This window comes from Lycium barbarum, chromosome 2, assembly GCF_019175385.1.
Source record: "Lycium barbarum isolate Lr01 chromosome 2, ASM1917538v2, whole genome shotgun sequence".
NCBI classification, from domain to species: Eukaryota; Viridiplantae; Streptophyta; class Magnoliopsida; order Solanales; family Solanaceae; genus Lycium; species Lycium barbarum.
This window is the reverse complement of record NC_083338.1, coordinates 118,742,199-118,814,287: the sequence shown is the minus strand read 5'-3', so window position 1 is coordinate 118,814,287 and position 72,089 is coordinate 118,742,199. Positions and strand designations below refer to the sequence as shown.

Below are 72,089 nucleotides of genomic sequence, written 5' to 3'. Positions count from 1 at the left end.
GCCTTACCTCCTAGTGACGCGTTTTAAAGCCGTGCGGGCCTAGGCCCAAAGCGGACAATATCACTAGTGGGTTGGGCTGTTACAGATGGTATCAGAGCCACTCCTGTGTCAGCCTTGTCGATGGGGGGCTAGAGTTCAACTGAGTTTAGGCAAATCCCGGGTAGGCGGGGCAAACCTCAGTGCTGAGTCTAGGCAAATCCCATGCGGTGGGGCAAACCTCAGCGAGGACGCTGAGTCCATAAGAGGGGGTGTATGTGACACCCCAGCTTAGGAGGAAAGTCCCACATCGGCATAACACAGGAGAGGTGCTGGGTATATAAGTAAGCATGCCTTACCTCCTAGTGACGCGTTTTAAAGCCGTGCGGGCCTAGGCCCAAAGCGGACAATATCAGTAGTGGGCTGGGCTGTTACAAAGGAAAGCAGATATCTTCAAGATTGCTCAAGGCGATGTTGAGTTGCTACGCGAGTTTGTGATAAGGTTCCAAAAGGAATGAATGATGTGGTCGGCTGTATCTGATGAATGGGCAGCAGAGGCATTTGCCAAGAGATTAAACCCTAAAAGTTTGAGCTCCTCAATAAAATTAAAAGAAAACATATTGGAATTTCCCGCTAGAACATGGGCGGATGTTCATAATAGGTATGAATCAAAAATTCGAGTGGAAGATGGCTAGTTCAGGTTACCAACTGGATCCACAGGCCGGAGTCGTAACCACGACAGGCCTAGAATGAATGCTGATCATGGTTTCATATTTGGAAAAGAAAGATATTAACCGTATGGTCAACAGGAAAGGTCTTGTTGAAGACCAGAACGAAACCTAAATAATCAATATGAGAGGCCAAATTTTGATAGAAAGATCAATTCAAGTCAACACCAAATGCAACAGTTCCAATGAGTATCTGGTGATTAGTTCCGCAATATCTATTATTTAGAATTACTGAAGTATTCACAATGGTGGTCTGCAAGAATTCTTCTATGACCAAGTGCTAAGAGAATTCAAAAGCACAGGTCTTTCTCTTTATCTTAGTAGTTTTGGTGTGGGGAGCTTTCTAAGTAGCTTTGATCTATTGTGTATGGTCTAATTGGGTACTTTTTTTATTTACATATTAGTCCCTTAGATGATAACATTTCTATTGTAGTCCTTAGCTTTCGTTTATATTCTGTAACAAGGCTTTGTAAGAACCATGTTGAATGAAATCTAAATTTTTATCTGTATTTTCCATTGTTCTTCTCTTTAGTTTCTCTTACTTAAATCTTAATGGTGATTTCAACGTGGGAATCGTTACAGCTTCCTTATCTTTTTTGTTATTGAGAAAACCACAGGTGGTTATAGAGATGGTTGGATTTCAGACAACTTGAACAGGGGACATCTAGATTACTTTTATTGGCCACTTTCGGGACTAAGTGCTCTTGGATTAATGACATATTTGTACTTTACAAGACATTATATTTATGCTCATTACGGGAAGGTCATCTGAGATTTTATAAATTGAAAGTTTTTATGTTGTTCTTTGAATTTTCTTTATTTGTTTAACTTTTGACATTTTCTTAAAAAAGTTTCTTGTACAATTGCTATAACTGATTGCTGAAGGCCTATCACGAGTTAAAATCATTTTTAAGATATACTGTGGTACAAATGTTAAGTCTTCTATTTTCTTTTTGTTAAAAGTCATAGACCTTTAACATTGGTTCCACTGTTAGGGCAAAAGAGGCTAAGATGATTTCCCATATGGAGACTGGAGTACATGTTTAGAATATGCAATTTTATTATCATAATCATCCACTCTGTAACCACGCATGGTTTTGTCACAACCCAAAATCTCATTTGTGGCGTGAGGGCTCCCAACCCGACCGTTAGGCGAAGCCCAAATGCATACAAATCAAGATAACATAAGTAAATGCAGAAATATAGGCAAACAACCCAAAGGTACTTAAATCTTAATAATTGATAGATAGAAAGTAAGTCTAAGTCTGAAATCACTCCCCAAAACTTGGAAGTCACAAGTACAGAGCTACTAATCCAAATACAAAACTGAATAATACATTATAAACCCTATCAGAGACTCTTTTATTTTTTTACGTTTTATTTTATCAGGAACCAACACTTCTCTCTTATAGGCCTATTTTGGGGTCTTTAGTGTATTTGTAATACTAATAGAATCCATATAAATAGTCTCTCATTTCCATTTTTAAGGAGAGTTAAGTTTGATTATTGATATTATCTTGAAACTAAAGTGATCTCTCTCTATGGTTTTAAGCAGACTCCTTGGGCTTGGTTCAAGCGTCTCGCCACGTACCTACTTGACATTGGCTTTTATAGATCCTTTTCTGATCATATATAGCATGTTTATATCCAACATTGCTACTGGTATTTTGGTTCTCACAATCTATGTTGATAATATCTCTATTTTTGGTTCCTCTTCAACCTTAACTGATTATTTTATCACGTATGAAGGCAGAATTCTCTATAATAGACTTAGGTGGCCTCCGGCATGTAACGACATGTTCTTTTTTAGATTTGAATCCCTGACCTCCCACAAGTAGATGACTTCAATTCAAACTCTCAACCAGCACAATCTAGTAATCTACCAGCCTTGTTTACGGTATGCATGCAAACCACATTAACAGAAAAAAAAAAAAAAAAAAAAAATGATCACCAAAACATCCATCTTGTAAGATTAAAATAACTATCCACGCATTCTTATGTTTTCATTTATCTCACCTAATTTAACTTTATAAAAATAGTTTGAACAATTTATGGTGGTACTGCCACTCATTCAACACGTTACAAATGCGTATTTTCTTCTCTTCTGATAAAGTTATAAATTCATGTCTTGCTCTCATTTGAATTAGTTAGCAAGATTTTGAAATTTTCTAAGTGTTCATTAATGTGTGTTGAATTTTTTCGTACAGAAGTAAAAGTTTATGGCATTTTTTTAGTCTTTATATTTCAGATTTTTCAGTGCATATTAAGGAGAAAGTATTCTAGCTTTAGTTAAGTTGTTGGCAGAATGCAAAATTACTTTCTTACTTAAAGCTAGCTAACGATAAAATAACATTGTGCTTCCTACTTTGCCCTTGTAAATAAATACATAAAAAGAAAATGTTATGGTTTTTTTAAGAAAATAAATAGATTAGTGTACAAATCATTAAAAATAACAGGATAAGAGGTAAATCACAAAAGAGTAAATAGTTAGGCACGAAAATTACAATTTACTCAAAAGAAATACTACTACTACCTTTTTGCCATTGTGCTTATGCTTTAGAAGAAAATGCTTTAAAAAAATTTAGGAAAGCATTTTCATAAGCTTTTGATACTTAATTTTAGGGAAAAAGCATAAAAATATCCTTGAACTTGTTCCAAATTTGCATTTATACATTTATACTTTGCAAGAGTTCTATTACCATCTCAAAATATTTTATAGTGAAATAATAGACCCTCGCAATATCACCACTAGAGATGTGTTTTTTTTTTTTTTTTTTGGGGGGGGGGGAGGGGGAGGTGGGGGTGGTTATTGAAATACACACGGTTGTGTACACTTTATCCTTTTCTCCCTCTTCTCTTGTTCTTCTTCGTCAATTTTTGCCTGAGATTTCTGGTCCGTGAATAACATTTTTCGTAGTTGTCTTACTTCTCCATTTTGGGGAAGGATCTGTTGAAATCAAATCCCAACCAAAATAAAACTCTATATTTTTTAAATCAAAAGGAGAAGAAGTATTAACAAAAGAGATCAACTAGCGGATAAAGGAACAATCTGGCCCGAAATGTCTATGTATAGAACCAATTTCGGGATTGGGCACAGTATGAAAGATCACCGAACACTTACCTAACCTTGAATCTTGAAAGTTGACTTTCTTTTTCAATCAACTAGCATACCTTATTCGAACAACTATAGAGCCAGAATGGATGGTTTTGTGTTTATTACTAGTTCTTCCTCCTGAGTTGAGGCCGATCATTCAGATAGGAACTCCTGCAGTAGGCAGCTAGCCTATTGGAAAAAGACTACTCTCATCCCTCTCCTTTCAGTTGAGCCAAGGGCCAACTTGATCCTCTTCTCCATAGATCTCAGATGAGGGAACCCTGGGAGAGCCGCCGACTCCATCTCGGTTATCGTATGATTAAGGGAAAAGGATACAAATGGCCATCCGGGTGAAACTAACACCCAGTGGCCTAAGAATCATAAAAGTCATTTTTTACCCTTTTCAAAATAATTCTATTTTCTAGCCATTTAACAACTAATTCTAGCATATTACTATATAACATAAGAGGGAATGTGAGGACTTTTGTAGTCCTCACAAGAGTTTCCCAAATTTTAAAAAAAAAATTAATTAATTACTTTTATGTCCTAATTTTATTTATTTAAGTAAATTTTTTTATTTTTTATTTTTAAGGTCTACTTTTCAAAAGCTATCGAACCTGGGGACTTTTGTAGTCCTCACAATAATTTCTAATTATTTTTTAAAAAAAATAATTAATTACTTTTAGGTCCTAATCTTATTTATTTAAGTCAATTTTTTTATTTTTTATTTTTAAGGTCTACTTTTCAAAAGCTATCGAACCTTCTACCTCATTTTTCATGTTCTTTGATTTTCTGGTTCGTGCTCGATATCCGCATTTAAGCCCAATTAATCTAGATAATTAGCACTGTATCGCGCCTATTCGGAGGGAACGCTTCCTCCAAAGATTTTTTCCATATCCATGTTCGAACCCCTAATCCCTAATTAAGAGAGGAGCAGCTCCATCCGCTGCACAAGTTAAATTATGTATTTGTCTTAAAAGTTCATTAACTATGTATAGATTATTTATTTAGAACTAAATAACTTCAGAAAATTAGGATACATAAGTTATAAATGTCAAATTCTGGCTCCGCATTTGATTTGAAGTAAATAATTTTATCAAAATGGAAGTTAAAATATTAAAGCAGTGGAATGAAAATTTTGCTTTTATATAATTACCCACTTGTGGGACTACAATGGGTATATGGTTGTTGTTGTTGTTGTTATTGTACACTTGTACTAACACAGATTATATTTTTTAGTTAAAATATCTACTTTTATATCTTGAGTTTGGGCCTGGGCTTAGCACGGGCCTCACATAACTAGTATATATATATATATATATATATATATATAAAAACTGTATCATTGTTGCGTATGTATCACTACTGTATATGTATAAAATATATATTGTATCATTGTTGTATCGAAGATGTATCCCTACAGTATATGTATGGAAAATGTATCATTGTTGTATAATTTTTGTACAATAAATGTATAATCAACTTAGACTCACTAATCATACATATATTATACAACTATTATACACATATTATACATGTTCTGGATATTTAGGTAATACTAGTTTCTAGAAAATGTATCATTGTTGCATAATTTCAGTTTAATAAATGTATTGTCAACGTATACTTACTAATTATGCACATATTATACATATATTGAGATATTTCTTGAAGGCGCAATTAATGTATATTTACTAATTATACACATATTATACACGTTTTGAGATAGTTTTTGAAGGCTCAATATGAGTTTTTTTCTCAACCTTTAGCGACAACTTTTTGTTCTTAAAGTCGCCATGAAAAAAGTATGATCCTTTTGTAATGAAACTTTAGTGGTGAGTTTTTATTTTTTTGTAGTGAATGGGTTGCTGGGCTAGTGCCTGAGAATAGTTTGGGCCAAAAGGCCAAATCGCGGTATTAAGCCCAAACATAAGCCAAACAAATTCCTAAAGGCTAGGTAGTGTCCTTTTCCCATGATAATGAGAAATTACGGCCCAATGATTTTGAGTGATCCAGTTTACAAAATAGACATATATTTTTATAGATAATCAGTGTATAAATTTTGTGTATATCGGTCATATTGGTAAATAAGTTTGGCCAAACTGTGCATATTAAGAAGTTTCCCATAATAAATTGTATTACTGGCAGACCCCATTTTAGCAAGGCACCCTTTCTCGACCTTTATCCATTATCGAGGGAGTAATAACTTCAGAAAATATTTGGGATTTCCAATTTTCAATAAGAAACCAACAAAGAGAGATTACCAATTTGTGACTGAGAATTTATAATCGAAATTGACAGGTTGAAAAATAAAATTCCTTAACACAGCCTGGCGAACAACGTTTGCAAAATACTTCCTGGACAACCATATCTACCCAAGTTATGCAGTATCTATATAAACCGTCCGAGCAATATTACTTATAACTGTATTGGTAGGATTGAAAGGAATTTTATAATGGGGCCGACTCATACCAATAGGAAGATCCCATCTTATTAAATGGAATTCTTAACAACAGAAATGAAGCAGGGGCCATTAGAGCACAAAAATGCAAAGAAAGAAAATATATGCTCCACTTGCAAAATTAGCCTAGTGGTTATTGAGAAAACAAATGGCCTTATGGGCAGTGGCGGAGGCAGGATTTCCATCAAGGGGGTTCAAAAAAAAAAGCAAGAACGCTAATAGTGCTGGCAAATTAACGGGTCGGATCAAATATGAGCGGGTCGGTCTGATGAAACAAGCTCGAGAAAAGGACCAAAATCATACATTATGTTTGGGTTTGGATCAAAATCATACATATTATTTCACTTGGAGCACTAATAGTACATTATGTTTGCATAAGTGGTGCACTTTTAGTCAAACTCCCAAATAAATTTAACGGAAAAGAACAAAAATGCCCCTGAACTTTTAGAAAAGGTATAAAAATACCCTTTATTTATCTATTTTGCTAAAACTACCCCTCAATTCAACTTTTTGGCTCATTTATTCCCCTTGACTAACGGACAACAATAATGTTTTTTTTTAAAAAAAAAAAATTAAATTGCACATGACATTTTATTACTGAAAAATTGATTTATTCTTTTAAAAAGAAATCTGAAACCTTGGAATTTTTTTAAATTTGGAAAACATTTTTTTAACGAGTAAAACCTTGACTAACGGACAACACTAATTTTCTTTCTTTTCAAAATGTGAAAAATTGAATTTTTATAAAAATCTGAAAAAATTAAGTTTTTTTATGGAAAAACTGTGTTTAAAAAAAAAAAACAGAAAACTATCTTTTTTTTAAATCTAGAAGAAAATTATGGAGTATTAGTTTTGCACATTTTACTTAAAAAAACAATCAGTTTTTCAGATTTAAAAATTGAATTTTCTAAAAAATAAATGGGGTTTCCACCCGTTAAAAAAAAGTTTTCCAAACTTAAAATAATTCCACATGTTTTAATGAAAATCCAATTCTGTTATATATATATATATATATATATATATATATATAAAAGGCTTACTACATTTGTTTTTTAAAGAAGCGGATGTTGAAAAAATATTTTTCCTTATTCTACAAATAACGATTTTTCAGATTTCTTTTTAAAAGAATAAATCAATTTTTCAGTAATAAAATGTCATGTGCAATTTATTTAAAAAATAAAATAAAAAAATTAGTGTTGTCCGTTAGTCAAGGGGAATAAATGAGCCAAAAAGTTGAATTGAGGGGTAGTTTTAGCAAAATAGATAAATAAAAGGTATTTTTATACCTTTTCTAAAAGTTCAGGGGCATTTTTGTTCTTTTTAGTTAAATTTATTTGAGAGTTTGACTAAAAGTGCACCACTTATGCAAACATAATGTACTATTAGTACTCCATGTGAAAGAATATGATTTTGATCCAAACCCAAACATAATGTATGATTTTGGTCATTTTCTCGGTTTTTTAGTATTTGACTTTTAGATTAGGGATTTGAATCCAATTAGATCTGTCCCCTAACTAAACTACGTCGTTTTGTTCATTTATTATAAGTAAATGAAATGTTACTAAACTACGTCGTTTTGTTTAATGAAAAGCCTGAAAAAAAAGGCTAAGCGAATGTTGAAAGCAAGGTTCGAACACGCGTGCTGCAAGCCCTGTGCGAATTTGAACCCCCTGCGCCGCTGAGCTACACCTTTCATTTGTGTTGAGGAGGTTCAGTATTAACTATATACGCACAAATTAAAAATTTGACGCTATATAAATAGTGTAATTTTCCGACTGAGGGGGTTCGGATGAACACCCTGGGCTATACGTAGATCCGCCCCTGCTTATGGGCCACAATACTAACCCATAAATACATGAGTTATAGGAAGTTCCCTAGTAATGAAACTTCACACGAAGTAGCAAAGCAGAACTTCGAAGAAATTGCCAATGGTTGGGAAGTTCACAGAAATGGAATAACATGGGTTTCGGTCAAGAGACTACCATGTCCTTCTGGATGGATGCCTGGATATACCTCACCACAATACCCTAAGGCAAATCTTGCATGGACCATTAACAAAAGCAGAGCTAACTTTAACTATTAGTGATACAATTGCCAATGATGTCCGTTTAAGAATCTTATAAATGGTGTCCATTTATCTCTGGGAAATTTCTCAATGGTCACTCCAACTTGGGCTGTAAGCCCATCCATTCTGTCACGCCCCGAACCTGGGCCTGGACGTAACACGGCACCCGGTGCCTGACTGCATGTGACCGAGCGAACCAACTAGCTGACTGAATCAACATGTGATATCAAAACATAACTGAATGTGGAAACAATTAAACACATGCTGATATACTAAAGGTCTGACTGAAATCATAATGCGGAAATACTTAGACAATCTGAAATATATCTGAAAGTAGCTAACATGGCTAAACCAAAACAACTGAACGACTGAGTATAACTGTCTACAAGGCTAACATAACAAATATCTGACTGTCTGAACTGTGTCTATGAAGCCTCTAAGAGTACTGAATAATAAAACTGTCTATAAACTGAATTAACTAGATAGCTGACAACGCCCCGAAGGAATTTGGGGCTCACCAGTAGCTGATACGTGCACTCCTAAATAGCTGAGTCGTCAACCTGTACCCCCAAGCAATAAAAAGGGACATCAGCACATTTGAATTGTACTGGTATGTAAAGCAACTGAAGTAATAAAATACTGAAACTGAAACTGTAATAGCAAGGAAGTAAATATATGAATGCTCCCTGCTCTGTATCTGAATCATCTGTATTATCTGTGTTTGTATATGTGGGGCCTCGACCCAATAATAAATGCACGCTATGGCCTCGGCCTAGTAGTGCGTCAGTCAATGGCCTCGGCCATGTATACGTATACACAAGACTGTGTTGTGTGTTATACCCCTTTTTAACCCGGGAGATTAAAGCGGAGTACAACATATTGGAGATTCCTAAATTATTTATTTTAAAGAGTCGTCACCTAATTGATTTTACGGTGAATTAGGACACCTAATTATTAACTAAGGTAAAGTTAACTAAACCTCTGTTAATAGTCTGTTTAACTAATATGATTCTAGGTAAGGGTTCTATATTATCCTAAAGGGAAGGGGTTAGGCATCCTTTAGAATCCGTTAACTTACGGTTATCCGACCAAACTTAAGTTAATTAATCGATGTTGGATATAGTATTTAAATTTTAGAAAAATGGCTCATGCAAATAAGATTTGTAAAAAAAGATATAACAATTTGTGCAAAAGAAGATTTTAAAAACACCATTTATAAAAGATTTCAAATAATAATGCTGTTTAAAAATGGGACTAGTAATTCGCATAAAAAGAGATTTTAGGATGCTGTTTGAAATAAAGTTTATGAATATGCTAAGGCTCTTAGGCAAACGTGCTAATGAAATTTATAGAATAATATAATAATTAGTATTGAAGGGGATTTCAAATGCTATAGAATTTATAAATATCATTAAGGCTTTAGATAAAATGCTATTTAGAATGAAATTTGTAGAAAAATATGATAATTTGCACAAAAGGAACTTCACAATGCCATTTAAAATAAACTTATAAATGTTGCAAAGACTTTAAATAATAATGATGTTTAAAATAAAATTTGCATGAAATATATAAGTAGAAAGAAACGTGAGTTTATGCAACGTTTAACTAAATATTTGAAACAACAAGTGGCAAAATATTAATTGATTTTGCAATTTAAGAATATAGACAAGATGCGAGTTTTCTTTCTCCTTTTATTTTAATAACTATGCTTAATTAAGGACATTGCATGATTGACTCAAACTTTGAAGGATTATTTAAAATATGCCTGAATTTACATTTTTTGCACATTGGTGATGTTTTGGAAGTAGTGTAATAAGAATAAAATGTGATTCCCTCAACTCAAAGTGATTTATGCCACTAATTATCCTGGGGATAAATATTATGGGTACCGTCAATATAAAAGAAGAAAGATGAAACTTATGGGAGATTGATTTATGAATTTTCTCCTAAATTTACTACCCAATATGTTAGAATTAACTCACTAAGTTCATCTAAATCAGCAAGAATAAGACAAAGTAAAATGTTAGTCACATAATACAAATCAAACGAAAATGAAAATAAAAAAGAGGGAATCAAATGGGCCCAGCCATTTTGGGACTGTTGGGCCTTGTTCGCTGTTGGGCTTCGGCCCAGCAGCTCTTATTTTTGCTGGGCCGCTGCTGCTTATCACTGGGCAACTGCTGGGTTTCGGCCCAGCAGTCTCCCTTTTCTGGACTGCTGTTGGGTTGATACGGAGAGGAGATTCACGTTGGGCCTTAGCCCAAACCGAATGCGGAGCAGAACGAGTCCTTCGGACTCATACGTGATGGTCATGCATAAAAAAAAATGAAAAAAAGGAAAGGGATTAGTATCTAATCAATGAATATGAAAAAATACAAATTCAACAGGTCGGTAGGTTGTGTATACAATGCGTGTGCTTAAGTATATCTCGTATACACATTCATAAGGATGTATAGAAGATTAATGTTTGGAGCATAAGTGTAGCCAAACAGACAGCAGGCATCAAGGGTTAAGTTCTGACAATTAAATGAATGGCCATTCATCAAGAATACATGTGAGATTTCAAACCAATTTTCATTCAGTATTTCGAATCGATTTACTCAAGGATGCATGCAATGACAACTGAGTTCAAGAAAGGACTATGGCAGATTTGAACATTGAAAGGTTTATGCATGAGTAGGAACACAGAATTAACTGGACAGAATTGAAACTAAATCAAAATCTGCATCACTAGCAGCTTTTAAATCACCCCTATCCCTCTTGAAATACAAATCAATAATATAATTACCATTATCAGTAAACAGATCCCTTCACCATTACCAACTCCCCTCAACTTCCCAACACAAACAGCTCCAATAAACAACATTTTTTCAAGTCTCTTGAATGTAAATTCCCAACAAAATGGCACAATCTCAACAGGCATAGCAGACAAGTATCACTCTTCTAATAATGCAATCCTTTAAGATTATCAATTTGAGGCAGATTTGAACCCCTCTAATATCTGATCACAATTTCATCATACTCATCCTACAGACTCGAGAAAAAAAAATGTTTTCTATGCATTAAGAAGACCCAAACACTTGAGCCTACAGTAAGAAACATGGTCATACTATAAGTATTAAACTATTTTCAGTCACCGAGCTAAATTCCATATTGTTGACTAAAACCAACTCAGCTCAGGTACTGGTTTTAACACATGATTACCTTGCACAAATTAAGGGCACTTTTCTAACTCATTTCACTTCCAATAGCACTTTGCTATTAGTTCCCAAATTATGAGAAAACTGATCCTACTTATATGAGATTTAGAAATACCCTTAAAAGAGAAAGAAAAAAAAAAGCAGCCATAACTAGAAACTGAAACAAACTATACTGAAACCAAAGTTACACCTAAATATTGTCATCAGTTTGAAGTCTCACCAGTAACTCCAAACTATTTTAAAGTTACACCATATGCTAATGTCTTGACTAGGTATAGATTACAATAGCAACCAAATTAAAAATGGTAAAAGGGTAACAGGCATGATGTTTTACTTGAACTAATACACACTCAGCTAAGTAGATCAGATGAGCTTATGCTAATGCTAAACACTTATCAAAATTCTCATAGAACAAACAGGGACTTTAGTGTAGGAACTCATATCCAGGGGATTCAAACAATACAAAACCAAGGCTGGCATTTTAGTATAGATAGATGAGATTCAGAAGATAGGTTTATGACTTAGTCCAACATGTTGAAACTAATTTTTTAATTACCAGCTGACCTTAACAACATATTCTAGTCAAATAAGGAAGGCAATTGCCATACTCTAAATTAGGTTACCATGACACAAATGACAAATCAAGGCTCAAGTCGAACCAACAACTTTAAAGACATAAAAGATAAATATGCTCTTGCTAAGCTAATATGAAAGAGACATCAGACTGAAACGATATTCACTTTTATGTTAAACTACTGAAACATCCAAATAAACACATACAATTGTATCAACAGGATTTCTGCTAAACTAGTACATGGAATAAGAATAAACCTAACTAACATATGATATCATATAAAGATATAGTCAAGCAAAACCACAGATTAACTGATGCACAAGCAAACCGAAGTTGGGCCTGTATGGCACAACCCAATAGCTACTGAACTGATAGGTGAACAATCATTATTGAACATACAAGCTATACTTAAATTGTTATAAGCTGAATACGTATGGCTGATCAAGATAAGACACAAAATGAAACACTGCAGAACCACTAAGTAGGCACATCCACATAATTGGCAAACTAGAAACTAATGTATAGAACCAATAACATGAAGACTAAATAATCAATATAGACCCAACTAGCACATGATTAACCCGAATTGGTGCAGAGCATAGAGCTAATCGACTACAATACTGGAAGCAGGATTAACTTAAGCTTAACCGTGCATAATGCCACTAAAACAAACACAAACAGGAACTAGATCATGATAGATTACACGAATCACACAAGTAGTTTAAACACTCAAAACATTTGCTAAATTTTAACTGATGGAAGGTGTATTACCTTCTTCGGGTGCAGCGAAGTGGGTGCGGGGTCTCAAATCTACACTCGAACACTTCGAATCTACTTCGAAACAAACCCGAACCTTTAATTTGTATATTCTCGAATCCAAACAGATACCAAGGGCAAAAATAAAACGAAAAAATGATTCAGATTTTTTGACTCGATATCAAACACTGATGCAACTGCTGAACGTTAATTTTAGGGAATTTAGGCTATTAAAATTTGTGTATCTTTTGTAAAAAGGGGTTCTTGCGATTCAAAAAAAAAGTATCAGTCTCTTAAAAAAGGAACCTTTGTCACAGAGATTTCTCCTCCCCCCCAAAAAAAGATCCCTTAATTTCTGCTTGGAACGATTATTTATAGCTCCTCTTTTCCCCCTCTGAGGCTAGGTTTTTTTCATTTTTGAAGAGGAGAGAGAGGAGCGGGGGGGGGGGGGGGGGGGGGGGGGGGGGGGGGACAGGATGGGTGCGATGGCAGAAGGCGTGACAGGGGTATGGGTGAAACGGTGATGGAGAGAAACGTGGTGAGGGGACAAGGTCGAGTGGAGATGTCAGACGCGTGGGATGGCAAAAACAGTGGTGTGTGCGTGCGTGGCGACTAGGGTTTTTTTAGGAATAAAGGGAAAGGGGAGAGACGAAGAAAGGGATGGGGATACGGTGGTATGGTGGAGGCGGCGATGGGGAGGTGGAGAAGACGATGGGAAGGTGGAGAGGCGGAGAAGGAGAGGAAATGGGGAAAGGGAGAAGGAGACGCGGCGGTCGTATGGAGGAAAATAATGGGGAAACCCTAAAAGGGTTTCCTTATTTGGCTGAAAAATGAATTGGACCCGGTCCATTTGTGGATCGGGTCAAATTTTAGACTGGGTATTAAAAGAACGGACTAGTAAATTAAACATGGACTGATCTAAAAAAAATTGAGATAAAAATATGGTCTAGTCCAAAAAATATTAGGAATTAATCGGACTTTGATTTGGGGTCCGGTAAGTTAAAATACGGACTAAGTGCAAGAAATAGTTTGGCTTCTAAATTTGAATAATAGACACATTTTGATTAACGATGTACTAAGAGCGCCAGAATATCATCTAATACGGAAATATGTAATTATAAAAAAGACTCGAGTAAAAAATTATATGATGTCGTAAATGACCGTGCAATAATATTTAATAACAAACGTTATCATTTAAATGTGCGAAATAAATGCGGTGTGTATGCGAAAGTTGGTAAAACGCTCAGAAATGCAAATTTCAATAATACCAAATAATAGCAGCAAATAAATAGCAGTAGTAATACTGCTAATAATAATAACAATAATGATAATGGTAATAATGATAATTTTGATGATAATGGTGATAAAAAATAATTATAGATATAATAATAATAGTAATAACAAATATTGATAATTAAAAATGATAATAATTAATAATAATAAAGATGATAATAATTAATAATAAAATAATAATAATAAATAACAATTACTGATAGTGGCAAAATGTTAATAAATTAATAATAATAACAATAATAGTGGTAATAATAAGATAATAATGATAATAATAATAAGAAATAATAATGATGATAATAATAATAATAATAAATAACAATTATTGATAAAACAATGATAATAATTAATAATAAAATAACGATGATAATGATGATTAATAATTGATAACAAAATAACGCTGATAATAATGATTAGTAATTAATGATAATAATAATAATAATAATAATGGAAATAACAAGAAATAATAATTAATGACAATTAGTAATGATAATTTAAGAATAATAATAACAATAATAATAATAATAATAGTAATAATAATAATAATAATAATAATAATAACTGCAGCGGAATAATAAAATGTGGGTGTTAATAAAAGACTAATAATTATAGTAAAATTTAAATGCATATTTTTTAATTTCTCAAAACACTAGAAGTATTAATAGGTATTTTGGGGGAGAGGCGGGACAAAATTGGGTGTCAACAACTTGTCCCTCTTTGCCTGACAATGATGAAAGAATTTTCGGGCAAAGACGTTGACTTAGTAGCCTATTTTGTCCCGGCTAAAGGATTATGAAGGACTAAGGGTAAAGAAAATTACGGCCGAACTCTGGTCTTTGAATCGCCTACATATCTCGGGTTGCACGAGAATCAGGCCGTGTGTAGTTCTGGGAAGACTATGACACCTATGACTGGCGACTCACGATTTGATGCGATCTTCGCAAAAATATTGTCCCAGTGTCGAATTATGATGACACTGGGTATTGTGATAGAACCCTGAAAATTGATTGTGCTGGAATGTGAACGGGAAATTTGAATTTGGAGCCGAGTGTTCGAGGTAGATCTTTGACCTTTGTCGAGAAATCTGCTTGTCCTTCCCGACGTATTGCCCCAGTTCGCTGCCGAAGAAATAATTCCACGTTGCGCTAAAAGCTCCTGCGAAACTAAAAACTAGATAAAAATAGTCAGTAAGAATAAATATTGAAATACAGCGATGCAAGCGCGGTGCAATGCTGCTGCGAGCATATGCAGGGCATCAACAAAATAATAATAAAACAAGGCAGGTGCGGTGCAATGTCTTTATGCGGAGATTTAGAAAGGCGGTGCATGGCCCACGTGATATACGAAAGAGATGCAAGGGCGGTGCTCGGCTTTATGCAGAAAATTAAAAGGGCGGTGCATGGCCCAAGCAATAAATGAAAGCGATGCAAAGGGCGGTGCACGGCTTTATGCATAAAATTAAAAGGTGGTGCTCAGCCTTATGCGGAAGTTTGAAAGGGCGGTTCATGGCCCAGGCAATATATGAAGGCGATGCAAAGGGCGGTGCACAACCCATGTATCATATGAAAGGCGGTGCACAGCTTTATGCAGAAATTTAAAAGGGCGGTGCATGGCCCAGGCAATATATGGAAACGATGCAAAGGGCGGTGCGCAGCCCATGCCTCATGTGAAGGGCGGTGCACAGCCTTATGCAGAAATTTAAAAGGGCGGTGCATAGCCCAAAATGTCCTATTAAAGGCGGATTAGCCTAAACTGCCCTATTAAAGGCGGACTAGCCTAAAATGTTCAATTAAAGGCGAACAAGTCTAAAGTGTCCTATTAAAGGCGGACGAGCCTAAAACGTTCAATTAAAGGCGAACGAGCCTAAAGTGTCCTATTAAAGGCGAACGGGCCTAAATGTCCTATTAAAGGCGGACGGGCCTAAATGTCCTATTAAAGGCGGACGGGCCTAAATGTCCTATTAAAGGCGGACGGGCCTAAAATGTCCTATTAAAGGCGGACGGGCCTAAAGTCCTATTAAAGGCGGACGGGCCTAAACGAGGTGCTTTTGCGAACAATGATGATGTGCCTTTGCAGGGCATTTGAAAGTAATAATGTAATGCAGGTGCGGTTGCTTTTGCAGTGCGGGGCATTTTGAAAACAGTAGTGCAGTGCGGGGCATTTAAAGCAATAGTGCATGCGCATTGTATTTGAAAGCATTTATGCAAGGCATTTGAAAGCAATAGGAAATGTTTGTGCATCGACATGTTTGAAAAATCATTTGCAAGACTCAAGCATTAATTTGTTGCGAATCTCGCAAATTATTGATACTCGAGAGGCATAAGAAAGATCAAACCGTTTGACGTGCAATCCTTGCAAGGCTGCGAACATTATATATTTTGGTTTCCGCAACTTGGGAACCGTGAAACAAAGCGAGCGTCCTTTCTCCCAAGTCTTCTTTTTGCCTGATGACTCTGTTGGCCATAGTCTCTTTCATGTTCCTCGATGTCGCTTGTGATGATGCCCTTAAAAATTGTCCCAGTTACTCGCATAAGAGGGTGTCGTTTTGCTATGATGCCCCTTAAAACTGTCCCAGTTTCTGGTATAGGAGGATATTGAGCTTTTGCGGTGATGCCCTTAAAATTTGTCCTAGTTTCTGGTATAGGAGGATATTGAGCTTTTGCGGTGATGCCCTTAAAATTTGTCCCAGTTTCCGGTATAGGAGGATGTTGCTTTTGCGAATGACGAGACCGATCCTGACATAGGCTGCCTATGTATCCCACTAAGGGAATCAGGTCAAGCGCAGTTCAAATTACAAGGCAGAATAAAATTGAGATAGAAGACGGTGCTCGATCTTATGCTAAAATTTCAAAGGGGCGGTGCACAGCCCAAAATGTCCTATTAAAGGCGGACGAGCCTAAAAATGTCCTATTAAAGGCGGACGAGCCTAAAATGTCCTATTAAAGGCGGACAAGCCTAAAAATGTCCTATTAAAGGCGGACGAGCCTAAAATGTCCTATTAAAGGCGGACGAGCCTAAGTGCAGTGCTTGATTTATGATTACTAAAATTAGTGTGGAGCGAGGAGCTTTTGCGATGCATTATTTGTATGCGGTGAGACGAGTTTGACGCAATGCGTAATTTGTAGCAGCAAATATTCATGACGTAATGCCGAAGATTTGGGGACCTTCTACCCTGCCAAAATTTGCATCTAAAAGTTCCTGTACTCAAAGAAATTTGTAAGTTTCAAATTTAATCAGTATTAAGTTGACTTTGCCCTTTGCTCTATCCGAATCTTGCAATTGCCGACTTGATACTGTGCGACATCCTTCAAAAATAGCTAAAATATGCCCCTGCGTTACTCAAAGAAAATTTGTTAGTGTAAAAATAAAATGGTTGCCTTGCATTGAACACCAAAGCTTTGGCGTTGAATCTGCATTTCTCGAGGTGATGTCATTGCAACAATCTGGTGACGCTAATACATTGCTCGAGATTTCGATTCATGCTTTTGTCGAATAATGATAGGCCATTTGCAAAGCTACCCCAGTGTTGCTTTATGGGGAAGACGGAATTTTCACTATTTTAAAGACCGTGTCCGAGAATGGACTGCCTACTTATCCCGAAGGAATCAGGTCGAAAGTAGTTCATAACAAGCTTTAGCAAAAAATTACAAGAAGGAAAGCTGATGGGTGGAGAATGCTAGTGACGGTAGATCCTTTCAATAGTCTTACTTAGTCCTACACTTCCTTTTCAAATGTCTCGGTGCCAATTTTGACCGATCACCGGTAACAATAATTGCATTTGCAACTGAAGGGCCATCATTGTCGTACAATTTATTTTGTTGCACACTTATCTTATCCTTTTCGATCATGTTCTGGATCTTATGCTTAAGAGCCGGGCAATTTTCTGTGTCATGACCTGGAATATTAAAGTGGTAAGCACAACTCTTGGACCAATCAAAATCTGGCGGTAGGCTTTTAGGGATCCACCCTTTCTTTGGCTTCAGGAGTCCCTTGGCTTTCGTTTTCTCAAATATGCTGGTTAATGACTCTTCAAGAGGAGTAAAAGTGCGGAATTTTGCGTGCTCTGACTGTCGTAAGCTAGACTGTGCTTGATCGGTTTGATTTTGAAAGCCTCGTTGATGAAAGTATACATGATCACGCGAACATTGATAGTTCTGCCGTGATTGCGGCTGACGTGTAGACCTGACAGTTGAGTCGGTCTCTCTGTTTTTGCCTTGCAAGTTGTTGAATGTCTCGGCTTGAAAAGTTTCTTGTACTGATGAAGTGTCAACAATTTTTCCTGCTCGAATGCCCGCTTCTACTTGCTTTCCAACTTGAATTAAATCAGAAAAGTCGCGTAACCGCGCACATAACAACTTTTCATAATATATGCCCTTTTGCATTTGGATGAAAGTTGAAATTAGCTCATTCTCAGGCAACGGAGGGTGTATTTTTGAAGCTTCCAATCTCCACCGGATGGCATATTCCTGAAAAGACTCATGTGACATTCTTTCTATCTCAAGCATATCATACAGATTTGGACTAACCCCGATGTTAAATTTGAAATGTTCTACAAAGTCACGGGCCATGTCCTCCCACGTGTACCATTTGCGAAAGTCTTGTTCCGTGTACCAATCTAACGCCAACCCTGATAGGCTCTGAATGAACAATTTCATTCTTATGGCTTCATTTTGTCCAATTCCCATTAATCTGCTACAATAGTCCTTCAAGTGCGTAACAGGATTTCCTCTGCCATTAAAGGTGTTGAATTTTGGCATTTTGAATCCTGGCGGCAAATCAACATTCGGAAGCATGCACAAACTTTCATATCTTAAACTTTGGACATTTCTTGCCCGCATCTCTTCTTCGATAATTCTCCTTAAATTGTGAAGCTCTCTATTCGAGTTATTCTGATTGATTGCATTCATTTCATTTCTCAATCTCTTGTGTGGGTATACCGCTAGCTGATTTTGCTGGTTTTCTGTGAAGGGCGCTGCAAGTGCAGGCTTTTGGACATTAGGTATCAATGTGACTTGCAAAGCTTCTGGTTTAATAGAGTATATTGGCGGTATGTTTGTAGGAGCTGGGTGAGGAGAGATAGTGAAGGAAATGTTTTGGGTAGAGCTGGAAGCTGAACTTGTGTTAGGAAGAAGGCTGAGGGTATTTCCCAAATTGACCAATACGCTTCTTTGTACTACATTCTTCTCGCTATCCTCATTTTGCGCTTGCACCAACCCCACACCGGTGTTGAATGACTCGAATCTTTTTGCCATTGTACCTCGTCCTTAATGCAGATTCGCAGCCAAAACAATGTTCAATGCCAGATAACCCGTAAAAGAAGGACACAAGAAGCTCTAGAATTTGTAGTCTGACGGTATCGTGACAGGCTGAATTGATGGCACGCAATCCTGATTTGATTTGTCTTTAATCTCGTCAACCTTCAAAAACAGGTGTATAAAGTTATAGAATTATTTTGATAAGAAAAAATAAATTAAAGGATAAGGCTGAAAGCAAAGCCGCATGGCTTTTGAGGCGAGGCCACAATGGCCCTGATTAATAGACTTGATTGTTGATCTCGCGATTTTAAGTTCCTGCATCCAAAGAAAAATTCTCAGTTTGGGAGGGGGAAAGTTGATTCGTGTTGACTCGAAGCTTGACTTTGTTGGCGCCCCATTCATCCTGTTTGTTTGGATCTTGCGGCCTCCATTTAAAGCCTCGGTAGATGAACAGTAGTGAAACAATTGAAAGAAAGTCTTCCATTTGAAAAATATATACGTAAGTGTATGTATGTAAGGAAAGATATATATGAAAATATATGTATACAAGTTGTAAGATATTCCTGCTAACTTTCTATTGCGACACTTCTGAGAACTTTGAAAGGTCATTTGTGTGTCCTATTCTTGTCTAGTAGCCTTAATAGTGTCGATGTCCAACTTTTCTCTTGTCTAATCTTCCAAAATACGCCCCAGTTTTGATTCTGAAGGGTACACTAAACCTATGCTATGTTGTGACCGAACCTTGTATAGGTTGCCTACGTATCCACCAAGGAATCAGGTCTGAACGTAGTTCGTGCGCATGTGAATGGCAAAAATTCTAACCTAGTATGACCGAGTCCCTATGTGGGCTGCCTACGTATCCACCGAGGAATCAGGTCAAGCGTAGTTCGCATCTAAAGGAAAGGTTGCAAACTAGGTTGTCTAACCTAATGTCGTACATTGATTTCTTCTTGAATTGCTAGCTTTTAGGCTTATGTTGTCACCTATCGGCTATTTCAATTTCTCGAGTGGAATCTTGTCTTGTCCCCTAGTTTATTTGTTACTACTCTCTCAGGATTTGTCTATTCGTTCATGTCACAATCGTAAAGTTGGCAGATTTGATAAGTAAAGTAGAAAATAGATGATTAAGGAAAATCCGAAATGCATTCATAGTTTTGCAATTCAAGCTTCCACAAGGTGAAGCAAAACAAACAAAATTTTGGGTACGGTTCAAGCATCAATAAAAGAAAACAAGTTCACTACATGTCCATGCCACCAAGGCTCCTGGCGAATCAGGGACGGAGTACAAGTCCAGTTCTTCAGAGTCTCTCCTGGTTCTGTACCCTGGATGGTTGGTGTCTCAGTAGTTGTTGCAGCCATCTTCACTGGCACTTGTTTTCGAATCATCCCTACAGGCGCAACGAACGTTGATGACACGCCTCTCTCCATCTTTTCCAATTGGCATAACAGCCTCCTTCTGATTCTTAAATTTTTGATAATTATCATGTTCACGTTGGCGTTTTCGTGAGTAGGAAAAGGGATGACGATCCATATCGGGTCGAGCTCCAGTGAGCTGGATTGTTCCTTTCTTAATCAAGGCTTCGATTTTGCTTTTGAAGCCATAGCAATCCTCAGTGGCATGCCCAGGAACTCCAGAATGATATGCGCAATGCTTGGAACTATCGAACCATTTTGGGATAGGATTGAGAATTTTCCCTTCAATAGGTTGTACCACGCCTGCTGTTTTCAGTCTTTCAAATAGCTGAGACAAAGGTTCAGCGAACTGAGTGTAATTACGGGTGTTTTTTATGACAGGGTTTGGACGGGCTCTATGTGTGGTATGTGGTCGATTTCGGTGGGTGGAAATTTGGGCAAATTGGTATGGACGTAAGTTTTGATATTGAGGTGCTCGGGGTTGGTAGTAATTTGGTTGAGTACTATAGACAGGGTAAGGGAATAGTGGAGCTTGGTAGGGTTCAACGTAATGGTAAGGGTAGAAAGGTTGTTGTGGATGGCCAAAGTATGTAAGGACTTGGTTTGGTGGGTTTAGAGGAGTAATTGTAGGTGGTGGGTTAGTGTTGGTGGGTACAGCAACGTAAGGAGTATTACCTAGTGATTGATTTGGTGGGTTGACGGGTGGTGGATCAGGAGCGGCATAGGTAGTGTAGGTTGGAGGTAAGTTGTTGTTGGTAGGTACAGTGTTTTGTGGAGGAAAATGTTCGGGGACTGGAGATTCAAGTGATGGAAAACGAGATGGGTTTGATGCGACGTTCTTAGGTTCAGGAGGCGGACTCTGGAGTGTAACAGATGAGTTGGTCATGTTTCTAACCCGATTCAGCTCTCTGCGTAGATCCTCAATCTCTTGAGTCAGGCGGGCAATATGTTCATCCCGTTGAATAGTAGTTCCATGTTCGGAAGTCTCGGGCGGATCGCTAGAGATCACGATATTTTCCACACCAGTTAAACTAGCTGCGGCCGGATCGGACATAGTAATTTCATTTCCTTGAATGGCCCAACTACGTTCAGGTAACGACGACGTCTTTGACCTTGTGATGTAAGGATGGTCGGCCATTGAGTGTCAACACGAATCAACTCTTTTGGGAATAAGAAACATAAAGTATAAATGATGTTAGTCTCGTGAACATATCTAGGTAAAGTCATGATCATGTAAAGTCAAGTAAGACATGTAGCAAATAATTCATCAAATAAAGTCAAACAAGTATATCAAACAATAACGTGTCCTAATATGCATGTGACCTCTTTGTGCCAGAGGTAGGCCTATCGTCGTTTGAAGGGTAAAGTGTGCCATAATATGTCATCCTGTTGCTTTAATTAATTAAACGGATTCTATTTCCCCAAAATAAAGTACAAAACATTGTGTAACATTTATTAACACATTAAATGAATGAAGTGTTTCCTAATCTGAGTAAAGTAAATACAGCTTCCTATGTCTAACTTCTAGCTCCGTTTTCGATGTCCTTGATCTTCGTCATTTATTGTACTCCAATGCAAATTCAAACCTGTCATAGAAACGTTAGTCATCCCTCCTTCCTAAAGTTTAATTAATTAGAGCAAATAGTCAATATTTAGGCACAGTTATCCTTCAAACATGCATATAAAGTATGATTGGTGTCACTTGGGGTCGTGAACCCGCTTGGACGTTTGGACAAAGCCATCTAATGGGCTTAATACACCAAGGATATTAAACCTCCTAGGATATGAAATGTATGCTCTTAATAAAAGGTGTTGGTTTAGCCCTATCCTAGGTTGACTAGGAGTGGGTTTACTAGACGCAAAGTTCCCGAGTGGACTACTCGAGTGAGAAGGCTACGCGGTCACCGTTATTCGGACACCCCCGCGCACGCGCCAACTCTCCTAAGATTTGGATTCTACGAAGAAATTTGCGGGTGCGCTAAGCACACCTCGCGTGTACGTGTGATAGTGTGAGATTTCCAAAAGTGGAGGAAATATGAACGGGATGCCAATTTAAGGAAAGCAGTAACATATTATTACATAGAAAATTTCTCATAATAAAGCAAATACTTAAGAGAACACAAAAGAAACAAACAAGGCAACAAATAAAAGCAAGCATAAAGAAAACAATCAAACATCCAACAATTTAATTATTAACCTAAGTGTGTTATGGTTAGAACCTAGAATCCCCAGCAGAGTCGCCAAGCTGTTATACCCCTTTTTAACTCGGGAGATTAAAGCGGAGTACAACATATTGGAGATTCCTAAATTATTTATTTTAAAGAGTCGCCACCTAATTGATTTTACGGTGAATTAGGACACCTAATTATTAACTAAGGTAAAGTTAACTAAACCTCTGTTAATAGTCTGTTTAACTAATATGATTCTAGGTAAGAGTTCTATATTATCCTAAAGGGAAGGGGTTAGGCATCCTTTAGAATCCGTTAACTTACGGTTATCCGACCAAACTTAAGTTAATTAATCGATGTTGGATATAGTATTTAAATTTTAGAAAAATGGCTCATGCAAATAAGATTTGTAAAAAAAGATATAACAATTTGTGCAAAAGAAGATTTTAAAAACACCATTTATAAAAGATTTCAAATAATAATGTTGTTTAAAAATGGGACTAGTAATTCGCATAAAAAGAGATTTTAGGATGCTGTTTGAAATAAAGTTTATGAATATGCTAAGGCTCTTAGGAAAACGTGCTAATGAAATTTATAGAATAATATAATAATTAGTATTGAAGGGGATTTCAAATGCTATAGAATTTATAAATATCATTAAGGCTTTAGATAAAATGCTATTTAGAATGAAATTTGTAGAAAAATATGATAATTTGCACAAAAGGAACTTCACAATGCCATTTAAAATAAACTTATAAATGTTGCAAAGACTTTAAATAATAATGATGTTTAAAATAAAATTTGCATGAAATATATAAGTAGAAAGAAACGTGAGTTTATGCAACGTTTAACTAAATATTTGAAACAACAAGTGGCAAAATATTAATTGATTTTGCAATTTAAGAATATAGACAAGATGCGAGTTTTCTTTCTCCTTTTATTTTAATAACTATGCTTAATTAAGGACACTGCATGATTGACTCAAACTTTGAAGGATTATTTAAAATATGCCTGAATTTACATTTTTTGCACATTGGTGATGTTTTGGAAGTAGTGTAATAAGAATAAAATGTGATTCCCTCAACTCAAAGTGATTTATGCCACTAATTATCCTGGGGATAAATATTATGGGTACCGTCAATATAAAAGAAGAAAGATGAAACTTATGGGAGATTGATTTATGAATTTTCTCCTAAATTTACTACCCAATATGTTAGAATTAACTCACTAAGTTCATCTAAATCAGCAAGAATAAGACAAAGTAAAATGTTAGTCACATAATACAAATCAAACGAAAATGAAAATAAAAAAGAGGGAATCAAATGGGCCCAGCCATTTTGGGACTGTTGGGCCTTGTTCGCTGTTGGGCTTCGGCCCAGCAGCTCTTATTTTTGCTGGGCCGCTGCTGCTTATCACTGGGCAACTGCTGGGTTTCGGCCCAACAGTCTCCCTTTTCTGGACTGCTGTTGGGTTGATACGGAGAGGAGATTCACGTTGGGCCTTAGCCCAAACCGAATGCGGAGCAGAACGAGTCCTTCGGACTCATACGTGATGGTCATGCATAAAAAAAAATGAAAAAAAGGAAAGGGATTAGTATCTAATCAATGAATATGAAAAAATACAAATTCAACAGGTCGGTAGGTTGTGTATACAATGCGTGTGCTTAAGTATATCTCGTATACACATTCATAAGGATGTATAGAAGATTAATGTTTGGAGCATAAGTGTAGCCAAACAGACAGCAGGCATCAAGGATTAAGTTCTGACAATTAAATGAATGGCCATTCATCAAGAATACATGTGAGATTTCAAACCAATTTTCATTCAGTATTTCGAATCGATTTACTCAAGGATGCATGCAATGACAACTGAGTTCAAGAAAGGACTATGGCAGATTTGAACATTCAAAGGTTTATGCATGAGTAGGAACACAGAATTAACTGGACAGAATTGAAACTAAATCAAAATCTGCATCACTAGCAGCTTTTAAATCACCCCTATCCCTCTTGAAATACAAATCAATAATATAATTACCATTATCAGTAAACAGATCCCTTCACCATTACCAACTCCCCTCAACTTCCCAACACAAACAGCTCCAATAAACAACATTTTTTCAAGTCTCTTGAATGTAAATTCCCAACAAAATGGCACAATCTCAACAGGAATAGCAGACAAGTATCACTCTTCTAATAATGCAATCCTTTAAGATTATCAATTTGAGGCAGATTTGAACCCCTCTAATATCTGATCACAATTTCATCATACTCATCCTACAGACTCGAGAAAAAAAAATGTTTTCTATGCATTAAGAAGACCCAAACACTTGAGCCTACAGTAAGAAACATGGTCATACTATAAGTATTAAACTATTTTCAGTCACCGAGCTAAATTCCATATTGTTGACTAAAACCAACTCAGCTCAGGTACTGGTTTTAACACATGATTACCTTGCACAAATTAAGGGCACTTTTCTAACTCATTTCACTTCCAATAGCACTTTGCTATTAGTTCCCAAATTATGAGAAAACTGATCCTACTTATATGAGATTTAGAAATACCCTTAAAAGAGAAAGAAAAAAAAAAGCAGCCATAACTAGAAACTGAAACAAACTATACTGAAACCAAAGTTACACCTAAATATTGTCATCAGTTTGAAGTCTCACCAGTAACTCCAAACTATTTTAAAGTTACACCATATGCTAATGTCTTGACTAGGTATAGATTACAATAGCAACCAAATTAAAAATGGTAAAAGGGTAACAGGCATGATGTTTTACTTGAACTAATACACACTCAGCTAAGTAGATCAGATGAGCTTATGCTAATGCTAAACACTTATCAAAATTCTCATAGAACAAACAGGGACTTTAGTGTAGGAACTCATATCCAGGGGATTCAAACAATACAAAACCAAGGCTGGCATTTTAGTATAGATAGATGAGATTCAGAAGATAGGTTTATGACTTAGTCCAACATGTTGAAACTAATTTTTTAATTACCAGCTGACCTTAACAACATATTCTAGTCAAATAAGGAAGGCAATTGCCATACTCTAAATTAGGTTACCATGACACAAATGACAAATCAAGGCTCAAGTCGAACCAACAACTTTAAAGACATAAAAGATAAATATGCTCTTGCTAAGCTAATATGAAAGAGACATCAGACTGAAACGATATTCACTTTTATGTTAAACTACTGAAACATCCAAATAAACACATACAATTGTATCAACAGGATTTCTGCTAAACTAGTACATGGAATAAGAATAAACCTAACTAACATATGATATCATATAAAGATATAGTCAAGCAAAACCACAGATTAACTGATGCACAAGCAAACCGAAGTTGGGCCTGTATGGCACAACCCAATAGCTACTGAACTGATAGGTGAACAATCATTATTGAACATACAAGCTATACTTAAATTGTTATAAGCTGAATACGTATGGCTGATCAAGATAAGACACAAAATGAAACACTGCAGAACCACTAAGTAGGCACATCCACATAATTGGCAAACTAGAAACTAATGTACAGAACCAATAACATGAAGACTAAATAATCAATATAGACCCAACTAGCACATGATTAACTCGAATTGGTGCAGAGCATAGAGCTAATCGACTACAATACTGGAAGCAGGATTAACTTAAGCTTAACCGTGCATAATACCACTAAAACAAACACAAACATGAACTAGATCATGATAGATTACACGAATCACACAAGTAGTTTAAACACTCAAAACATTTGCTAAAATTTAACTGATGGAAGGTGTATTACCTTCTTCGGGTGCAGCGAAGTGGGTGCGGGGTCTCAAATCTACACTCGAACACTTCGAATCTACTTCGAAACAAACCCGAACCTTTAATTTGTATATTCTCGAATCCAAACAGATACCAAGGGCAAAAATAAAACGAAAAAATGATTCAGATTTTTTGACTCGATATCAAACACTGATGCAACTGCTGAACGTTAATTTTAGGGAATTTAGGCTATTAAAATTTGTGTATCTTTTGTAAAAAGGGGTTCTTGCGATTCAAAAAAAAAAGTATCAGTCTCTTAAAAAAGGAACCTTTGTCACAGAGATTTCTCCTCCCCCCCAAAAAAAGATCCCTTAATTTCTGCTTGGAACGATTATTTATAGCTCCTCTTTTCCCCCTCTGAGGCTAGGTTTTTTTCATTTTTGAAGAGGAGAGAGAGGAGCGGGGGGGGGGGGGGGGGGGGGACAGGATGGGTGCGATGGCAGAAGGCGTGACAGGGGTATGGGTGAAACGGTGATGGAGAGAAACGTGGTGAGGGGACAAGGTCGAGTGGAGATGTCAGACGCGTGGGATGGCAAAAACAGTGGTGTGTGCGTGCGTGGCGACTAGGGTTTTTTTAGGAATAAAGGGAAAGGGGAGAGACGAAGAAAGTGATGGGGATACGGTGGTATGGTGGAGGCGGCGATGGGGAGGTGGAGAAGACGATGGGAAGGTGGAGAGGCGGAGAAGGAGAGGAAATGGGGAAAGGGAGAAGGAGACGCGGCGGTCGTATGGAGGAAAATAATGGGGAAACCCTAAAAGGGTTTCCTTATTTGGCTGAAAAATGAATTGGACCCGGTCCATTTGTGGATCGGGTCAAATTTTAGACTGGGTATTAAAAGAACGGACTAGTAAATTAAACATGGACTGATCTAAAAAAAATTGAGATAAAAATATGGTCTAGTCCAAAAAATATTAGGAATTAATCGGACTTTGATTTGGGGTCCGGTAAGTTAAAATACGGACTAAGTGCAAGAAATAGTTTGGCTTCTAAATTTGAATAATAGACACATTTTGATAAACGATGTACTAAGGGCGCCAGAATATCATCTAATACGGAAATATGTAATTATAAAAAAGACCCGAGTAAAAAATTATATGATGTCGTAAATGACCGTGCAATAATATTTAATAACAAACGTTATCATTTAAATGTGTGAAATAAATGCGGTGTGTATGCGAAAGTTGGTAAAACGCTCAGAAATGCAAATTTCAATAATACCAAATAATAGCAGCAAATAAATAGCAGTAGTAATACTGCTAATAATAATAACAATAATGATAATGGTAATAATGATAATTTTGATGATAATGGTGATAAAAAATAATGATAGATATAATAATAATAGTAATAACAAGTATTGATAATTAAAAATGATAATAATTAATAATAATAAAGATGATAATAATTAATAATAAAATAATAATAATAAATAACAATTACTGATAGTGGCAAAATGTTAATAAATTAATAATAATAACAATAATAGTGGTAATAATAAGATAATAATGATAATAATAATAAGAAATAATAATGATGATAATAATAATAATAAATAAAAATTATTGATAAAACAATGATAATAATTAATAATAAAATAACGATGATAATGATGATTAATAATTGATAACAAAATAACGCTGATAATAATGATTAGTAATTAATGATAATAATAATAATAATAATAATGGAAATAACAAGAAATAATAATTAATGACAATTAGTAATGATAATTTAAGAATAATAATAACAATAATAATAATAATAATAGTAATAATAATAATAATAATAATAATAATAATAATAATAATAATAATAATAATAATAATAACTGCAGCGGAATAATAAAATGTGGGTGTTAATAAAAGACTAATAATTATAGTAAAATTTAAATGCATATTTTTTAATTTCTCAAAACACTAGAAGTATTAATAGGTATTTTGGGGGAGAGGCGGGACAAAATTGGGTGTCAACACTGTGCCCTCGGGCAAAATCACATATGTATAATTATGGTTAATTAATAAGGACTGAGACCATAACAACAATGAACAGTGCTGAACTGAAATAGACATGCTGGACTGAATTGAATACACTGACTGTTTCTGAGCATACTGAATTTCTAGACTGAGACTCATGTGGTAACAATACATAAGTCTATAAAGATTACGTGCTGAGTTCATGATATTCAAATTGATAACCATGAACGAATTCTGTAACTGCAGCCCTAGAAGATAACAGTTCTACAACATACCATAAAACTGGGCTAAACTGTATTCTGAGTCAAATTACTGACAAGTATGAAGAACGAGGCGTAGGGAGAATCATGAACATTCCCTAACGTAGATAGTTAGCCTCACATACCTTAATTCCAGCCTTTGAGCGCAATATAATGTTCGTCAACCCTTTCAACTTTGATCTATATCAATACAAGTCAAAGGGATTCTATATTAGCAATAATATTCATACTTTGGTCATCTAAGCATTTTATCAAACACTTAGTGGGCATGAAGCTCCACAGTCTCCATTAATGGTGATTTCTTCACCCAATTCCCATTCTATTACTTCTAGTTGATTCTACAATCTCAATTAGATGTAATTAACATCATTCTTCATCACCCATATGAATACAACAATCCCAAGTCAACAATCCAAAAACCCTAGCATAGTTCATATAATTCTCTTTATCAAACCCATTTACTATTCTCCCAAGAACTTATCAACACTTTAATCATCATGAAACATCATAAAACTTACCTTAGTTATTGTAGGAATAAGCCTTGAGTTGAAATACTTCACTTGAACAAAACCCTAATTCCACCTTCCATGGAATTTCTTGACTTGAATGGATTTGATGTGTTTCTCACACTTAGTTTTGTGGATTGATGAAGTGGATCTTTAGTTTCACTTGGATTCTTGCATATGAAGTGTTTGGATGGCTCTAGAGAACCCTTGAGTCTTGGAGGAGAAATAGGAATGAAAAAAATGAGCTTGGATCTCTTATTAACATCTTAAAATCTGATCCGTCAGGCAATTCTACGCCCATTTTTACGTCCCGTACAATTTGTACGGACCGTATATCATTCCGTATAATCATTCCAGTGATTTGGACATTCTGGACCAATTATACGGCTGGAATATACGGCCCGTATAATTTTTACGGTCCGTATCTTCCACCGTATAATTTTTACGGTTCGTATGTTTCCACCGTAACTGACAGAACACTGTTTAGTAAAATGGGCATAACTCTATGCACAGATGTCAGTTTGAGGCCCATAATATACCGTTGGAAAGATATTTCAAAGGGCTACAACTTTCATCAAGGAAGTCGTCCCAAATTCCAAATTAAAAATGGGGTTATGGTCATTGGAAGTAAGACCTTCTATAAACTCACTTGTAAACATGCCCCGTAGAGTGGTTTTCAACTTTGCTTTGCCCAAAGACTCTTCTCATGACTTAATTGGTTTTCAAAACACTTCCTATAAACCTCATTTTGGTTCCATTATATTATCATCTTATGAGTCAAACTTTCGCCCGAAGCTACGAGGTGTTACACATTCACTACTAGCTCAGGTTACCAATGTATCAATAACTTAAACCAAAAACTCTTTCCAAGACAAAAAGTCTTTAACTTGGTTTGGAAGTTGTACTGCTCAAATAAAATCAAATACTACTTCTTATGGCTATGCATTCATCAGGGGCTTCCAACATGTCACTATCTAATCTATAGGCGTAGACGTAAACAACAGTTGCTATTTTTGTAATGCCCTTGAGATTATTAAGCATACTAGTTCTGGAACACGTGCGCTGCACGTGCATCTCATGCTAATTAGTATAAACGTTTTAAAGTATTATAAATAATATTAAAATATGTATGTGATACGTTCCACAAAATTCGAAAGAACAAAATACAAGCGTGAATTCATAAATGGCGAACGTATTCGATTGGTATTTACGGTCATCGTCATCCCAAAGCACAAACGTATTGGAAGTTTTTTTCAAATTATGAATGTGAGAATATCCTTTATTTTAGTATCTTATTTTAGCATGTATTTCTTTTACTACGATCAAAGCTGCACACAATCAATTAAATTGCCTATTTTTTGTTTACTAATATGTGTTGTTTTTATTTGTTTCGTTAAAATATTATTTTACTGGTAAGATTTTAATGCGATAAAGTTTTGTTAGAACGATTTCAATCATACAATTTTTATAATATATGAAACATTCAATTTGACAATTTCTTTTCTTTGATACATCTTTCAACAACATAATATTTACATTTCATTATAAGCATCGTTGGTTGTGATTGTAAATAAGGTTGAGCTTTTTTTTTTTTAGGGGGGGGGGGGGGGGGGGTGATAGTGGAAAAGTTGACAGAGAAGTCACTCTTACTGTCACTCTACAGAACCGTACATGAGAGAAGAAGATGATATTCGTTTGATGAGAAAAAAAAAAGGAATATCGAAAATTCGCGTGGCTCAAGCTAGCAACTACTTTTGACATAACAGAAAGAAAAACAATCCATATTCTTGTTCTATATTACATAGAGTTAGAAAAAAATGCTAATTTTGATGCTTACAAATAATAAAAAGAGAATAAATGTATTTGCTTTTTAACTTTCACAATAGAAAAATAAGACTATAAAATTTAAATTCTAATACCTCGTTCTTTCGTATCCAACCAACTTTACCCCGAAATGATTTGGTCGAGTTCATGCATGAAACTGGAACGATTTGGGAAGGACAGATGATATCAAATGTCTATGAAATACACTCTATTTATAGGTGATAATTTTACATTACAGGTTCAGTTAGAAAACATAGAGTAAAATGAAAAACCAACAAGAGCAAAAACGTGAAAGTAAATTAGAGTAAATGGAATGTAAAGGAAAATTAATGTTTATTGAATGTGGACACTATATCTTAGAAGGGGAAGAGACTTGAATTGTGATTAATTGACAGTTCTCTGAAGACTAAAAGCGATAATTTACAATTTAATATGGGATCTTAATCTAATAGCCAACTTCAGGTTATGTGCATTTTTCCAACGAAACTGATATATTATTACTGTATTAGGATGACATTAATTAGTTATTATTTAATTAAAGGGAGGTAATTTACTTTTAGGTAGAGGGAAAATTGGTCATTTAATTTTTAAAGGGTATTATCCTAATCCAACTTTTAACTATATGACTACAAAAAATGAATAATTTGCAGAGGTTGAAAGTTGTAATTCGCGGAGGTTTTAGCCTCCATTGGTTGCAAGAAGAGGCTTGCAAGAAGAGACTAAAACCTCCGCGAATTACCGATTATTTTTGTGTTGTATGGGGCTTCTCACTTTTAGTATTATACGATGATATTCATGTTTTGTAAGAATGTTCTTACATTTTAGGAAGAAACGGGTTATGTAAATGACATCACCCTTTATTGTCAAATCTCTAACATGAACTGGTTGAACTGCACGTCTTAGGAACACATCGCTAACAAGGAACAATAACTACTACCACAAGACTGATTAAGAAAAACAATCTCGGTAATTATCCCTTTTAACCATGCAATAAAATTCATCTCACTCAAGGATATCGTCTCAAAGGTGAAAAAAAAAACAAAAGCTATTTATGTAAAATGATCTCCTCCCAAAAATGGCCACAAAAAATTACCGATGGATCATCAATTGGTAACCCCGGACATGGTAGAATAGTCGGAGTCATATACGACTTGCATGGAAACTGGATAATGAGATACATGAGTAGCATTTATTACTCAACGACTACTAGAGCAGAAATATTGGCTTTATTCCAGGGGATGAGGTTAGCAATGTCAAACAAACTAAAATCCTTTGAAATTAACCTGGACTCAAAAGAAACAATTGAATTCATAGAAAATGATCATTCCGCTTATGTGCTAACTTGCATTCTGATTGCAGGGAATTGCTCCACTAGCCGGGGAACACCATGTTGGAAAAAAAACTTGTTCACATTATTTATGTTCACATTATATTTAATTTAGTTCATGAACTAGTAGATTAATGTATTAGGTGATACATGAATTGGTGGAAAATTCTAGATTAGTCTAGTGAGTTCTTATTCATGTACTTGGAGGATGTAAAGTGTAAAATTATTAATAGTGATACATGTATGTTAGGCTAGATACATGGATGAATTCAGCTAAAAATAGTCATGTAATCTATCCATTTCGATTAAGTCAAGTTGAATAGAAAATCGTCTTTCTTCCATTTCTCTTCTATTAAGTTTTGAGTATTATTTATATTGTCTTGCTCTCCCAAATTTTCAACATTTGGTATCAGAGCTGGTGTGTTTGAGAGATAACAAAATGTAGAGAGAAAATTACTAACACTAATGGAACTCCATTCCAAGTTCTGCTGCTCACTAAATAAAATTATGGAAGTTGGTGCATCCGAATGAAGGCTTTGCTTGGATCCTATGATGTCTGGGAAATTGTGGAGAGTGGCGTTGATGGAGAAGATGATGCCGCTGCCACAAAGAAGAATGACCAAAAGGCACTCACACTCATCCATCAAAGTTCGGATGAAAAGATGTTCGAGAAGGTTGCAAATGCAACCAACTCCAAGCAAGCATGGAATATTCTTCAAACTTCCTTTAAAGGTTTGGACAAGGTGAAAAAGGTTCGTCTCCAAACCTTAAAAGGAGAATTTGAATCGCTACAAATGAAGGAATCTGAATCAATTTTGGATTATATTTCAAGAGTCTTGGCGGTTGTCAATCAAATGAAGAGATATGGTGAAGAGTTGAATGATGAAAGGGTCGTTGCAAAAATATTACGATCCCTAGATTCAAAATTTAATTATATTGTTGTTGCCATTGAAGAGTCCAAGGACTTGGACACTATGACCATAGAAGAACTCGCGGGTTCTTTGCAAGCACATGAAGAAAAGTTGAAGAAACTGGAAAAGGAGTCGGTTGAACAAGCTTTGCAAGTAAAACTTTCTTCAAAGGAGAAAGATGAAAGGCGTGGCTCACAACAAAGAAGTCGTGGGCATGGAAGAGGTCGTGGTAGAGGAGGAAGAGGTGGTAGTCAACCTCCGACCAAAGAAAATAGAAGTCAAGACTCCAACCAATAAAGAGGCCGCGGAAGAGGTAGAGGATGGAGGTCAAATTAAGAAAGGGATGACAAATCAAATATTGAATGTTATACTTGTCATAAATATATGGTCATTTTTTTCTGGGAATGTAAAATTAATTTGGAGGAGATAAATAATTTTGTGGAGAGCAAAAATAAAGATGAAGATGACACTTTACTCATGGCATGTAAAGAAGAAAAAAGTGTAGAAAGAAATAAATGTGGTACCTTGATTCTGGTGCAAGCAGCCATATTTGCAGGAAGAAGCATTTATTCGCTGTGTTTGAGGAATTTAATGGTGGCAACATCACTTTGGAGACTCTTCAAAAGTTCAAATCAAAGCAAAAGGTACGATTTTAATTCGTTTGAAAGATGGAAGTCATCAATTTATATCCAATGTCATGTATATACAGGAAGTGAAAAGTAATATTCTGAGTTTGGGACAGCTTTTGGAGAAAAATTATGACATTCATTTGAATGCTAAAAAGTTTACTATGAAAGATGAAAATGGGAGATTGTTAGCCAAAGTTCCTATGGCTAAAAATAAAATGTTTGTTTTGAATCTTCAAAGTGATGTACCAAGGTGCTTATTTTCATGTGTCAAAGATTCATCTAGGCTTTGGCATATGAGATTTGGCCATTTGAATTTTGATAGTCTAAGGTTAATGAAAAAGGAAAATATGGTGAAAGGGTTTCCATCCATTAACCATCCTAATCAGCTTTGCGGAGGATGTCTTTTTGGAAAGCAGTCAAGAAAAAGCTTTCCCAAAGAGTCATTGATAAGAGCACTGTGTCCTTTAGAGTTTATTCATATGGATGTGTGCGGACCTATCAAGCCAGCCTCACTTGGTAAAAGTAATTATTTCCTTCTCTTTATTGATGATTATTCTCGAAAAACTTGGGTATATTTTTTGAAGGAAAAATCTTAGGTTTTTGAGAACTTCAAGAATTTTAAGAGCATGGTGGAGAAACAAAGTGGCTACCAAATAAAGTCACTTCCGTCCCATAATGGTGGAGAATTCACTTCAAATGAATTCAAGACTTTTTGTGGAAAAACTGGAATTCGTCATTTTTTTACCATTCCAAGATCGCCTCAACAAAATGGCGTGGTGGAGAGGAAGAATCGGACTATTCTCAACATGGCAAGAAGTAGGTTGAAGAGCAAAAATATGCCAAAGGAGTATTGGGCTAAAGCAGTTGCTTGTGCGGTGTATTTATCAAATCGGCTTCACACCAAAAGTGTTCGTGGCAAAACACCGCAAGAGGCTTGGAGGGGTTTCAAACCAAAAGTTGCTCACTTGCGAGTGTTTGGAAGCATTGCTTATGCACGTGTGCCGGATGAGAAGAGATCTAAACTTGATGAAAAAAGTGAGAGGTATGTTTTCATTGGTTATGCGCAAAGATCTAAAGGTTATAAGTTATATAACCCAAGAAATGGCAAGGTTACTATAAGCAGAGATGTTGAAGTTGATGAAGATAGTGCTTGGGAATGGAAATCTAAAGAGCAAGATTACTCTTTTAGTCCATTCCTTGATGATGAACATAATGAAGAAATTATGGAGCAGCGTACTACACCACCTACAACACCTCCACCACAAGTTCAAGAAGTTGGGGAATCAAGTTCAAGAAGTGTACCTCGAAAGTCTAGAAGTCTTCGAGACTTGTAGGCCCAGCGGAAGAAGTAACATAAATTAAGTGATTTAACTCACTTTTGTTTATTGGTGGACATCGAGCCTGTAAGTTATGAAGATGCTACCAGTAATCCAAAATGGAGAGATCCGATGGATGAAGAAATTAGGGCAATCAAGAAGAAAGACACTTGGGAGTTGGCAAAACTTCCAAAAGGAAAAAGTACCATTGTAGTCAAATGGGTTTACAAGCTAAAGAAAAATTCCAAAGGAGAAGTAGAGAGGTACAAAGCAAGATTGGTAGCAAAGGGGTACAAGCAAAAGGCCGGTATTGATTATGATGAGGTGTTTGCACCAGTTGCTCCTTTGGAAACAATCTGCTTGATTATTTCTTTGGCAGCTAAGAACCAATGGAAAATCCATCAAATGGATGTGAAGTCAGCTTTCTTGAATGGGATTTTGGAGGAAGAAGTATACATTGATCAACCTTTGGGCTATAAGGTTGAAGGAGATGAAGATAAAGTGCTGAAATCGAAGAAGGCTCTTTATGGCTTGAAACAGGCTCCACGGGCTTGGAATTGTAGAATTGACAAATACTTCCAAGCAAATGGTTTTTCAAAGTGTCCACATGAGCATGCACTTTATGTAAAAATTAATGAAGATGGTGACACGTTACTTGTTTGTTTGTATGTGGATGGTTTGATCTTGACAGGAAATAATCCAAAGATGTTTGAAGAATTCAAGAAATCAATGACAAGAGAATTTGAGATGACGGACATTGGCCTAATGTCGTACTATCTTGGCATTAAAGTGGAGCAAAAGAATGATGGAATCTTTATTTCTCAAGGAGAATATGCAAAGGAGATTCTCAAGAAATTTGAGATGGAGAATTGCAAGCCTGTTAGACTGCACCCCCGTGGATTGTGGAGTAAATTGTCCAAGCGTGAAGATGGAGAAAATATCAATCACACATTGTAACACCCCGTATCTTGGAACTAAGTTTAGACTCATATCATTAGAGTTTTAGTGGAAAAACTGAAGATTTGAACGTTTTGCGAAAATGGTTGATAGGCCTACTTCGGGCAGTGATAACTCCTTGATTAGTTGAGAATTTGGAAAGTACCCTTAATGAAAGTTGTATTATGTAGAAATACCTTTCTAACGATATAAGGACCAAGCCAATCAAAGATCGGAGCAAGGAGATATGATCGTCTCAATATGGCTAATAGTAAGACACTTAAAATTCGATAGAATCGGCCAAATGTTCGATACGTCTGTCTTCCAGTCAAATTTGGTGCAAATCCGTTGGGCATTTGAGGACACTTAAAACATGAAAGTTGTAGCCCTGTGAAATAGCTTTCCAACGGTATATTGTGGAGCCCGAACAGAGCTGTGTACAAGAAGTTATGTCCATTTCACCGAACACTGTGCAGAACCGACACCTGTCGCTCTTTCAGGCGCGTGGGGGCGCGTGAAACGGCTTCGCATCGCGGGCCGATCGTACAAGTCTGAGTATTGAGCTGCAGAATATTGCGCGATGGTCTCGCATCGCGGACCCATCGCGAATCGGGTAAGATTCGGGTCCAAATGTCGGGTTACGCGTGTTTAGTTATATCTAAGGTTTGGGGTTTATTTCCCCAGCACCCCATTCACGAAACAATTACCCTAAAGTCAATAAGAACAAGTCTCAAGCCTCAAGAACCATACAAGGTAAGTATTATTATGATTCTAGGTTGAATTCAAGTCCCTAATCTCTTTCTAACTTGAGTAAACCCTTCTAATCAATAGATTTGTGAGTGGAACATTATTGTTGGGCGTGGAAACCCTAGAACTTGAATTCAAGAGGATTGAACGTCAAAACGGTAATGTTTCTATAATCTAATCATTCATAATAGTGAATTGATGAGTTCTTGGGAGAATAGTAAATGGGTTTAGTAAAGAGAATTACACGAACTATAGTAGGGTTTTGAATTGTTGACTTGAGATTGTTATAATGATATGGGTGATGGAGAATGATGTTAATTACATCTAATTGAGATTGTAGAATCACCTAGAAGTAATATACTGGGAATTGGGTGAAGAAACACCATTAATGGAGATTGTGGAGCTTTATGCCCACTAAGTGTTTGATAAAATTCTTAGATGACCAAAGCATGAATATTATTGCTAATATAGAATCCCTTTGGCTTGTATTGATATAGATCAAAGTTGAAAGGGGTGACGAACATTGTATTACGCTCAAAGGCTGGAATTAAGGTATGTGAGGCTAACTATCTACGTTAGGGAATGTTCATGATTCTCCCTACGCTTCATTCTTCATACTTGTCAGTAATTTGACTCAAAGTAGAGTTTAGCCCTAGTTTTGTGATATGTTGTAAAACTGTTATCTTCTAGGTTTGCAGTTACAGAATTCGTTCATGGTTATCAATTTGAATATCATGAACTCAGCACGTAATCTTTATAGACTTATGTATTGTTACCACATGAGTCTCAGTCTAGAAATTCAGTATGCTCAGAAACAGTCAGTGTTTTCAATTCAGTCTAGCATGTCTATTTCAGTTCAGCATTGTTCATTGTTGTTATGGTCTCAGTCCTTATTAATTAACCATAATTATACATATGTGATTTTGCCCGAGGGCACAGCACAGTCTTGTGTATACGTATACATGGCCGAGGCCATTGACTGACGCACTACTAGGCCGAGGCCATAGCGTGCTTTTATTATTGGGCCGAGGCCCCACATATACAAACACAGATAATACATATGATTCAAATACAGTGCAGGGAGTATTCATATCTCTACTTCCTTGCTATTACAGTTACAGTTATCAGTTTCAGTTTCAGTATTTTATTGCTTCAGTTGCTTTACATACCAGTACAATTCAAATGTGCTGATGTCCCTTTTTATTGCTTGGGGGTACAGGTTGACGACTCAGCTATTTAGGAGTGCACGTATCAGCTACTGGTGAGCCCCAAATTCCTTCGGGGCGTTGTCAGCTATCTGGTTAATTCAGTTTATAGACAGTTTTATTATTCAGTACTCTTAGAGGCTTCATAGATACAGTTCAGACAGTCAGATATTTGTTATGTTAGCCTTGTAGATAGTTATACTCAGTCGTTCAGTTGTTTTGGTTTAGCCATGTTGGCTACTTTCAGATATATTTCAGATTGTCTAAGTATTTCCGCATTATGATTTCAGTCAGACCTTTAGTATATCAGCATGTGTTTAATTGTTTCCACATTCAGTTATGTTTCGATATCACATGTTGATTCAGTCAGCCAGTTGGTTCGCTCGGTCACATGCAGTTAGGCACCGGGTGCCGTGTTACGTCCAGGCCCAGGTTCGGGGCGTGACAAAGCTTGGTATCAGAGCCCGAGGTTCGAGTGTCTTAGGGAGTCTATGAAGCCGTGTCCAGTGGGGTCTCTTTTATATGTGTGAGGGCCCCACACATATAAACAGTTGACCACCAAGACATTCAGGATTTGTCTCATTTCTTTCTACTCTAGATCGTGCCATGAAGCTTAGAGCAATATGTAACTTCTCTTCATATCGATTACGTACGTTTCGAATGCGCAGGTGACGAACAGATAATTCAAGGTCCAAGTAAGGATGTTCACCCATAGGGGGTACAATTGTGCAGTACTTACTGGTAATGAATGAGACTTCAAGTGCTATTGAAAGTGGAATACAATGTAAGTTGCCCGAGAAAGGGTGTAGTAGAATGAATGGTAAGTTGAATGATAATGATGTCCTTGAGAACAGAGAATGAGAGACAGCAGGAAGAGGATAACAGAGAAATTAGAAAAGAAATTAGAAAATGAGCTCAGTCTGCAGGAAACGTAAATCATGGAGGATCTCAGGAAGGTGGAGGCAGACAGTATTCTACAGTTGCTCATCAGGACCCGCTCCATCTACTGCTATTGCACTAGTCTCGAGGTCTAGATATGATAAAAAAGGGTCAGTTCAACTATAAGCAGATTTTAAGAGCACGCCTCTCAGTGACATACCAGTGTGAGCCATAGAAGTTTTCAGAATTTCATGTGCAACAAGTGTTAGAGGAGACACCAAAGGGTGTATCGTTTGCGCCTTGATGTGTGTTTTAGTAGCTCCTCTTAATTCTCAAGCCCAGTTAGGTTATAATACAGCTAAGCCTGGTATTTCAGTTCTAAGTGAAGACTGCTTAGAAGCTTCAGCAGGTCGTCAGGATAAAAAGGCATCCCCAGTTATCACCACAGATGAAATTTTCGTACGAACTATGCCTATTAAGAAAAGAGGTATGTATGAAATAATAACCATGAGCAGACGATATAAAATTTTCGGGAATGATTTTAGTTTGTTTAAGTTAGTTAGATCAGAGTTAGAGAGTACGATGGTTGTAAGTTACGATAAGAAGTAATTATTATTATGAGATAAGGAGATGTGACAGTTCTCTCTTAAGCTATGTGAGTAAGTGTTTATTCCAAATGTGTATAATCTGATATGACTTTGAAGTGTATATAAAGTTTGGGTTTAGTTGTTCCAATCTTTCATATAAGATAGATGAAAGTTTCTTAAGTGTGATCCATAGTTAAGAAAAGATAGTATACGACCATAGAATAGCGTCAGATGATGAGGGAGAGTTAGAAATAACATAGGTTATTTAGAGCAGAATAAGAAAATATGAAACTAGCAGGTGATTAACAGAAAAATAGTAAGTAAGTTTTGAGTAGATACAATGCATTAGCAATTTCAGCAGAACTAGTAGAAGTGTGATTTGATTTCCTTAGTTAGATGAGCATCTTAAGTGGGTGACAGTTCGGATACATCCGAATGTGTGTTAGAAACCAAGGGATTAAGTTATGTTCGAATTAGAATGATTAGTGGAAGAAGAAATCAGCTAAGCCGTGAGACAGCAAACTACAGAAGAATAACCTTTAAGAGTTGTCACAAAAAGGGTTGTCCTAAGATTTACAATGTGAGCAGAGTTAAGTCATTAAGATGGAGTATGCCAGTTATGAATACAGTAGCAACCCGTTCATGTAAGTAAATTTAGTTTTTCCCCATGAGAAATTGCTCAGAAGTGAGTCGGAAAAAAAAAGTCGTCAGTGTTGTAGAGTAAAAAGGAATTACAGAAGATAATGAGCGTTAATTGGATCCCATCAAAAGAGAAGAATTTGTAAGTATAAGATGTTAGCCTTGGTCTAAGGGGGAGATGCATAAATCGCCTGTAAGTCCATGATATAATTGAAGACCCGAAGGGTTAGTACGAGATATGAAGAACCTTAGTTCAGTTAAGTTGGCATAATGAGATAGTCTCCATAAGGAATATGCCTCAACTTAGAGGAAACCCGAAATGAGTAGAATGATCGTCGAACGAATCGTGTCAAGTTCAATTATTATCGATTAGGCGATCACAGAAAAGCTACAAGATCATGCCCAGTTATGTGTCACAAGGGTAGTGCCATTGCACGAGACTCTAATCTTTAAGGTGCTAGTCAAATACTTAGCGCACAACAGTACTATGAGTATTTTAGAAAGTATCTCAGAAAAAAATCAAGTATGGGAAGTACAACTCACGATTTAGGCAGACAAGAGAACTATGGTGAAAGAAATTCACCGCTTATCTAAACTAGGAATTTGACTTTCAGACTCCGAAGCGGGTGGAGTTATTGCCCAGAACATGGCATTCCTGCTTAGTCGTTAAAGTTAGAGAGAAGCAATTTGGTGATTCCTACTTGTTACAGATGAAAGAGGGGATTCACGAACATAAAGCCTTAGCTTTTGAACAAGGGGAAGATAATGGTACCTTGAGATACCGAGGCAGATTATGCGTTCCAGATGTAGATGGACTCAGAGAGCTAATTATGTCAGAATCTCACCATTCTAGGTCTACCTCGTTCAGCTAGGAGGCATGATTTAATTTGGGTAATTGTGGATAGACTTACGAAGTCAGCGCACTTCTTGCCAGTTAAGACCACAGATTGAACAGAAGAGTATGCCAAGTCATATGTTAATGAAATTGCCAGATTATATGGGACCGTAGTGTCTATTATTTCAGATTATGGTGTTCAGTTAACAGCGAACTTCTGAAAATCCTTTCAAAAAGGATTGGGTACCAAGGTGAACCTTAGCACAGCTTTTCATCCTCAGACAAATGGTCAGACAGATACGCTATTCAGATCTCATGTTATAATATTCAGGTTAGTTCAATACTCAGATATTTATGTCAGCTTAGTACTCGGATATCAGTCCAATACTCACGTATTCATGCCAGTCCAGTATTCAGTCAGCTCAGTATTCAGTTAATCCAGTATTCAGTTAGCTCAGTATTCAGTCAGCTAAGTCTTCAGTCAGTTCAATAGACATTCAGTTTAGTATCTCAGCAGTTTAGTAATCTTGTATTCATTCAGTTCAGTAAGCTTGTGTCCTTGATTTCAAGGTAATTAGGGTGGTAACGTTTGAAACCCTTTTTGAGTGAAGGTGTAGATCACCGATTGATTAGTTTAAAGTTGGGGAAGCAGAGTTGTTAGGACCAAATTTGGTCTATCAGGCTATGGAGAAAGTCAAGTTGATTCAAGAGCGTTTGAAGACGGCTCAGAGTCGCCAAAAGTCCTATTCGGACATGCGGCGCAGAGACTTGGAGTTCCAAGTTGATGATTGGGTGTTCCTGAAAGTTTCGCCTATGAAAGGCATTATGAGATTTGGGAAGAAGGGGAAGCTTAGCCCCCGCTATATTGGGCCATATAGAATCCTGCAAAGGATCGGGCAAGTGGCTTATGAGTTAGAATTGCCACAACATTTGGCTGCTGTACACCCAGTATTTCATGTATCTATGATGAAGAAGTTCATGGGAGACCCGTCTCTAGTTGTTCCTTCTGAAATCCTAGGGGTTAAAGATAGCCTATCCTATGAAGAGATCCCAGTGGCTATTCTTGATCGTCAATTCCGTAAGTTGAGAACTAAAGAGATTGCTTCAATGAAAGTACTATGGATAAATCAAAAAGTTGAAGTGGCTACGTGGGAGGCCGAATAGGACATGAAGTCTAGATATCCCCATCTCTTTGAAGAGCAAGCAGAAAATACTGAAGGTAACTAACCTTTTCATTTAGATCCTTATAGTATAATCCCCATGTTTTCAGTATTCAGACAGTTCAGTAGACATTTAGTTCAGTAATCATATATTCATTCAGTCAGTTCAGTGATCAAGTGGCTCAGTCAGTTAGTTTTAGGTATCTTAGTTACAGAATAAACGCAGCAAAACATCCGTAGAGTCTCAGATTTAATCGCGATTATAACCAAGACCATCATTCGAGGACGAATGATCCCAAGGGGGAGATAATGTAATACCCCGTATCTTGGAACTAAGTTTAGACTCATATCATTAGAGTTTTAGTGGAAAAACTAAAGATTTGAACGTTTTGCGAAAATGGTTGATAGGCCTACTTCGGGCAGTGATAACTCCTTGATTAGTTGAGAATTTGGAAAGTACCCTTAATGAAAGTTGTATTATGTAGAAATACCTTTCTAACGATATAAGGACCGAGCCAATCAGAGATCGGAGCAAGGAGATATGATCGTCTCAATATGGCTAATAGTAAGACACTTAAAATTCGATAGAATCGGCCAAATTTTCGATACGTCTGTCTTCCAGTCAAATTTGGTGCAAATCCGCTGGGAATTTGAGGACACTTAAAACATGAAAGTTGTAGCCCTGTGAAATAGCTTTCCAACGGTATATTGTGGAGCCCAAACAGAGCTGTGTACAAGAAGTTATGTCCATTTCACCGAACGCTGTGCAGAACCGACACCCGTTGCTCTTTCAGGCGCGTGGGGGCGCGTGCGATGGCTTCGCATCGCGGGACGATCGCGCAAGTCTGAGTATTGAGCTGCAGAACATTGCGCGATGGTCCCGCATCGCGGACCCATCGCGAATCGGGTAAGATTCGGGTCCAAAAGTCGGGTTACGCGTTTTTAGTTATATCTAAGGTTTGGGGTTTATTTCCCCAGCACCCCATTCACGAAAAAATTACCCTAAAGTCAATAAGAACAAGTCTCAAGCCTCAAGAACCATACAAGGTAAGTATTATCATGATTCTAGGTTGAATTCAAGTCCCTAATCTCTTTCTAACTTGAGTAAACCCTTCTAATCAATAGATTTGTGAGTGGAACATTATTGTTGGGCGTGGAAACCCTAGAACTTGAATTCAAGAGGATTGAACGTCAAAAAGGTAATGTTTCTACACTCTAATCATTCATAATAGTGAATTGATGAGTTCTTGGGAGAATAGTAAATGGGTTTAGTAAAGAGAATTACACGAACTATAGTAGGGTTTTGAATTGTTAACTTGAGATTGTTATAATGATATGGGTGATGGAGAATGATGTTAATTACATCTAATTGAGATTGTAGAATCACCTAGAAGTAATAGACAGGGAATTGGGTGAAGAAACACCATTAATGGAGATTGTGGAGCTTTATGCCCACTATGTGTTTGATAAAATGCTTAGATGACCAAAGCATGAATATTATTGCTAATATAGAATCCCTTTGGCTTGTATTGATATAGATCAAAGTTGAAAGGGGTGACGAACATTGTATTACGCTCAAAGGCTGGAATTAAGGTATGTGAGGCTAACTATATACGTTAGGGAATGTTCATGATTCTCCCTACGCCTCATTCTTCATACTTGTCAGTAATTTGACTCAAAGTAGAGTTTAGCCCTAGTTTTGTGATATGTTGTAAAACTGTTATCTTCTAGGTTTGCAGTTACAGAATTCGTTCATGGTTATCAATTTGAATATCATGAACTCAGCACGTAATCTTTATAGACTTATGTATTGTTACCACATGAGTCTCAGTCTAGAAATTCAGTATGCTCAGAAACAGTCAGTGTTTTCAATTCAGTCTAGCATGTCTATTTCAGTTCAGCATTGTTCATTGTTGTTATGGTCTCAGTCCTTATTAATTAACCATAATTATACATATGTGATTTTGCCCGAGGGCACAGCACAGTCTTGTGTATACGTATACATGGCCGAGGCCATTGACTGACGCACTACTAGGCCGAGGCCATAGCTTGCATTTATTATTGGGCCGAGGCCCCATATATACAAACACAGATAATACATATGATTCAGATACAGTGCAGGGAGTATTCATATCTCTACTTCCTTGCTATTACAGTTACAGTTATCAGTTTCAGTTTCAGTATTTTATTGCTTCAGTTGCTTTACATACCAGTACAATTCAAATGTGCTGATGTCCCTTTTTATTGCTTGGGGGTACAGGTTGATGACTCAGCTATTTAGGAGTGCACGTATCAGCTACTGGTGAGCCCCAAATTCGTTCGGGGCGTTGTCAATTATCTGGTTAATTCAGTTTATAGACAGTTTTATTATTCAGTACTCTTAGAGGCTTCATAGACACAGTTCAGACAGTCAGATATTTGTTATGTTAACCTTGTAGATAGTTATACTCAGTCGTTCAGTTGTTTTGGTTTAGCCATGTTGCTACTTTCAGATATATTTCAGATTGTCTAAGTATTTCCGCATTATGATTTCAGTCAGACCTTTAGTATATCAACATGTGTTTAATTGTTTCCACATTCAGTTATGTTTTGATATCACATGTTGATTCAGTCAGCCAGTTGGTTCGCTCGGTCACATGCAGTCAGGCACCGGGCTCCGTGTTACGTCCAGGCCCAGGTTCGGGGCGTGACACACATATTTCAAGAGTCCTGCTGGAAGCTTAAGGTATTTAACTTGTACGAGACCCTATATTCTGTTTGCTGTTGGAATTGTCAGTCGCTTTATGGAAACTCCAACAGCTTCTCATTTGAAAGTAGCCAAAAGAATACTCCAATACATCAGAGGTACACTTGATTATGAATTTTTTTATTCATCTTCCAAAGACTTCAATCTTGTTGGCTATTGTGATAGTGATTGGGCTGGTGATGTTGATGACAAGAAAAGTACTATCGGGTTTGTTTTTCTTTTTGGAAATTCTGCATTTATATGGAATTCTAAGAAGCAACCAATTGTGACTTTGTCAACATGTGAAACGGAGTATGTAGCAGCTTCTTCTTGTGTTTGTCATGCAATTTGGCTAAGGAGCTTGTTGGAAAAACTTCACCAACCACAAGAAGATGCAACTAAGATTTGTGTTGATAACAAATCAACCATTGCATTGGCCAAGAACCCGGCGTTTTGATGAAAGGAGAAAACATATTGATACTAAGTATCATTTCATTAGAGATTGCATATCGAAGAAGGAGGTAGAGCTTGAGTTTGTGAAATCTCAAGACCAAGTTGTGGATATTTTTACCAAGTCGTCGAAGATTGATATTTTTCAGAAGTTGTGGATGGATCTTGGAGTACTAAATCAAGTTTTAGGGGGGGGGGGGGGGGGGGTGTTGAAAAAACTAACTGGTTCACATAATTTAATTTGTTCGCATTATATTTAATTTAGTTCATGAACTAGTAGATTAATGTATTAAGAGATACATGAATTGGTGGAATATTCTAGATTAGTCTAGTGAGTTCTTATCCATGTACTTGGAGGATGTGAAGTGTGAAATTATTAATAATGATACATGTATGCTAGGCTAGATACATGAATGAATTCACCTATAAATAGTCATGTAATCTAGCCATTTGGAATAAGTCAAGTTGAATAGAAAATCATCTTTCCTCCATTTCTCTTCTAGTGAGTTTTGAGTATTATTTGTGATGTCTTGCTCTCCCAGATTTCCAACACACCAACCCCCCCCCCCCCCCCCCCCCCCCAATCCCCCCAAACTAGATGGCAGACTAGCTATCTAAGGAGGATTTTACTGCAATGGCTCCACCTTTTTGTATCTGAAAAGATGGAAGCAGACAGAATGGAAACTCTTTTTGTTAGGCTTAAGCGGTCAAAGTTTAATTCAGATGTTTGTAATAGTCCCAGAACAGTTCTAGCAGCTAGGCCGATCCTTTTCCCTGTACTGATGCATATAAAGTATTATTAATATGTTATGATATTGCTCTTGTTTATTAAAAATATACTTCTAATACATGCTAGCTTATAAGGACTAATGCATACAGAGTCAAGTCAGGAAAAAGGTGTAATTTAGATTCAAGACGACTTTTGATCAACCAACTAAGAAACTTAACATCTGACATTTAATCTGTTGTAATTCTCAAACATCACCAAAGGACAGATCGAGGAGGTATATACAAAGCATTTGATTAGTGAGTCGACATTTTTATCAAAACTCCAAGTCGAGCATGTTAATGATTGTGCTAGAAACTAAGTTGCACATGCTAAACAAGTATTTACGCCAATGATTAATCCTTTTGAAATCGTTATTCAATTAGTTTTAGTTTCCTCAAGTTGGGATGGTTTCTAACCTTATTAAAGGGGGCAAGCATTCATCACGGTAGGAAGCGAAATTCTTCTCAAGATATTTACAATTGAGATAAATAAAAAGTAACCGCATGGCAATCTTTTTATACGGGTTCGACGATCCAAGTGTTGACTACCAAAGGTTCCTACCGCTCTTCTTGTTTTGCTAGGTTAGAAGGAACAATAATTGTGACACAATTACCATGAACATAAGATTTCTCACTTAATTACAAGATTAAAAAGTAACAAAGGGTTGGAATTGAAGAACTAGCAGGTTTAAAACCTACCCGCACCGAGTGTTCATACCATATCAATAGATACATAACATGTGTTTGAATGTATACAACTATCGTATAACCATGTTTGATTAATGTTTATATCCACTTTATTAAATCAATTAACCATAATAAATTGCATTGATTTGACGTAAACATCCTATGTGGGCAAGTGTCTACCGACTAGCAGTATATATACTTGCCAAAAGGAGACGTTTAAAGAGAAATAAGACATTTAATGGAAGAAAAAAAAAACCTTGATTTAATAATGTTGCAGACGATATCCTGACAATCAGATTAAGGAGAAACAGAAGTATTTAGAACAGTATACTTGACCGGATTGACAAAATGTCACAAGAAATAAGGCCATCGGCAAAAGAATTAATAAGATGATAATTTTGCTGCTAGAATAGAAATGTTAGCTATTCTTGATCAAGATCTACAGTGACATTTGGTGAAGCTTGGGGGAACTTCATCACTGTTAAGTAGAAGTAAAATATTCATCTAGTTCAATTAACTCCATAGGCGTAACGATCACCTCTACAAGTGAAGGACAGTAAGCTAGCATAAGCTTCATGAAAAGATAGTTCATGGGTGATGTTCACAGAACCTTCCAACTTTATCTTTCGAAGTGCGATAAGATCTTTTTCTATATAGTCAGATGTTGTCAGATACTCTGTAACTGCGTCCATCTCGATTTGCTCAACATGATTTGGGATTTCTTGCTGTATATATACCACATATATGAGAAATTCAGGTGATGCAAATAAAGGAATTAGTAGCATAGGAAGGGAAAGGATGCATGGAAAATGCTATGAAACCTTAAAATGCTGACGATACGACGATATAAAAGATATTTCTACAAATTCAGTTCACCTAAAATATAAATATTGCACACAACTATTTAATAAGTTGTATATACATATACATATACATATACATATACATATACATATATATTATATTATCAGTATATAAAAATTAAATTCATGCAAAAAAAAAAAAAAAAAACGTGTTCAATCGCAATTTATCTAAAGATACATGCAATGCTACCTTTGTATGGTAAATAAACTGCGTTGAAGTGGCCATATATTAAGTACACAATCTGTTGAAAGTCAAAAGGTATATTACCCTCTCTGTTGCGTTTCATGTAACATTTTTTTTTTCAAATCCATTAAGAAATTACATATTTCTATATTCAAAAATAATTTAACTATAAATTTTCTATTTATCGTTTATGACATGATTTTATAGCAATACAAATATCATGATATGTTTAACACCACAATTTTCACAAATTTTTTTTTATCTTTTGGTTCAAAACCAGGTTATCCTGTTATTAATAGGGATTATTATAATCCTTGCATTATAACTAGAATTATCTATCTAACCTTTTATATGGTATAAAATTTATCATGATTTTAGCTAACATCCTTAATCAAAATATGATAGATCTAGTCCCAAATTTTATACTGGAATAAGCTCATTTAATCCCTCCAATCAAATGGCTAATGTCTGTACTCAGTCAATTGCTGATTCACATAAAATGAAATTGGGTGTATGATTTATTAAACAAAACCAGTTAATAGCTTAGTAAGGATTTCTTGGTTGATAAGCCAATAACTATTTCCACCATAATTACTTTTGATGACAGTACTGTCATGATCAAGGCATGCATGTCATTTACTTATTTTGCTCCAAATTCTCTATATTATAAATAGGTTATGTAGTGCAAAGCTTTTCCCATTGAGGGATCATTCATTTTTAAGTACAATAAGAGAAAAACACAAAAGGAAACATATCTCAAGATTTATAATAAGATTTGCAGGATTCTCATGTACGACTTGCAAAAAAGAATAATGTAACTTCAACCTGCTAGATAACTTATGCTTTTTAAGTTTTCTAGTAAACAATTTATAGGTGCTAAATGTATAACAAGGGACCATCATTGTTTCAAAGAGGCATCAATTATAAAAATTTATGTTCAGCTCTTAGATAATTACCTCGATTTCAAGTGCATGCAATTGGAGAGCACTTTGAGTAAGCAAATGACTGCTGAAATCTGACCTTTATCAGCAAAGCATAATCCTAAGTTGAGTTCCAACAAATTTCTAGAGGAAACACCAACCTCTTTGGAAAAACATGTGGAACTACAAACTATAAAAGAAAAGAAGTAAAAGAATGAGAGAGAGACTTTTAACATTTCAATATAGCTATAAAATGACAGATAATAGGATTGATCAAATTCTATTGAGTCTGACTCATAGTGATCAATTATCAAAGAATGACTTTGAGTATCAAATGATCGAACAATCAGGAGCAATTTACTTATGATACTTAGTTGATATTCATAAGAAAAAAAAAAATCCAGCATGGTAATTAGACTTATCAGAAGAGCCGACGTACAAATAAGTAATCTATATCTCGACATGAAATGGATATATCCATATCTCTCTGACTCATATTAACGAAGAACCATATATGAAATAGAATAAAATAATAAATTTGCATGCAACTTACCTTGAAGAATTGTTGAAGCAAAACTGTTTAACTTTAGGAAATGAACAAATAATCTCAGTCAATGTAAACCTTCTCAAAAATTCATAGTGCTGGATTTTGTCGAATGACACAATAGTCAACTCTTTCAGCTCAGTATAGGCTTTGAGGATGTTCAAATCAACATAATGACTATCAACAATGTGCAAGCCAAGTAGCCGCGATGCGGAGATATTAAGGTACTGGAGACCGTTACAATCTGTAAGCAACATGGTCAAGAGCAGTGGAGCCACAAGGACAATATACACCAAATTTGGATCAAAACAGATTTGCTTTAGATCAAGCCTCACAAGATTCTGAAATGATTTAGAGGCAAGGGGCATCTTGAAGGCACAATTGGTGATGTCCAAATGACTCAGTTCTTTAGAATTGAATAAGAAATATGGCAAAGTATATGTGGATTGGACTGAATTTTCGATTTTAAGTTCCTTAACACCTCTATTAGAGACGTATCGTAGCCAACTATTGATGTCCCCGTCATCTGATCCAATACCTGATATATCAAGGACAAACTTGACAATTGGGCCGCTATGTTGCAAGATGATTTTGTTGACAATATTTTTGAAGTAAAAAAAGTCTAAGGATGATGATCGATTTCGGTAATATATTTCCTCGTGGAACCGGTGATCTAGCACGATAGTTGGATGTGTAGACCATATGCCGTTCCATTTTCGTGACAACACGCTCATCCTTGCAATTTCTTTGATGCTCATATGATTTAATATATCATCTGTGAGGTGTCGTGGTAACTCGGATATTCTATCTATACCTCGACCTTCATAGTAATAATTCATATAGTTTTGTGCAATATAATTGTTTGCTCTGCCGCAGTTCTTCCTTAATCTGATTACAAAACAAGTCAAAGCTTTAGTACATAATAGTGAACAATCAAGAATAATGACTCTTTATTGAGTATTCTTTTCAACTCAAAGTTATCAAAAAGCTAGTAGGGTAAAAATTATAATTTAATGAAAATCTTAAGATTCACAAAGTGAAACGAACTATGAATAAACACTTTATAGAGTCAAATTAAACATTTAAGAATTAGGGTAAAAATTATAATTCAATGAAAATTTGAAGTAAGATTCATATAGTGGAACAAGCTACGAATAAACACTTTGTAGAGTCAAAGTAAACATTTAAGAAATAAGGTTGCTTTCATATCTTAATTTTTTTTAATGTTCTCTCATTCTTGTCTTAAAAAGATCAAAGAGGTTTTTCCAGACTATAGTCGATGTATTGTCGGGCTATAAAGTAAGCAACTAATAGAGAATCTGCGGCAGTGAATAATATTGGATTCAAACACTTGTATATGTATAATCCCTGAATGTATATGGTGGTTAAAATAGATATGAAACTCCACACCTATTCAAACCCTTCTTAAAGAAGAGCAAAGAAACAATTATTTTTGGGAATGTAATACTAGTAAAAGACTAAAAGTACCTTCCGCATTTGCTTACAAGGAAATGAGGATAGATATATTTGGAACTGTTTTTATAAGAAATATTCACGTAAATAGCGTTAGGATGTTAAGTAGCTATTGCTGCAATAACCCCTCCGTGGTCTTTTGTGATGACTTTGGTTAAGTATATGCTATAACATTACTTTTCTATCTACCAAAAAAAAAAAAAAAATTGACTATGATCTTAAATATTTCATTTCATGGAGGTTTGAATTGAAATGGTTTAGACCTTAAATCATTAAGAACATTTATTTTTTAACATTTAACACTTAATGAGTTTGGATAGATTTGAATCATTCATATCTTCTACGTAATCTTAATATTATTACGAGGTTATTCAATTGAAATTTCTTGTGAAATCGACTTTTCAGCACCAGTACTTTCTCCACAATTACTACTAGCCACCATTGCACAATCAAATCGTCAGTCACCACCACCACTACCGCCGCCAAACACCAATATCACCAATTACTATCATCAGTCACAACCATACTAACCACCTCCATCCTCATAACTATTATACCATTGTCAACAACTACCATTGGTCACTACTATCATCCACCAATCACAATCACGACCACCAGCCAGTACTAGGAATCACCTCTACCATCACAACCATGACGACTACCAACCATCATCACCACCACTAATATATATGTCAAATGTCAACCATCACTACCATTAACGTACCATTGTTGGCTACTACCATCAACACTTACACCATCACAATCACCACTGCCAACGATATCATGACCATCATTTATACCGTTCAATCACCACAAACCACTGCCTTACAACTTAATTTTATATGTATTAAAAAATGTAAGTATAAATAAATTATGAATAATCTGATGTTGAGAAAACTAATAATCTTACACATTCATTATTCAGATCTGAATATAATGTCTTAATATTCATATGTATACATACTTAAACCTCATAATTGTTTTTAAAAGATTAAAAAAAAATGGTCTCTAAAACATAATTCTGTATTTAAACTCTCAAAAACTAACCTGACATTGTCCAGAAAAGAAAAATTAAGATAAAGAGAGAGAGAGATTGAAAGAAAAAGTTTTGCGCTACAACTTTTAACATAAATAAAATTAAACCAATCAACATAAAGGTACCTTTACTAAACAAACAAAAATAAATTACAAAAACTCATACATCAAAGAGATTCAGAAACTAGTTGAAGTATATGGTTTTACTAGAAAAAAAAAAAGAGAGGAGATCTATACTAGAGCATGGCATCGACTCAGATTCATTTCAACTTCGTAACAAATTTTGTTACACACAACATTCAAGACTTGCAAAAATAGTATCCATAAAGAGAAGAAATCAAAGATAAGCAGCTATACATTGAATAAATTCTATAAAAAATGAAATTGAAAAAGAAAAAGAAAAGGAAAATCTAACTTACCTCGTCATTTCAATCAGACAGATAGAGAACCGCAGATAAAAGACTTGCCTCTTGCTTACTATTTATAGATTTCAAATATGAGAAATGGCGCATCTGGAACTTTGTTTTGGTCTGAGGATGATTTTAATTCTTTGAAGTAATTTAAATTTTAGTAATTAATTAATTTTCTCAATTATTTTGGCCTATGTTTACTTTATTCAATGAAAATACTCGTATTACAGTAATCTATCATATAATGTATGTGGTTGACTTCAAATTTTGAAAAATTTCTTTACAAAGTTCTTTCATCGTTGTCTTCAAGGCAAAAAGGGTAAATTTTTAATTATCTGAAATTTATATAATTACTATACGTAATCAAATTATTCTATATCCAGAGTATTTACACACATGTCTAAAATGATCTAATCTTAATTAAAGGTTACCTGTATGCTTTTTAATTTGTTATGTTATTTAGAGCGTTTGTTGAATTCAATAATGAATGTAAGAGTATTATTTTTGATAGACAAAATGGAGTAGGTAAATGGATTTTTATTCTTTTTTTGTTAAATAAATTATTATTAAGTAATAGGAAAGCCCCAAAAGTGGAGGGGGCTAGATCAAATATCTCTTAAAAAAAATAGTAGTAATAGTAACAGTAATAATAGTAATACTTTGTTTACCTATTAACTTGTAGCCAAATTACTTTTAGACACCTCAACTTTATGTGAATCTTTTATACATCAAACATCTTTTCAAGTGTATCTGACACACATCTTGTATACATAACAAAATATAGCTCGATACATGGTACAATGGTGGAACATGTGGCAGTTGAACGTGAAACATCACTTAGTCGTTTCGTTTGATCGGAATTAGAATTATCGGATAAGTCCAGAGTGAACCGTCTGAGAAATTAATGGGAGATTAACGTTGCGAGATCGGTCCAAATTCGAAGCAAACGTTAAGATTTAGAATTAAAGCAACATTTATTGTCTATTATTACTCATTGTTAGAATTTAATCATGGCTTAAGTGCTGAGGTATTTGTACTATAAAAGGAGCCTAAAGGCCTCTCAAAAATATTATCGAATAACAATCACTTACATACATCCATATTACTCAATCTTTTGCACTTAAGCTTACTTGGTCATTCTTTTGTACCGGGTTAACATTAATTCTGCAAGGCTGAAGCATATAATTGTTCCATCAGAGGAAAACCGATCAAAGGATTCTCTGCAAGGATCAACAAGGCCCGGGCTTAATTATTTCATTATTGCTTTATAATTTCTTATTGATTTACTTATTTGATTTCTCTAGTCGTTATTAGCCTTTTTATTCACTGTTTATAACAAATCAAATCACGGATTCTTTAGACCACAAACAAATTTAACTGCACTCTTTTCTAGGGGTAAACAGTTTGGCGCCCACCGTGGGGATAAGGATAATAGTGATATTGTTTTGTTGCTCTAATTACTTTGCTTATCACTTTTTAATATCTGTTACCAGGTAGTTTTTTACATTGACAAACACTAGAAATCAAGTTGATGGAGTATTGAACAACGTTAATAAACAAGAAAGAGATCCGGCAACAGGAGAAGTCAGGGCGAGGAATCATTAAGCCCAGATTTTCCCTTGTGGATCTAAGAATATAGGAAATGATTTAACTCCTAATGATGAACACCAAGAAGAAGTGGTGGCTGCAAATCCAGAGTTGGCAAAGATCCTGGACCTGCTGGAAAAGCAGCAAAAGGCTATTGCTAATTTGCAAGCAGGAAGTAATAATGCTGGAACAAACTTACCCAATAGGAATGCTGAGCACGGAGAAAGAAGCAGTGAAACCCAAGGTGACAAAACGACACCGTACATTATGCAATACTTGGAGACCCTTTCCAATCGGTTAGAAAAGAATGAGAAAGAATTAAACAATCGATTGGATCGGAACCAAAAAGAATTTAAGGCATTCAATTCCCGGATAGACTAGATTCCAGGAGCCCCACCAATACTGAAGGGACTAGATTCAAAGTGATATGTGTAGTTGCTGTACCCACCAACCGCAACGCCTAAATTAATCCCGAAGAGTTCAAAATATCGAATCTACCAAGATATGATGGGACCACAGATCCTCAGGGGCATGTGACCGCATACACATGTGCAGTTAAAGGGAATGATATGTAGCCGGACAATATTAAATCTGTTTTACTTAAGAATTTTGGCGAAACAATGTCCAAAGGGGCAATAACTTGGTAGTCATTGCTTCTAGAGCTTTCAATTCATTCATTCGAAATGCTTGCAGATGCTTTTATCAAAGCACATGCATGCTGGAGTAAAGAAGTTGTCAGCAAGGAAAGCAAATATCTTTAAGATTGCTCAGGGCGATGTTGAGTTGCTACGCGAGTTTGTGATAAGGTTCCAAAAGGAATGGATGTTGTGACTGGCTGTCTCTGATGAATGGGCAGCAGAGGCATTTTCCAAGGGATTAAACCCTAAAAGTTTGAGCTCCTCAGTAAAATTAAAAGACAACATATTGGAATTTCCCACTAGAACATGGGCGGATGTTCATAATAGGTATGAATCAAAAATTCGAGTGGAAGATGACCAGTTCGGGTTACCAACTGGATCGACAAGCCGGAGTCATAACCACGACATGCCTAGAATGAATGCTGATCACGGTTTCAAATTTGGAAAAGAAAGATATTAACCGTATGGTCCACAGGAAAGGTCTTGTTCAAGACCAGAACGAAACCTAAATAATCAATATGAGAGGCCAAATTTTGATAGAAAGATCAATTTAAGTCAACACCAAATGCAACAGTTCCCATGAGTATCTGGTGATTAGTTCCGCAATATCTATTATTTGGAATTACTGAAGTATTCACAATGGTGGTCTGCGAGAATTCTTCTATGACCAAGTGCTAAGAGAATTCAGAAGCACATGTCTTTCTCTTTATCTTAGTAGTTTTGGTGTGGGGAGCTTTCTAAGTAGCTTTGATCTATTGTGTATGGGCTAATTGGGAACTTTTTTATTTACATATTAGTACCTTAGATGATAATATTTCTATTGTAGTCCTTAGTTCGTTTATATTCCGTAACAAGGCTTTGTAAAAACCATGTTGAATGAAATCTGAATTTTTATCTGCATTTTCCTTTGTTCTTCTCTGTAGTTTCTCTTAGTTAAATCTTAATGGTGATTTCAACGTGGGAATCATTACAGCTTCCTTATCTTTTTTGTTATTGAGAAAACCACAGGTGGTTATAGAGATGGTTGGATTTCAGACAACTTGAACAGGGGACATCTAGATTACTTTTATTGGCTACTTTCGGGACTAAGTGCTCTTGGATTAATGACATATTTGTACTTTACAAGACATTATATTTATGCTCATTACGGGAAGGTCATCTGAGATTTTATAAATTGAAAGTTTTTATGGTGTTCTTTGAATTTTCTTTATTTGTTTAACTTTTGACATTTTCTTTAAAAAGTTTCTTGTACAACTGCTATAACTGATTGCTGAAGGCCTATCACAAGTTAAAATCATTTTCAAGATATACTGTGGTACAAATGTTAAGTCTTCTATTTTCTTTTTGTTAAAAGTCATAGACCTTTAACATTGGTTCCACTGTTACGGTAAAAGAGGCTAAGATGATTCCCCATATGGAGACTGGAGTACATGTTTAGAATACGCAATTTTATTATCATAATCATCCACTCTATAACCACGCATGGTTTTGTCACAACCCAAAATCTCATTTGTGGCATGAGGGCTCCCAACCCGACCGTTAGGTGAAGCCCAAATGCATACAAATCAAGATAACATAAATAAATACAGAAATAAAGGCAAACAACCCAAAGGTATTTAAAACTTAATAATAGATAGATAGAAAATATCTAAATCTGAAATCACTCCCCAAAACCTGAAAGTCACAAGTACAGAGCTACTAATCCAAATACAAAGCTGAATAATACATTATAAACCCTATCAGAGACTCTTTTATTTTTTTACGTTTTATTTTATCAGGAACCAACACTTCTCTCTTATAGGCCTATTTTAGGGTCTTTAGTGTATTTGTAATACTAATAGAATCCATATAAATAGTCTCTCATTTCCATTTTTAAGGAGAGTTAAGTTTGATTATTGATATTATCTTGAAACTAAAGTGATCTCTCTCTATGATTTTAAGCAGACTCCTCGGGCTTGGTTAAAGCCTCTCACCACGTGCCTACTTGACATTGGCTTTTAGAGATCCTTTTCTGATCATATATAGCATGTTTATATCCAACATTGCTACTGGTATTTTGGTTCTCACAATCTATGTTGATAATATGTCTATTTTTGGTTCCTCTTCAACATTAACTGATTATTTTATCACGTATGAAGGCAGAATTCTCTATAATAGACTTAGGTGGCCTCCGGCATGTAACGACATGTTCTTTTTTAGATTTGAATCCCTGACCTCCCACAAGTAGATGACTTCAATTCTACCTCTCAACCAGCACAATCTACCAGCCTTGTTTACGGTAAGCATGTAAACCACATTAACAGAAAACAAAAAACAAAAAAAACAAAAAAATCACCAAAACATCCATCTTGTAAGATTCAAATCACTACCCACGCATTCTTATGTTTTCATTTATCTCACCCAAATTAACTTTATAAAAATAGTATGAACAATTAATGTTATCCTATAGCTCATCCAAAATCCACACCAAGCGATACAACTTATGGTGGTACTGCCATTCATTCAACACGTTACAAATGCGTATTTTCTTCTCTTCTGATAAAGTTATAAATTCATGTCTTGCTCTCATTTGAATTAGTTAGCAAGATTTTGAAATTTTCTAAGTGTTCATTAATGTGTTTTGAATTTTTTCGTACAGAAGTAAAAGTTTATGGCATTTTTTTAGTCTTTATATTTCAGATTTTTCCGTATATATTAAGGAGAAAGTATTCTAGCTTTTAGTTAAGTTGTTGGCAGAATGCAAAATTGCTTTCTTACTTAAAGCTAGCTAACGATAAAATAACATTGTGCTTCCTACTTTGCCCTTGTAAATAAATACATAAAAAGAAAACGTTATGGTTTTTTTAAGAAAATAAATAGATTAGCGTACAAATCATTAAAAATAACAGGATAAGAGGTAAATCACAAAAGAGTAAATAGTTAGGCGCACAAATTACAATTTACTCAAAAGAAATACTACTACTACCTTTTTGCCATTGTGCTTATGCTTTAGAAGAAAATGCTTTAAAAAAATTTAGGAAAGCATTTTCATAAGCTTTTGATACTTTTTTAGGGAAAAAGCATAAAAATATCCATAAACTTGTTCCAAATTTGCATTTATACATTTATACTTTGCGAGTGTTCTATTACCCTCTCAAAATATTTTATAGTGAAATAATAGACCCTCGAAATATCACCACTAGAGGTGTGTTTTGTGTACACTTTATCCTCTTCTCTTGTTCTTCTTCGTCAATTTTTGCCTGAGATTTCTGGTCCGTGAATAACATTTTCGTAGTTGTCTCACTTCCCCATTTTGGGGAAGGATCTGTTGAAATCAAATCCCAACCAAATTAAAACTCTATATTTTTTAAATCAAAAGGAGAAGAAGTATTAACAAAAGAGATCAACTAGCGGATAAAGGAAAAATCTGGCCCGAAATGTCATCTCGGTTATCGTATGATTAAGGGAAAAGGATACAAATGGCCATCCGGGTGAAACTAACACCCGGTGGCCCAAGAATCTTAAAAGTCATTTTTTACTCTTTTCAAAATAATTCTATTTTCTAGCCATTTAACAACTAATTCTAGCATATATATATATATATATATATATATATATATATATATATATATATATATATATATATATAAACTGTATCATTGTTGCGTATGTATAACTACTGTATATGTATAAAATATATATTGTATCATTGTTGTATAGAATATGTATCCCTACAGTATATGTTGACACCCAATTTTGTCCTGCCTTTCTTCCAAAATATTTATATGCGCTTCTAATATTTTTGACAACTTAAGAATAGTTATTTATACTTTACTACAATTATTAGCTTTCTATTAATATCGTCGTTTTTCATTATCCTACTATAGTCATTAGCTATTATCATTTTTATTACCGTTATTACTATTATTATTATTATTATTATTATTATTATTATTATTATTATGATTATTATTTTCATTATATTACATCACTTTTAACATCTTACGCATCGCATTTATTTTGTATATTTAGACGATAGCATTTACTTACTTTTAAACTTTAAAAAATATTATCGCGCGGCTATTACAATATCGTATAATTTTGTTTGAGTACTAATAAATATATTTTTATATTAGGTAATACTTTAGCACGCGTTAATATATAATTAACTAAAGAAGTAACTTTCATCTTAATTTAGGAGCCCAAATACCATAAGGAAGAAAGCATATTAATCCAAGATAAATAGGCTTCATACTAGCCCAATTCATATAAAATATGATCCTAATTTGGTCAATAATATCCCAAAATGAGTAGCCCATTCAGCCAAATAAATGGTCCATCTGAACATTTCTTAAAAAATAGGTCCAATATGCAGCCCACTATTCTTTTAAACCGACCCGACCTGTTTTCGTCTAAAAATCAGGTAGGGTTGCAAACACTTTCATAAAAAACCCATCAGTTGCGCCTGCTCTCTCTTCATCTCCATTTTTGGCTAAACCTTCTCCTTTCTTTAGCCACGGACAGAGGTTGTTCACCCTATTTCCGTGCAAACTTTGACTGGTTTCAACATCTATCAGAACCCTTTCTATTCCTTTGGTGATATAACGTCCACATTTCAAATATTGAATCTGGTGACAGAGATTTCTTCAGCTTTTTCTGTCATGATCTGGACTGATCTTCCAAGGACTATTTTGAAATGCAAATCGGAGACTTTTGAAATCCCGCGCCTAACAAAAACCCTAGTTCATCACTATAAATACTAGCTTTGCTACTTGTTTTAGGGGAACTTTTTTTGGCAGCCATTTTCTTACTCTAATACTCACAGTTCTACCCTCCAAAAGATTTCTCTTAAGAAAATCTAGCTGCTTTTGGCTTCTGTTGGTTGCTTAACCAAAACAGAGGCATTTTACCTTTGCTCGAGTCAAGGTCGTAGACGGTGTGACCCGAGTTCTACGCCCCTGTTCGCTGCACTCAAAAAAGGTCAGTAATTCTCCTTCCTCTTTTACTTCAGTTCTGTTCTTTGTGTTTAATATTTTTTTTAGTTTGTTTTATGTAGATTCCAGAATGTTAGTTAAGGTTTAGTTGTCTAATTTCAATAGGAATATGAGTTAGTCGTAGCTTTGTTTCGATTTTATGTGAATGCATATATCTTTTGTGCCTTTATTGAGCTTATTTCTCTTTCATCGAACTTGCGAAGTATGAACCATTTACAGCTTTGTTACCCTTTGTCTGTTCAAAAAATGAATTAGTTTAAGAGATTAACTCAAAGTATAGGCTGCTAGATGTTATGGTTTTTTTTTTCTTTTTTCTTTTTCCAGAGTACATAGGAGTTTAGTTTTACATATAGTTTTTTTTTTCATTTGAATCTACTCTTGTCTTCCATTAAATGGTTAGACTTTAGTTGTTCTTTGGTAGTTTAAGAGTATGCTTTTTTATTCCTGAAATTATGATCTGAAATGGTTGATAATAGCTGCTGCTAATGTGATTTTCTAAATCTATAGTATAAAGTTCATTTAGGCCTTATCATTAAACATATCATGTTGCGCGATTAAGTTAGGTAGAGGTTAAGCTAACAATTGATGTATGGGCTTTCTATTTTTAAACATTATCAAGTTAGTAATTTTATATGAATGCGAATAGGTTGAATCTTCCATTCGAAACTCAGTCTCCATGATCATTTAGTTTAGAATTGTTATTAGTATAGTTAGCCAAATTCTCAAACTTGTCTGCTTCCTGGCTTGAACAATGTTTTCATCTTTTCCTTTCCTATCTGTTTTTCTTTCAAGGTAATATGAGAATGAATTTGCTTTCGGTTAAGTTGTTTTCTTTAGTATTTGATAAAATGAGGTGATCCACTCTTCATTTGAAGTCGTACTCTATTTTCTGGAAAACATTTGTTGTTGGTTAAGATAGAGGTCGATCTTGCCCTTTAGTATGCGTTTAACTTAAGATATGATATGCGAAATTACTGGGTTCTTACACTTCGATCTTTCTTAAGTTTGCCTCTATTTTCAGAATGTTTGGTTTGGTTAAATTGATCTGCTCGGAACTCTTGTTTTGAACGTGATTAAGTAATAACCAGGAGAGTCCAGATGTTGTTCAAATGTTTCTTTTTTCGAAGAAATGACTTAGTTTCAATTTGCTAAGTTTTGAAGGATCTTTCTGTTGAGGTTTTTGTCTCTAATTTAGATCAGCTAGCTGAGTTCAACAATGTTTCCGTCCCATTTTTTTTCTTCATTATCCTGTTTTAAGGAAGTGTATTTCTGATCGTAGGGTATTTTGACATATCTCTTGTGTGAATATGCCTTCGCTTTTCAATATCAACCACTATTTTGAACCGTTCCGCATTTCTATTCGCTTGGTAAGACAATGAGTTCTAAGTGTTGTTTCTTAATAAGTCATAATACGAAGCACCTGTTGATAATGTTCATTAAGATCCAATCGTTCAAATATTTTGTAAGAATTCTCTTTATTAACATGGACGACATGTTTACGAACAAGTCTAAAGCCATAATATGTACAACATGTTTAAGGTGTATGTTAATTATATAGGAAGGGCTGTGAATTTCTATTATGTAAAGGTTTCTGGTTCCCTCGATTAAAATCATGGCATAGGCTTATATTTAAACAATGTCTATTTAAATGATTGTGGAATTAAGGTTAAAGTCTAGTCTTTAAAATGACTTATATAATACTTCCTTGAACTCTCTAAATTTTAGTTTGTGCTTGGAATTAAGTTTTCATGTTTGTTTCTCTTGCAATCTGCATCTTGTTGGACACTGCCCGTTATCCTATTTAAGAATTTATCTTTGTTTATTTGTTTTCCTTATTAAATCTGCTCATTTCCTAATTCTTTTCTCTTCTTTGTTTTCATGACATATGGGAGCATTCTTGAGTCTTGCATTGAGACTCGACATCGCTGCTAGGCTCGAGACTTGCATTTGCATCTCCAATAGCACCTCTCATGCTCTGAAAAATGCACCTAAACAGAACACCAAAAGAGAGGGGAGAAGTAGTGGATATTCTCTCCTATCGTGTCAATCGAGTTTTGCTTCATGATCTGCTAATATTTTTCTTAGTTCCTTTCGTGGATATAGCTAAATTAAGAGGACTCCAAGTAGTTAATCTTATGGGGGTAGTTTACAGATAATGGATATATAGAGTTCTAGTATGTTTTTTTTTTTTATTCGGAGTAACGTATTTAAAGGTTTAGCAATTTAGTCTATTCTCTTCGGTTCAAGATTTTTAAGCTATTCTTTTACAAGGTTTGAAAATGGAGTTTACCTCTAATCGTGCCTCAGATCGGTAGCTAAATTTGTTAATCCAACTACACCAAGTGAAACATGGAGTCTAATAACGTATTTTTTAAAAAAAATAATAAAATAAAAAATACTAATAATAAAACGAGCCTTTTGAAAACTAAAAGATCATCTTTGCTTTGTTTCTTTAAATAAAAGGAGTACGTTTTTTCTCAAAATTTATTTCTAAAGGATCAAATCTCCATTTCAAAAAAAAAAAAATCTAAACGTATAAGACAAGATTTCCTATGAAGTATAATCACTTTGTTGTGACTTAGTTAATCACTACTATTGCTTGATTATAACGATTAGCTAGTATATTAAGTACTAAATCCATTGTGTTACCAAATGCAAAATCCTTCACTCAATCACTGAAATACTTAAATAAGAATACTTTTTTCTTACATCACCATTAAAATATTAATATACTATATTTTGTCAGAATTTCTTGTATTAACCTAAGTTTGGTCGGTAACCGTATTTAACGGATTCTAATGGATGCCTAAAACCTTCTCATTAGGATATTTAGAACCCTTACCTAGAATTTATTAAGTTAGTAAAACCTTTAAAATTAGAGTTTATTTTAGGTATTTATTTAGCTAAAATAGGTGTCCTAATTCACCGTTAAAATAATTAGGTGGCGACTCCTTGAATTAAATATTTAGGAATCACCAATATGTTGTACTCCGCTTTGATCCGGTTAAAATGGGGTATAACAGCTTGGCGACTCTGCTGGGGAACTATTTAGGTTCTTAACCATAACAAACATAGGTTAATTAAGTTATTATGCCTTAGTTGTTATTCTTATGTGTTTTATGAAAAAAAAAAGTGATTTTTTCAATTTATCTCTTTATTTGCCTTAACTATTTCTTTTATGTGTGGTAATTTTCATTATTTACTTAAACTATTTCTGTTATGTGAATTCTTGTAATTACGTGTTATTTCATTCTTTAAAAACTGTCATTCCTCTCATATTTCCTCCAATTACGGAAAATTCACACCATCACACGTGCACGCGAGGTGTGTTTTGCGCACCCGCAAATTTCTTTCAAAATCCCAAATTTAGGAGAGTTGGTATATGCGCGGGGTGTCCGAATTTTTGGTGACCGCGTAGCCTTCTCACTCGAGTAGTCCGCTCGGGAACCTTGTGTCTAGTAAGACAAATCTTAGAAAACTTAAGATATAGCTATGCCACCAATTCCATTTAAGTCATGCATGCATAAACCTTAGGTGGGTCGGTCCTTGGTATCGACTCCACAATTAGGAAGCCTACCAAATTGTCGACGGGTTTCATAACCCAACGACCAACAAGCATATTATGTGTAACGTGATAATGATAGAAGGATTCAAGCCTAACTATGACACGTCGAGTTTGGAAATCATTTCTTTTTCTTTTTTGTAGGATGGATTTCGTCCCCCGAATCCCCAAAATTAAGATGGTCAGTGGCGTTCCGAGCAAGCTGAGGATATGGTGGGAAGATTTAGACCTTGGTGGTAGACTGGCTGTTACGAGGAGGTTGAGGTTCCTCACTTCACTGCTCCAGATCACTCCCGACAAACATGTGATTAGAGCGTTACTGCAATTTTTGGATCCAAATCGAGTTGTCTTCAAATTTAAGGACTTCGAACTCACACCCACATTGGAAGAAATCAGTTATTTCACTAATTTGAAATACCAAGGGAGAGGTCAGATTATCCCACACAGTCAATCAGGGAAGAAATTTCTCCGCTACTTAGGGTTGAAGAACACTAAAGAACTCCGATGCTTCGAGAATAACTGGGTCTCTTAGGATTACTTGTATGAGAGGTACGGTCGTCAAGATGGTTACAAGCTATTCAAGAAGGAATTCTCATGCACTCTCGCCCATTGGCAAGTTAGACGTCCCATTGTATTTGTTGTTGCCTTACTAGGGACTTTGGTATTCCCACGTGAATACGGGAAGATCAGTACTTGCATATGTTCCGTGGCTCGAGCACTTTTTGAAGGAGTTGACGGTGCGCAACTCACCTTGGTTCCCATGATTTTGGCAGAAATACTTCAAGCTCTAGGAAAGTGTAAAAGAGGTGAAACAAATTTCTTTGAAGGTTGCAATCTTCTCCTCCAGATGTGGGCAATGGAGCATTTTTACCAACGTCCGAATATGGCAGACATATGCTTCAGTGAATCAAACAAAATTGATAGTTTTTATGAAAGAACGAAACTGTTTGTATCTCCAGTCGGCACTAATGATTGGTATGAGTTCTTGATTTCCCGCACTGGTGACCAAATCCAATGAAAATACCCCTTGCTATCACGTACCACGGCCTACATAAGAGGTAGGAGACTTTACTATATCGAGCTTATTGGGTTGAAAGGACTCCAGCCATACGCTCCAGTACGTGTACTTCGACAGTTCGATCTAGATCAAGTAATACCTCTCCAAGCTAATATGAGTGGTTCTGAAATCCTCTTTGGGCCAGACTTTAGAGTTCCTAGGGCCAGTCTGATTCTCGATGAATGGGATAGTATTAATCCAACAAGTATTGGAGTTGGAATGGCAGGAGGTATACCAAAATATCATGCGTGGCTTCAAGAAGACTATGGTAACATAGATCCTAGCCCAGCAGGTGAACCAGGCTTCGAGGATATTGGGAAGACAAATCTGGATAAGACATTCTCGCTTGGGGACCATGGTTGTCACTCCCGAGATGTGGGCTCAAATGGCGAATATAATGCAGTATTTGGGGAATATGGGAGCAGGGCCTAGCAATGACGGGGCATCATCTTCAGTTCCGCCGCCAGCGTGATCAAGGGCAAAAGATCTATGCCAAGTCTTAGGATTGTTTTACATTATGTCATCTTTTATGTATTCCAGTTTATTGTCTCGTCAATGTACTCGCTTTTGTTATTTCAATGAAACTTGGCCTTTTATTTCCAAACTCAAGTGTCTCAATTTAATGGCTTGGATCACTCTATCATATTTGGCGTTAGGCCTACCTCTGGCACAAAAGAGGTCCTATGCATAATAGGTCGGGCTATGATTGCTAGATTTTTCATTTATTATGTGATTTGTTGCTATGTAATATATGTTTTTTTCAACATTATATGTCAAATGTTAATACTGTTTTATTAAAGTAGCAATCATTCATACTATACTAACGTAGTTTTCTTCATTTTTGAAGGTTTTCTTTTATTTTGATTGTTTCCCTAAATGTTGATTCGTGTTGACTGCGAACTGGCGGATCACCCATACTTCACAAGATCAAAAGCACGAGCATCCAACAACATGAATGATTCAGGTGCATCTGAACAGACTGGGTTGGGACTTATCACCGTTCCGAGAGACGAACCTGAGGCTTCGGAGGGAAGGAATGCTGATGAACTCATCGCCCAACTGATGCAACAAATGGCCAACATGCAAAGTGAAATTGAGCGACTTCGAAATCTCACCAACCTGTCCATTACCCTCAACACTCCTCCTCATGAACAGAGAACAAGTGCGACAATCCCACTATCCTTTTCGCCTGTTGACTCGCCTGCCCCTCAACCCTTTCCCTCAAACCCTCCACATCACACAATCAATCCAAGAACTACTAATTCGCCCCTCATCCCACAACAAACTAACCTACAACAAACCGTCTCACAACAATCTAATCCACAACAAGCCATCCCACAACCAACTAACTCACAACAAGCCATCTCGCAACAAGCCAATCCACAACATGTTAACTTTCAACAAGCCAATCCGTTACCTTTCACCACTCCATATGTTCCTCAACCTTCAGTTATCCAAAATACCCCACTTACCCAAAGCTACCAAGCAACCCAACACATACCGTTGGCACACACCGCTAATCATAACACGCAGTATGTGCCACCAGTATATGTAGTGGAAGCTCAACCTTTCACTACCCTATTGCAAGTCGTGCAGCATCTAGAGGCTGATCCTTATAAGGAGATGGAAGGGAAAGCTAGGGCAAAAGCGGACGAGAATGTTGCAAAGGAGATTCGAAGTCTGAAGGAAGCATTTAGAAGCATCCAAACCCACAAGGGATGTGAAGGACTTGAATACGAGGATCTGTGTATTTATCCCGATATTGAGTTGCCTGTTGGATATAAGGTGCCAAAATTTGATATGTTTGATGGAAAAGGAAATCCTCTGACTCATTTGAGATCGTACTGCGATAAGCTTGTTGGAGTAGGGAAAGATCAAGCCATTAGGATGAAGCTATTATAAGTAGCTTTACAGGAGAAACACTTGATTGGTACACATGCCAAGATCCGCAGAAATGGCGTAGTTGGGGAGAGATGACGCAAGAATTCATGGATAGGTTAAGGTTTAACGCTGAGACTGTCCTAGATAGATTCTATTTGATGAAGTTGGAAAGGAAGTCAACAGAAACTTTCAGAGAATATGCTATGCGTTGGAGAGCAGAAGCTGCGAAAGTCCAGCCCCTAATGGCGGAAAGTGAGATGACGACGCTCTTTGTACAATCTCTAAAAGATGCAACATACTATGAAAGGCTGATAAGTGTCATCGGGAAAAAGTTTTCTGAAGTTATTAGGATGGGAGATTTCATAGAAAAAGGTATCAAGACGGGAAGAATCACAAATTTGGCAGCCTAGCAAGCAACAAATAAGGCAATTCAATCAGATTCAATTGGGGGAGCAGCTAAGAAGAAAAAGGACGGAGTGTCCGCGGTCATGACCATCCAAGAACGTAGACCAAACCAGATGTTAACCTACCGATACCCTTCATCCCAGCCTTCATATTACAGCCAATACGCCCAAGTCCCTCAACCTTATTACCAACCTCCACCCGCTCCTTATCCTGTTTACCACATCCAGCCAACATATTGTCCACCTCGAGCACCTGCCTATCAAAGTCCATCACAATACCAACCAACCTACCCGTCTCAACCCCAATACCAACCACAAAACCGTCCACAAAATGCACCCAGACCTCGCCCAAACTTTGAAAGAAAACCAACCAAAACTTATACACCATTAGCCGAACCCTTAGCCCAATTATACGAAAGGTTGAGAACCGCAGGGATATTCCAACCGATTCAAGGCAGAGTTCCTAACCCCTTTCCTGGATGGTATGATGGGACTAAACATTGTGCGTATCACTCAGGAGTTGCCGGACATGATACTGAAAATTTCCTTACTCTCAAAGATAAAATCGAGGCATTAATCAAAGAAGGAGTCATCCAGCTCAAAGGAGCTCCCCCAAATATAAACAACAACCTCTACCCAATCATGGTGATGCAAATGTGAACATGATTACCATTGATGAAGATTGTAACTTGGAAGGGACTATTGTATCGGTCAAAAAAGAGGAAAAGGTTGAATCATCAGCCTTTATTGCTCCCGTGATCACAGTACAAATGAGGGCACCATTTGAAGTGGAAGTGCTCACTCCAAGGCCTAGTATCACAACCTTAGTTGCTCAGGAACCTTCTTTTAACACCAAAGCAGTTCCTTGGAATTACTCGTCTGATGAAAGGAATAAAGGAAAGGAAAAATTGGTTGTAGAAACTGTTTCTGCCAGAATAACAAGATCTGGGCGATGCTATGCCCCCGAAGAGGTAGCACGAGGAGCACCGAGTAAGGAAAACAACCAAAAGAAAGCTGTGACAGAAGCTGAAGTAGAAGAATTCTGGAGGAAGATGCCAACTAAGGAATATTCTGTTGTAGAACAGCTAAAGAAAACACCAGCCCAAATTTCTTTACTGTTATTGTTGATGAATTCTGAAACCCACAGGAGCGCTTTAGTGAAGGTACTAAATGAAGCTTATGTTCCAGCTGAGACCTCTAGCGAGAAATTTCCAGCCATGGTTGGAGAAGTCCTCGAAGCCCACAAAGTCTCTTTTCATGATGATGAGTTGCCACCTGAAGGTTTGGGGCACAACAAGGCATTGAATATTACAGTCAAATGCAGGGATAAATTTATTTCTAAAGTGTTGATTGATGGGGGTTCAACTGTTAACATATGTCCTGTCATTACTCTCCGAGCTTTAGAATTGATATCGGGAAACTTCGTGACAATCACGTGAGGGTTAAATGTTTTGATAGAGCTCAAAGGGGTGTCGTAGGGGAAATTGACCTAGCATTGGAAATTGGACCCGTGGAGTTTATAGTGGAATTCCAAGTGATGGATATATCTGCTAGTTACAACTTGCTGATAGGAAGGCCATGGATCCATATGGCTGGTGCAGTCCCTTCTACCCTGCACCAAACTTTGAAATTTGTCTAGAATCATTAGGAAATTGTGATCCATGGAGAAGGCAACAATTCGATCTATCCCAAAAACTCGATTCCTGTTATTGAAAGTGTAGAAAGGCTAGATGGATCTGTTTTCCATATTAAGGAAACCATGTGTACTACTCAAGCTGAAAGGGTAAAGTTGTCACGTGTGCTTATGATGGTGGCTTGGGAAATGTTGAAGAATGGTTTTAAGCCTGGTCGAGGTCTAGGAGTGAACCTGGATGGAATAGTAGAACCAATTCAATTAGCCGGTCAGAAGGATACTTATGGTCTTGGATATGAGCCCACTCTTGAAGAAATCTCATTGGCTAGTCTCAAAAGGAAAGGTGATATTCCCTTGCCAAAGTCTGTCCCTCTCCTGAATCAGTCATTTTTCAAGGCGTCTGTCATCCAAGTATCAGAGGAAGCTGCTGAAGACAACCTCGTGGAAGGTCTCAAGAATTTATTCATTGCCGAGGAAGAAGTCGAATGCAATGTGATTCTGGATGATTGCCCTGAAACTCCAACTATCTAGGATGTTGAGCCTGGAGACGCTTTAAACAATTGGACTTGTACCCCTCCCCCGGTTCTTCGGGAGCCTTGGTAGACGATTTGTATTAGTATTTGATGAAACAACGCGATTCAAAATTGAGGCCTGAAACGTGTTTATGATTTTGTTGTGTTTTGCCTCCACCTTTCGAAAGCTTAAATGCCAAATCCAAACTATGCTTTTCTATTTCTTATTCCGTCTTTATTTAATTAATTTCTCTTTTATTTTTCAGCAATCAAACTAGTAAATCTGTTGATACTGTGAATGTGACACGTGATGAAACAAGCGAACCCATCGTAAATGCCGAATAAGACTCTGAAGAATATGAAGAGGACATGCAACCTGAAGAGTTAACTAAAGATTTTGAACAGTTTGAGGGTAAGCCAAAACCAAATTTGGATGAAATAGAGACCATAAACTTGGGGGATTCAGAAACAGTGAGGGAAACAAGAATTAGCATCCATTTAACTCCGTCACAAAGGGAAGAATTGATCAACCTTTTGAGACAATATATAGACGTGTTCGCTTGGTCTTATGATGATATGCCGGGTCTAAGCACAGACATTGTTTCGCATAAGTTGCCTATTGATCCATCTTGTCCTCCGGTGAAACTAAAGAAAAAAAATATTAAACCGGATTTGAGTTTAAAAATCAAGGAAGAAGTCTCCAAGCAATTTAATGCAAAGGTCATTCGAGCCGCAAGGTATCCCACTTGGCTAGCCAATATCGTGCCTGTACCAAAGAAGGATGGAAAAGTCAGGGTATGCGTGGATTATCGGGATCTCAACAAGGCTAGCCTAATAGATGATTTCCCCCTCTCAAATATTCACATACTTATTGATAATTGTGCGAAGCATGAGTTGCAGTAATTCGTTGATTGCTTCGCAGGATATCACCAAATTTGATGGATGAAGAAGATGCTGAGAAAACGGAATTCATCACACCTTGGGGAGTATACTATTATCGAGTGATGCCTTTTGGACTCAAGAACGCAGGAGCCACCTATAGGAGAGCCATGACTACCATTTTTCATGACATGATCCATAAGGAGATTGAAGTCCATGTGGACGATATCATTATCAAGTCACGAAAGAGTTCAGATCACTTGATGGATTTGAAGAAGTTCTTTGACAGGTTGAGGCGATACGATTTGAAATTAAATCCCGTAAAGTGTGCATTTGGTGTTCCTGATGGGAAGCTGTTAGGTTTTATTGTGAGCAGGAGGGCCATAGAATTGGATCCTTCGAAGATAAAGGCTATTCAAGACTTTCCTGCCCCAAAGAGTCGAAAGGACGTGATGAGTTTCCTCGGTCGTCTCAACTACATTAGTCGGTTCATAGCACAATCGACAGTAATATGTGAGCCAATAATCAAGTTATTGAAGAAGGATGCTGCTACCAAATGGACGGAAGATTGCCAATGAGCTTTTGATAGAATCAAAGAGTATTTGTCTAATCCGCCTGTTTTGGTGCCTCCAGAAGCCGGAAGACCTTTGTTGTTATATTTGTCTGTGTCAGCGAATGCATTTGGAGGCGTGTTGGGACAACATGATAAGACCGGAAAGAAGGAGCAAGTAATCTACTATTTAAGCAAGAAGTTCACGCCTTATGAGGCCCGATATACTTTGTTGGAACGCACCTGTTATGCCTTGACTTGGGTGCACAAAATTTGAGACATTACCTATCTGCATATACTACTTATCTCATCTCAAGGATGGATCCACTCAAGTATATCTTTCAGAAGCCTATGCCTACTGGGAAGTTAGCCAAATGGCAAATTTTGCTAAGTGAGTTCGATATTGTATATGTTACCCAAAAGGCTGTCAAACGGCAGGCAATAGCAGATCATCTTGCTGAAAATCCCGTAGACGAAGAATACATGCCTCTTAAGACTTATTTCCCGGATGAAGAGGTGTCGTTTGTCGGAGAAGATATCTCAGAGGAATATCCAGGGTGGAGAATGTTTTTTGATGGGGCTGCAAACTCCAAAGGAGTTGACGTTAGAGCAGTCTTAGTTTCGGAATCAGGCCAGCATTATCCAATTTCAGCAAAGCTCAGATTTCCGTGCACCAATAATATGGCAAAGTATGAGGCTTGTATTCTTGGACTCAGAATGGCCGTTGATATGAACATAAAAGAATTATTGGTTATAGGCGATTCTGACTTATTGGTTCATCAAGTACAAGGCGAATGGACCACTAAGAATGTGAAGATACTTCCATACTTGCATTGTGTGAAAGATTTGTGTAAGAGATTTATGAAGGTGGAATTCAAACATATCCCAAGGACTCAAAATGAGTTCGCTGATGCTTTGGCAAACTTGTCCTCTATGATCCAGCACCCGGACAAGAATTACATAGATCCTATCAAGGTGAATGTGCAAGATCAGCAAGACTATTGTTTCCATGTTGATGAAGAACCTGATGGAGAACCTTGGTACTATGACTTTAAGAAGTATCTCAAGGCAGGAGACTATCCAGAAGGCATAACCAGTGTTCAGAAGAGAACACTTCGAAGATTAGCAAACCACTTTTTCCTAAATGGAGAAATCCTTTATAGGAGGACTCCAGATTTAGGATTATTAAGGTGTGTTGATGCCAAAAAGGAGGTCAAGCTGATTGAAGAAGTACATGGCGGTACATGCGAGCCTCATAAGACTGGACTCACTTTGGCTAAGAAAATTTTACGAGCTGGCTATTCTAGATGACTGTGGAAACAGACTGCATTCATTTTGTGCAAAAATGTCACCAGTGTCAGATTCATGGCAATTTGTTTCGAGTCCCACCAAAAGAGCTAAATGTGACGAGTTCTCCTTGGCCATTTGCAGCTTGGGGCATGGATGTCATTGATCCTATCGAGCCGGCTGCATCAAATGGACATAGGTTCATTTTGGTAGCCATCGACTACTTCACAAAATGGGTAGAAGCATCTTCGTACAAGTCAGTGACGAAGAAGGTAGTGGTAGACGTTGTTCGCAATAACATCATTTGTCGATTCGGAATCCCTGAGTCAATTATCACAGATAATAGAGCAAATCTTAATAGTGGTTTGATGCATGAGATATGCGAAACATTTAAGATTACTCACCGCAATTCCACCCCTCATCGACCTCAGATGAATGAAGCAGTCGAAGCAGCCAACAAAAACATCAAAAGAATATTGCGGAAAATGATTGATAATTACAGACATTGGCACGAAAAATTGCCATTGGCCCTTCTCGGTTA

The 72,089-nt window shown here is 36.2% G+C and overlaps 2 protein-coding genes across 2 annotated transcripts; one reads left to right on the top strand and one right to left on the bottom strand.

Moving 5' to 3' along the window:
• The first annotated feature begins 33,209 nt into the window (after positions 1–33,209).
• LOC132628808 (uncharacterized) lies at positions 33,210–33,890 on the top strand. Its single transcript, XM_060344571.1, has one exon. The coding sequence runs from the start codon at positions 33,210–33,212 to the stop codon at positions 33,888–33,890; it is 681 nt and encodes a 226-aa protein (XP_060200554.1).
• Positions 33,891–47,578: 13,688 nt separating this feature from the next.
• Positions 47,579–50,506, bottom strand: LOC132628807 (F-box/FBD/LRR-repeat protein At1g13570-like). The gene is made up of 4 exons (XM_060344570.1): positions 49,677–50,506; positions 49,160–49,223; positions 47,695–47,881; positions 47,579–47,634 (listed from the first exon to the last, which is right to left on the bottom strand). Exons 1-4 carry the CDS (start codon positions 50,504–50,506, stop codon positions 47,579–47,581), a joined length of 1,137 nt encoding a protein of 378 aa, XP_060200553.1.
• Positions 50,507–72,089: the final 21,583 nt, after the last annotated feature.

Excerpts from the sequence above, each read along its gene's own strand:
- LOC132628808 (XM_060344571.1), top strand. The coding sequence starts at position 33,210 with ATGAAGGCTTTGCTTGGATCCTATGATGTCTGGGAAATTGTGGAGAGT.
- LOC132628807 (XM_060344570.1), bottom strand. The coding sequence starts at position 50,506 with ATGAATTATTACTATGAAGGTCGAGGTATAGATAGAATATCCGAGTTA. Across the intron at positions 49,224-49,676 it reads TGCTTCAACAATTCTTCAAG|GTCAGATTTCAGCAGTCATT; the intron begins GTAAGTTGCATG and ends TTGCTGATAAAG. Across the intron at positions 47,882-49,159 it reads TGCATGCACTTGAAATCGAG|CAAGAAATCCCAAATCATGT; the intron begins GTAATTATCTAA and ends GTATATATACAG.